The 72,089-nt window shown below is 41.3% G+C and overlaps 2 protein-coding genes across 3 annotated transcripts; both read right to left on the bottom strand.

The window, feature by feature from the left end:
• Positions 1 to 15,440: 15,440 nt before the first annotated feature.
• Positions 15,441 to 18,633, bottom strand: GJD2 (gap junction protein delta 2). The gene is made up of 2 exons (XM_073350686.2): positions 18,054 to 18,633; positions 15,441 to 17,288 (listed from the first exon to the last, which is right to left on the bottom strand). The coding sequence occupies exons 1-2, from the start codon at positions 18,122 to 18,124 to the stop codon at positions 16,445 to 16,447; spliced, it is 915 nt and encodes a 304-aa protein (XP_073206787.1). The 5' UTR covers positions 18,125 to 18,633; the 3' UTR covers positions 15,441 to 16,444.
• A 40,221-nt stretch (positions 18,634 to 58,854) lies between these two features.
• ACTC1 (actin alpha cardiac muscle 1) lies at positions 58,855 to 65,992 on the bottom strand. Of its 2 annotated transcripts, none has more exons than XM_073348896.2 (7): positions 65,919 to 65,992; positions 64,895 to 65,043; positions 63,138 to 63,462; positions 61,853 to 62,014; positions 61,561 to 61,752; positions 59,569 to 59,750; positions 58,855 to 59,175 (listed from the first exon to the last, which is right to left on the bottom strand). In XM_073348896.2, the coding sequence occupies exons 2-7, from the start codon at positions 65,021 to 65,023 to the stop codon at positions 59,032 to 59,034; spliced, it is 1,134 nt and encodes a 377-aa protein (XP_073204997.1). In that variant the 5' UTR covers positions 65,024 to 65,043; positions 65,919 to 65,992; the 3' UTR covers positions 58,855 to 59,031. The 2 variants fall into 2 exon arrangements, with proteins under 2 accessions (XP_073204997.1, XP_073204996.1); XM_073348895.2 differs by lacking the exon at positions 65,919 to 65,992 and adding an exon at positions 65,764 to 65,894.
• Positions 65,993 to 72,089: the final 6,097 nt, after the last annotated feature.

Raw genomic sequence — 72,089 nt, 5'->3', positions numbered from 1 at the left:
ACAAATGAAAATTGTTGGGATTTTGATGATCCATAACAGTCAGTAAGTACCAAGGGCCAGACTTTCTCTGCCCTGTGCTGATTGACTGTTTTCTCCAAACCTCCCTCTTCCCCGCTGCTTGGCTCCACACTTGCCTCTCCGACCCTCTCCTCTGCTGTCCCCCTCCTTCCCTTTTCTATCCATTTAGCTGATCCCCTCCTAACTAAAAACACACCAAAGGGAAAATATCATGGGACTAACATGACACAGGCTGCCATCATACTGTTCACTCTGCTTGTGTGTACTCACTCTGCTTGCACTCTCCTGGGACACCATCCAGCAGCAGGCTATGATACAACACATACCCCTGCATCAGTGTCCCCTCAGTTCAACCATAAAGAGAGCACCATCTCCCTTACTGTCCAATTCAAAGCCCAATCCAGGCATACTTGTTTCACATGCTGTACACATACACTAGTCCACAGAATCCTCCCACATATCTGTTCTGTAAAACTGTTCTCCCAATTCCCACATATCAAGATGCAGCAATTTTCCATTCCCCTCTCCAGGGACAACACTTCCAGGTCACCCACCTGTAAATCCATAACACCAGGTTCCCAGGTCCTTTCTGCCCTTGTTCCAGGACTCCACCCATGCCCCACCTTCCAGGCTATCCACCTGAGAGTGACCAGTCTCATGATTCTTGAGCCCAAAATACAATCCAATCACTCAGCCCTTTTCAGCCTGCCAGCACTGGATCTCCATGTCAGGAAGGTCAGCAGGCTATCCCCTTGGCTGGTCTCTTAACCCTTAGCAGCCTCCAGTACTGGCTCTCCTCATCAGGAAAGCCTGCAGGCTAGGCCTTTGGCTGGTCCCCTAGCCAATTCCTCCCTATTCCCAGGGAAGACCACCTGTAGAAGTTTCTGCTGTCAGCAACATCCCTGTCTCTACCACACAGCTCTCATCTGCCCTTCTCTGTATCTTTCTCAGGCAGCACCCTAAATCTACAGCTCACCTGATCTCCTCACCTGTAGGGCCCAGGTGCCCTCTTTTAAACTTAATTGGGTTTCAGATAACCAATCACAGGTGCACTGTACCCTGCTCCCTCTTAAAGGGGCCAGTCACTCTCTGACACACCCTTTCCCCGACCCTGTGTCTGTCTTGTGTAGTTAGACTATATTGGTTCATTGTTTCCTTGTTCTCCCCTGTCTGTCTGTGTCCATTTACTGTCATTTCTTTTATACTTAGATTGTAAGTTCTTTGGAGCAGTGATCATATTTTGGTTCTGTTTGTACAGGGCCTAGCACAATGGGGTGCTGCTCCATGACTGGGGCTCCTAAATGCTACAGTAATACACATAATAAATAATCATCTATTTGTTCAAAAAATAAAAATTAAAATCAAATAAAACAATTCAGGAGAAAAAAAGTCAGAAAATTCCACAGGCGCTATGTCAATGGAGATTTTGGCCCATTGTTTTTAGCAAAGACATTGTGTATGAGCCAAGGTCAAGGCCAGAAGAGAATCTGACCCAATGTTTTCAGATTACATTTGTAACTAGCATGCACTGATTTTATGGTCGTGCACAAGCCTTTTCCTGTGTCACAACTTGAAAAAAGAAGACAGAAGCTAAAACAATAAAGCTACCAAGGTGTATATTTGCATGCCGTTGTCCTGATGTCTGTAATCACATCTCTTGCATTAATTTAAATGTCATTCTTGTGACTTTTTTTCTTGAAAATTTTAAAAACAAAATTTTAAATGATTTGTAGAGAATTTTTTCATTTCTTTTCCCACTAAGGAGGATTTTATTATTTTACTCTACCTTCTTCTCACTTAAGGTTATTTATCTATTTTAGTACATTCATCCTCATTATAACACCACTCTGGGGCTCTGAGTGTTAGAAGGAGGTGTTATAAGAAGGATGAATATAATTAAGAGATAAATGCATACTGTGCTCATTAACAGTAAGACACGTACAAGGAAGCTGCTATTTTATATAATTCCCCTCTTTATATTTAAAAATAAAAAAACAGGAACTTGCTGGAAAAGGCTTCCTTTTAATATTGTCTCTCTCTTATCAGAAGGCTTTAATTATGACTTACCTATTGTACTTAAGATGACATTCTGCCTTCTACTTAGTACAAGCATCTCTCATTGACTCCAATGGGAGTTGCACTCAGATTTCTTAAGATTGAATATAGCCCTTAATGACTATCAGTTCTGCAGTGACTAAGTATTTCTGGATGAAGGATTTTGCAGCATGCATCAGTGACAGAGTGGGTAACATCTGAACCAAATTATTAACTCAGTTTTGGATTGTAACCCCCATTTTGTATTAGGACCTCCATTTTGTGCTATGTGATTAATACACGTATAACTTTCATAGAATCATAGGACTGGAAGGAACCTCGAAAGATCATCTAGTCCAGTCTCTGGCACTCAAGGCAGGATTAAGTATTATCTAGACCATTCCTGACAGGTGTTTGTCTAACCTACTCTTAAAAATCTCCAGTCATGGAGATTCCACATCCCTAGGCAATTTATTCCAGTTCTTAACCACGCTGACTGTTAGGAAGTTTTTCCTAATGTCCCTTGGTGAAATTTATGTCCATTGCTTCTTGTCCTGTCCTCAGAGGTTAAGAAGAACAATTCTTCTCCTTCCTCCTTGTAACAACCTTTTATGTATTTGAAAACTGTTATGTCCCCTCTCAGTCTTCTCTTCTCCAGGCTAAACAAACCCAGTTTTTTCAATCTTCCTTCATAGGTCATGTTTTCTAGATCTTTGATCATTTTTGTTGCTCTTCTCTGGACTTTCTCCAATTTGTCCACATCTTTCCTGAAAAGTGGCATCCAGAACTGGACACAATACTCCAGTTGAGGCCTAATTAGTGCTGAGTAGAGCGGAAAATTACTTCACATGTCTTGCTTACAACTCCTGCTAATATATCCCAGAATTATGTTTGCTTTTTTTGCAAGAGTGTTACACTGTTGGCTCATTATTTAGCTTGTGGTCTCCTATGACCCCCAGATCCCTTTCTCCGTTGCTCCTTCCTAGGCAGTCATTTCCATTTTGTATGTGTGCAACTGATTGTTCCTTCCTAAATGGAGTACTTTGCATTTGTCCTTATTGAATTTTATTCCTGTTTACTTCTCCAGTTTGTCCAGATCATTTTGAATTTTAATCCTATCCTCCAAAGCACTTGCAACCCCTCCCAGCTTAGTATTGTCCGCAAACTTTATAATTGTACTCTCTATGCCATTATCTAAATCATTGATGAATATATTGAACAGAATCAGACCCAGAACAGATCCCTGCAGGACATCACTCATTATGCCCTTCCAGCATGGCTGTGAACCACTGATAACTACTCTCTGGGAATGGTTTTCCAACTAGTTTTGCACCCACCTTATAGTAGCTCCATTTGGTTGCATTTCTCTAGTTTGTTTATGAGAAGGTCATGCAAGTTAGTGTCAAAAGCTTTACTCAAGTCAAGATATACCATGTTTACCACTTCCTCCCATCCACAAGGCTTGTTACCCTGTCAAAGAAAGCTATCAGAATGGTTTGACACAATGTGTTTTTGACAAATCCATGCTGTTACTTATCACCTTATTATCTTCTAGAGGAGTGCAAATTGATTGCTTAATTATTTGCTCCATTATCTTTCTGGGTACAGAAGTTAAGATGACTGATCTGTAATTCCACAGGTTGTCCTTATTTCCCTTTTTATAGATGGGCACTATATTTGCCCTTTTCCAGCCTTCTGGAATCTCTCCTGTCTTCCATGACTTTTCAAAGATAAAGAGTACTTGTGGCACCTTAGAGACTAACCAATTTATTTGAGCATGAGCTTTTGTGAGCTATAGCTCACTTCATCGGATGCATACCGTGGAAACTGTTTCCACGGTATGCATCCGATGAAGTGAGCTGTAGCTCACAAAAGCTCATGCTCAAATAAATTGGTTAGTCCCTAAGGTGCCATAAGTACTCCTTTTCTTTTTGCAAAGACAGACTAACACGGCTGTTACTCTGAAACTTTTCAAAGATAATTGCTAATGGCTCAGATTTGTCCTCAGAGTTGAGTATTCTAGGATGCATTTCATCAGGCCCTGGTGAGTTGAAGGCATCTAATTTTTAGAAGTAATTTTTAACTTGTTCTTTCCCTATTTTAGCCTCTGATCCTACTGCCTTTTCACTAGCATTCACTATGTTAGACATCCAATCACCACCAACCTTCTTGGTGAAAACCGAAACAAAGAAGTCATTAAGCATCTCTTCCATTTACACATTTTCTGTTATTGTTTTTCCCTCCTTATTGAATAATGGGCCTACCCTGTCATTGACCCTCCTTTTGCTTCTAATGTATTTGTAGAATGTTTTCTTGTTACCCTTTATGTCTCTAGCTAGTTTGATCTCATTTTGTGCCTTGGCCTTTCTAATTTTGTCCCTACATACTCGTGTTATTTGTTTATATTCATCCTTTGTAATTTGACCTAGTTTCCACTTTTTGTAGGACTCTTTTTTGATTTTTAGATCATTGAAGATCTCCTCGTTAAGCTAGGGTGATCTCTTGCCATACTTCCTATCTTTCCTATGCACTGGGATAGTTTGCTCCTGTGCCCTTAATAATGTCTCTTTGAAAAACTGCCAACTGTCTTCAATTATTTTTCTCCTTAGACTTGCTTCCCATCGGATCTTGCCAACTCCCTGAGTTTGCAAAAGTCTGCCTTCTTGAAATCTATTGTCTATACTTTGCTGTTCTCCCTCCTATCATTCCTTAAAGTCATGAACTCTATCATTTCATGATCAAGCTGCCTTCCACTTTCAAATTCTCAACCAGTTCCTCGCTATTTGTCAAAACCAAATCTAGAACAGCCTCTCCTCTGGTAGCTGTCTCCATCTTCTGAAATAAAAAATTGTCTCCAAAACATTCCAAGAACTTGTTGGATAATCTGTGCTTTGCTGCATTATTTTCCGAACTGATATCTGTGTAGTTGAAGTCCCCCCTTACCAACACATCCTGTGCTTTGGATGATTTTATTATCTGTTTAAAAAAAAGCCTCGTCTACCTGTTCTTCCTGGTTAGGTGGTCTGTAGTAGACCCCTACCATGACATCACCCTTATTTTTTACCCTTTTTATCCTTACACAAAGACTTTCAACAAGTCTGTCTCCTATTTCCATCTCAACCTCAGGCCAAGCGTATACATTTTTAATACATAAGGCAACACCTCCTTTTTTTCACTGCCTGTCCTTCCTGAGCAAGCCGTACCCTTCTATACCAATATTCCAGTCATGTGTATTATCCCACCAAGTCTCTGTGATGCCAACTATGTCACAGTTGTGTTTATTTACTAGCATTTTGGGTTTTTCTTGCTTTTTCCCCATACTTCATGCATTAGTATAAAGACATTTAAGAAACTGATTTGATTCCCCCCCAGTTCTGCCTTGTCTCTCCTTTATCCCTGCTATAACAGCCCATGCTCCCACCAAATTCCAAACCTTCTCCCAGGTCTTTACGTTTTTGACTTACCTGTGGACTTTGGTCACCTGCCCCCTTCGAACCTAGTTTAAAGCCCTCCTCACTAGGTTAGCCAGTCTGTATCCAAATATGCTCTTCCCCTTCTTCAATAGGTGGGCCCAATCTCTGCCTAGCAGTCCTTCCTCCTGGAACAGTATCCTGTGGTGAAGGAAGCCGAAGCCCTCCTCACGACACCATCTTTGTAGCCAGGCATTCACCTTCAGGATGCTTCTGTCTCTGCCTGAGCCCCTACGCTTGAGCAGAAGGATTGAAGAGAACACCACCTGTGCTCCCAACTCCTTCACCCTTACTCCCAGAGCCCTGTAATCGCTTCTGTTCTGCAGAGGGTCATACCTTACAGTATCATTAGTGACCACATGGATGAGTAGCATAGGGTAGTAGTCAGAGGGCTGGATGGGCTTCTCAGATATGGGCCCCTGGCAGGCGGAATACCTCCCGGGATGCTATGTCAGGGCAACAGATAGATGCCTCTGTCCCCCTCAGAAGAGATTCATCAACCACCACTACCCTACCTTTCCTCCTGGAAGTGGTGGCTGCGATCCCCCCCCCCAACCTTGGGGATACATGGCTTCTCCTCCTCCAGCTCTGGGGGTTAATCCTCATTGCTCGTTGCCAGGGCAGCATTTCGATTTTCCATCACCATGGTAGGTGGGTTGGGAATAGGGGTGGAGCACTGCCTGCTGCTAGAGGTAACTAGCAGCCAGTGTCCTCTCTGTGACAGAGCCATATCCTCCTCGCCCGGTGGTGTGACAGCAATCCTCTGTAGCTGGATAGCTTCCTCAGCCTTGGATGTCTCCATATGAATACTCTCAAGGAATTCCTTGTGGGCATGGATGCTCCTCAGCCTAGCCACCTCCTTCTGTAGTTCTCCCACCTGTTTCCTGAGAGATTCCACCAGCAGGCACTTTTCACACTGGACGGTCTCCCCCTGCCTGGCTTTCTGTGAGTGGGAAATGCAAACCACAGTCTCTGAAAATCCACACCAGGATCTGGGTAGAGTCATCCATGGTTAGGTTGTGGGTCTGGATACAGACACAGGTGGAGGAGACAGGAGCAGCGTTGGCACTGATGATGTGGTCCTTCCTAACCATCGAAATTATATTATGTCTCCATCTCTCAAACTCCCCTGTTTGCAGTCCCTTGGTCGCTAGCTCCCCTCGATCACTTAGCCTCTGGCTTTTAAGGCCTTCTCTCCTAGATCATCCCTACCCCCTCATTAATCACAGAGTGGGAGGGTGATCACAAGGCTGATTGAGACTGATCAAAGATGATCAAGAATGATCCAGGGAACAAAGGCTCAAACAGTCCCCAGACACACAATCCCAACTGACCCAGTAACTGAAATAACCTGAAAGAGAAAGAAAAACACAAACAGCCAAGCAAACTCAGTCACCCCAAGGTTAATACTTGCACCTTGTTCGTTCAGCAGGGGGATCTCCTTCTCCCCCACTCAAACTCTCCTGTTTGTGGTCCCCTGTTTGCTAATCCAAAACAATAATCCAAAAAGACATTGGCTTAAAAATGATGATCCCATCACAGGACTTCAAGCCCTGGAGATCAAGTGCAGTTGCAAGCAGCACACACTGAATTCAATTGTTTCTCCAAGGTGCAAGGCAAAATACTAGTGCAATTTAATACTTGAAGTTGAATAAAGTGAATTTCATAGGAGCTTTACTCCCAGTGAAGAAAGCTAACATCAGATCAGAAAAGGCTAACCACTCGACAAACCAACTGCAAGACGTATCCTGTGATTTCCTCTTCAAAGAGGGCAAATCCTCTTCCTTTCAGAAAACTCAGATAAGCTGGCTTTCCACAGAGAGGTTCCATAGTAATTGGTGGATGGGAGACTCTTCCATCCATAGGCTACCAAGGGGCAGCTGTCCTTTCCCTATGGTATATGGAGGTGTTTGAGCAGTGGCTCTGTGTACTTATCTCACTCCTCCACCAACCCCTTTCTCATGCTAAGATACATGGGTCCACCATGGAACACAGCTCACATAAAGCAGAGGACTGAGACTGTTCTATGTAGGTTCTTAGAACCTCTATTTTATGCAGCAGAACTGTACCAAAGCCCTTACCTGACCTGGAGGATTTGGCTTTCAAATACTTGTTTTCCTACTCTCAATGGGACGGATCCTTGGCATACTTAAGTTGGTGGACTTATCGGTATCAGTGAGCTACATCAATTTACACTTGCTCAGAAACTGGGCCAAAGTTCTCAGTCCCACAAAATGAATATTTCAATCTGTAAAAATATATGGCCCCTGCTAAAAAGTGCAAGTTTTATACACTGTAAAGAGCACCATGAGAAGCACTGCATGTAAAAATCAACTAGTTTAGGAATCACTACCAGCTTGGTCATTTCAGCTTTTGATTAATTTTGAGTATAACAGTACAGCAGCACATGTAGTAAGCACAAACCAAATATCTGATCAAAAAGTCCTCCAGCAACCAGAGTTAGTCAGTTTTGACTGAACTCAATTACCTAACCATATTTCCTTTTTCAGAATTGTATACACTCCTATATATTTGTTGAGGAGATAACAGGGGAAACAGATTTCCTGGCCATGTTGTCAGTGTCATTATTTCTCTTATTAGAACCAGAAGGTCCTTGGTACAAAATGGAGATGAAATTCTAGTGTTGTAAGATTTTCAAAGCGGGAAAAAAGTTAGAGTTGTATAGCTAGTGTTTGGTTGGTACAAAATCTCACTAAAAATGTGTAATAACTGCACAGTGTAAAGTACTACACCTATAGTGGGACAGTTTCATTATGTCAAAATTGATATGTTTCCAATAAAATAGGCTATATTTAGATAATCATATGCTCATGCTGACTAGTTAGCCTCTCTCTGACATGCATTTTCATGAGGGAGAGCAGGAGGGCCTCAAAGTTTAGTCAGTTTAAAGTGATCCTGAAATATTGTATTAATTTTCAGTAGAAAGGTCATGTTGCTGGGTAAACATCAAGGGATAAATATATTGAGATCAATATACTGAGGCTTAGCTGCAGGATGCCAATAGAAGTCTTGCTGCCAAATCCACAAATCCCACTAACAATGTTTTCTCTCTCCATGTTCTTATTGAAATGTATTGAAAAATTAAAGCACATTCTCTCATGGTCTCCAGTAAGACAAAGTTCAATAGTTTAAAGCATTAAAAGCAGAGCAACTTCTATATTCAGAAGTGCAGCAGCCTCAATATTTGGTAGCTTTAATTTAAGGGAAAAAATAGGGGAAATTTCACAAATACTTTCAAAATTTTAAATCTGCTCATTTTAAATGGATTTAAAATACATAATTAAAAATTGCTTATATAAGATGCAGTATCTCAGCAGTAACATATATTGCCCTTGAGCCTGCTAAGAATGAACATGATGTATTGTAATACATGTGAACTTGTGTGGATTCAATTAATTTCTTAACACTCTTTGTACAAATCCACTTCACTCCATAATTCACTTCCTTTTGATCTGTCACATTAAGAACTGTGATCTCTTTGATATTCCATACATTCTATGGATTTCCTTTTTTAAAATAAGGAAATATCTGAGAGACATACCATGTAGCTGACTTCATAGGAAGATTTTAGAAGTATGAGCGTAACTATGTAAACTCCTTGGGTTTTTAGAAGGGTTTTATCCAGTCTTATTTCAAATCATCCCTTTGTCTACCAAAACTCTAAGGCTAGTTACAGTTAGAGAATTAAGTCCAACTACAGACGTGATAAATTAAACATTCTAAACATGGCCCTAATGACAACATACATTATCATTTAGCTCCTATTTTACACCAAAATTGGTGAAGAAATTGATTACACCTGCTGATAAGCATAAGAAGTAAAATACTTTAAAACATATACAGAGTTTCAGGTGATTTTGATTAATATAGGAAAAAACTGAAATGAAATGCATCCCTGGATGTAAGAGACATAATCCAAATAATAGCTGGAATATTAAATAGAAGGTTACATCAAGAAGATTTGCACCAAGCAGAAAAAGACCAAGGATGTTGTGAAATTGGTGTCAAAAAATTGAAACCCCATTTGTTTCCTACCCAGAAGATTTCACTTAGTATTTGTTTCTGCTGCCTTCTGAAAAGGAGAAATTCCAATAGTTCCTTTAGATAGAAATCTGACGTATTCAACTTTTAGGAAACCAAAGAAAAGAAATGGAAGAAAAAAGAGATAAATTGATTTTCTTATAAATATTCCCACTTCCATGTAAGAAATTCAGAAGGAGATTTAAAAGCATTATGAACTACATACATACCCCAACCCTATATGCTTGGGAGAATGGAGTAATGTCAGATGTGGAGTTTTTTATCACCTCTTTCTGTGTCTTTCTGGGGAGAACATATATACATTTTCACACAGAAAAATCTTTGCTAAAAACAGTTACTACTACTTAAGGGGAAAGTAAGAAAATGTTCAGATAAGGTATATTCCTTTAATATGCCTGAACCCACAACCCACCATTTTCACCACTTTCACTGACAGGCTCTGTCCCTTTACAAATAAGTCCTATACACCTGCAACATGTACAGTAACACAATACACACACCACATTCCTCACAATCACCCTGTAATGCAAAACCTTCAATCTGACCTCAGCAGCATCAGTTTACGTGTCTATAACATATCTATGCCCATGGGTATTGCATGATGCGTGGAGAAGTAGGATGATGGAGTATGGTTTTGAATTATAGGGCCATAGTGAGGAATTTGATGCAATCAGAGAGAGTCAAAAAACCTCAGACACCATGAATTTCACTGATATCTAGTAGCAACCATGCGTATGTTAGCATTTGTGATGGGTTTAGACACTGCAATGCACCATTTAGGAACATAAAAAGCATTTACTAAGTAGTTTCTAAAATTGTTTTCCTTACATAAGAGATAATAAGTGGATCCTTGTTCAGTTCTTCATTAATGTGTTTCAAAACATGCTTTTAGTTCTAAAATGGATAATTTGATGTCTGAAGCAATTTCAGGAACATTGTGAAAAAACTAATTCCATTTTTTCCTTAATACCCATAAATCCCTTTTTGGTTCTCCCCACACCACCCTGTTTCGTTATTTTGGAACCTTCCTTAATCTATTTTTCTTTATAACCTCTCATCATAATATATTTTTATGAAATCTCTGGCTGATGTTCAGATTCCTCAAAAAACCCTTATAGGTATAGCTCATTAAACATGTGATCTAAAGGGAAATCATCTCTTTAAAAGACACCATCACTTGATTGTGCTTTAATTTATGCAACAATTAATGTCTTTCTTCTGCATTCCCAAATGAAACCTTTTAATAAATAACAAATTATTCATCACATTTTTATCCAAAATGTGTACTGATTCAAGTTCAACTCTCAGTCCTCTGATATTTCTTTAAAGACATATTTTTAAAAATATATCAACATAAATACACCAGACACTGCATCAAATGGTTTAAATATCAGTTCTGTGCTTAATTATGTACTGTGAAACCTATTTATAATGAAATCAGATACAGCAAAATTCTGTTTTCAGTGACATTGACTGAAAGTCCCAAATTGTTTCATTGCTTTTGAATGCATAAATTATTACCAAGGCTATAGTAACCTTCCCTGCCTCCTTCTCCACATCCCCACCACAGGGAAGCAGGGGGATGAAAAATAGGCTGTATGAATGTTTCTGTAATCACACCTCTTGCACCTGCATCTGAAAATTTGTTCCATAATGGTCTAACAACCTTGATTACATGTATTTGGCTATAATACACTCCCTTCCTAGGTCCCTCAATTATTGTGATTGTTATTTGTATTACTATAGCACCGAGAACCCTTAGTCATGGATAGGACCCCCCCCCCCACAGTAGGTGATGTACAAACATAAAATAAAAGGACTGTGCTACTCTATAGAAATGGGCTAGATGACGCTGGGACCTTCCCTTCCAAACCTACCATGATAGTCAACCAGTTACAAGTCAAATGACCTGAGGTTCAAAGGTGTGTTATTGCACTTGTGTATGTGCAAAAGTTTAGTTTTGCTCACATTAATTAGCTCACATTCGAGCTAACTATTACTGTGCATGTAAATCAGGGTTTTGCACATGAAACTGGCAGGTTATACAGCTAGCTGGCCAATTCAATATGCAAATACCTGATTTCACACTCATTGTGTGCACATATAAATTAGCTATAGAGTTTTGAAAAATAAGGACATAAGGATTTTAGCTGTTAGTTTATGTTTTCTGGAGTGTTACCTATTCCTTTAAACGTATTTAATATTTCATCAGTTAAAACTAGTAAACACTTAGCACTTACATATTTTTGACATATTACCTAACACTGTATAAATATTAAATATTTTTACAGATAAAAAATCAAACACAGAGATTCAAAACCTGAACAAATACCTGCAACAAAGGTATTTCCACTACATGCATCTGAAGAAGTGGGTATTCACCCACAAAAGCTTATGCGCCAATACGTCTGTTAGTCTATAAGGTGCCACAGGACTCTTTGCCACTTTTACAGATCCCTCTGATACCTGCAACAAAGGAGCATCCTGGTGGAAGTGTTTGGCGATATATGGATTGCTCCTGTTTGCAAAATTGCGTATAGTTCTGGAGGTCCTCATCATCTGGTCACACTCATTTCATGGGCAAATAACCCATTCCAATGACACATTTCAACACAAGTAATATCTGAATATTTAGCTTATGGATATGTCATCCCCAGTATTCTGTCATTAAAGGGATTGGATTTATAGTCTAGTCTAAATCCAGGCTCATAGGTAACACTGGGCAGATATGTCTGAAAGGTCGTATCACAAAACATAACATGAGGAGATATTACTGACAATGCAAGGTGATAGAAAGGTAGTACAGGGATGATGTGATGTCCATTACTAACATAATTGAAGAATGGGCCTAATTCTCCTCATTTAGGTATAGATCTTGGTCCCATTGAAACCAATAAGAAGTTTTTCATTGACTTCAGCGATTGCGGGACTGGATTCTTATGGCACTGTTAAATCAGGAATAACTCCAATGAAGTTGGCAGAAATACAGTAGTGTCAAACTGGTGCAAATGAGAGGAGAATCATGCCCCTTACCTCTGTTTCATACACATTCAGCTCTTTTCTACTCCATTTCTATAGCAGGATGCTAAATAAAGGCCTTCCACTTATTATTAGCATATCATCAACATCTTCCTCATGATTCTAAATCACAATTTCAGTGTCCCACCCTGCCAACTATTAGATGGGGCAAATCCTCTGTCCTCTAGTTTTCAGAGTCTGTCTCCAACTTCTGCTTCTTCTAGCGTAAAATGAACTAAAATCAATCACATTGCTTCCTTGATGTGATTGTGCCCTGGAGTTGTGAAGTCTGCAGATTTCTCTCAAGTAGTGTGAAAGGCCATACATTTCTTCAAGGTCAAAGGCTAAAAAAGTGTGAATGAACTGACTACAGGAACAGTCTTTTCAACTTCCCCTGTGAAAGAGCTTTGATTCCATAATGGAAAAAGTCCTGTAAAATGTAACAGAAAATTATATACAGGTATTTTGAACTACCCTATAGAATTGAACTGAGAATTTTATGCATCTTGTATAGGGTTTTTGTGGGGGGTTGTTATTTTATTAAATTCTAAGAGGTTTGAAAAAGTGCTATATCAGAGCTAGGTTTTATTAAGTATTATTTTAAAATCAATTTCTATAGCGCTCTATTAAAGTTTTATAGAATCTCTTTGTTACATCACTATTAGTTCTATAAGATTTTTCCATAAGTGTTTAGTCACATACACATTTATGATTAAATACAATATTGGCCATCCGCACAAAACATGACATACAGGACATGACACTGATGTACATACCACATTCTAACATATTTAACATCTGATACTGCTCCCACTGATTTCAGGGTGGCAGGATCAAGACCTTATTGAACAGCAATGTTTCAAACTGCTTCGTAGTCACTTGGTGCTGTCCAGTGAACATATCTTTTCATTGTCATGCTCAGAATAGATCAGTCTGCAACTCTTACTCCAGTTGAGTACACATACCCAACCAGGTAATCCTACTGGTATCAATGGGATTACTTGCTTGACTAAATATTACTTAGCCTGAATAATGGTTACAGAATCTAACCCTGTTTACTTTTATTTTGTATTACTTCTCACCAACAATAAAAGTGAGTGGAAAAGAGAACAGTGATAGCAAAGGCTAATTTAAAGGTGCTGCCCTTTGCCACCATTTTGTTTCTAAAATAAAATGGTATGTATTTACAATTTTACAATTGCAGAAGTTATGAAAATTGTGGGTTTTATGAATAAAAATATTAATTCATGTGTATGTAGACGTACTGCTGCATATGCTCACACCCCATATTACTCCAGTCTACTGGCATGTTTTCCCCTTTAAACACATGGGTATACACGATTTAGTTAACAAACTATGCAGTTCCTATATAAAATGACTGGAGTAAATTGAGTCACTTGCATTGCTCTTATTATAAACATATCCCTTTCCTACACCTTGCATTAAGGCATGATGGCGTATAATCTGACAGGCTTCAAGACATGTAATTTTACTGGTATTGATATAAATGATGATAAGAAAGTATACAGATACCTAACACTAGTGTTTGTTTACAACACTAATCATTTTGAATCTGATCCAATGCCCACTGAAGTCAATAGGAGACTTTCTGTCAACTTTAATGGTCTTTGGATCAAGCTTTTTTGTGCACAACCTCTCATTTCTTTCACATTAAAGTCATGCTTGTCATTATTGTCATACAGCATTTTCCCTTCAAAATCTACTTAAAGGAGACTTCACAGAACATGCCAGTAGTTTATGAAATGAAAATCAGATTTGCCCAAAGTGTATTTGTGTGTGTCAATAATCTTTAGAAATTTATTATATTGTAGATGGAGATTTTAGCTAAGTTGCTCTTCTAAAAATAGCCTTCCTGTTTTTGTAATTAATATGCAATGAAATAATATAAGTATGCATCCAAATAGCAACAAAACAGCCAAGAAATGTAACTTTGGGGTTTTCATAATCAAATTGTAAAGCTGTCTGTCTGAGGTGACAAAAACGATAAAGGCATCTTTAAAACAACATTGCATATTGGACAAAAAGCTTGTAATGTTTCATAGCTTGAAGTAAAAATTCCACAGAGGAAGGTGGTAATATTTACAATGCAGAAAGCAAGATAGAATTTTAAAAATTGGTAATACCGATAAATCACAACTACAAGCAAGATGATTAGGGTATCTGGTGTGAGCAAGCACAGACATATGGCAAAAATACAGTGAAATCTACTCGAAAGACCACTTGCAATACCCAATCCCTCTGTCACACACCCTTTTTAAAGGACCTGGATCAGGTTCTTGACAGACAAATTAAGGCAAGTTTCTCTTTATACTACATTAAAACTACCATTAACAAATATTTGTTTGTGAATCTAATGGCTTGATATTAAGTTGCTGAGACAGGACAAGTGCAGTTCTTGAACCAACTGAGGGCCTACAGAGCTCTGGCATTTTGCTGAGGCTATCCTTTGGACTACATGGTGAAGACATGCAATTGTTTTAGACATAGGCCGGTAGACCGAATAGGACAATTCACAGAGTGGCCTTGGCAACCAGCTAAGGTTCTGATCCAGTGCCCACTGATGTCAATGGAAAGAATTCCACTGACTTCAGTGGGCTTTGGATCTGCCTTTAAAAGCACAGCGAGATAGCTTAATGAGCAATTCAGCCATACCTGACAGTTTAAATTTCCCATGTTTTTATCAGTTAGTGTTAAAACCATGAATGGTATGCTTTGAACACCTGAAAAATAATTCCAGTGAAGTTTATATTTTTTACCTCATGTGTTTCTAGAAATGTATATGATAAAAAAAAAAAAGAGCAATGTTCTCTGGTTTACAAAAAAAGGCAAGTACTTTATTTATCAATAGAATTACCAGCTGCTTTTTACACCATGACTAAACAAATAACATAAAATAAATAAAGGAGAGTATAAAACCACATTATTCCAGTTGGTACCCCTGGACAACCCTTTGACTAAGTACAGAGTTAGATGTTTCAAGTATGGCACTTATATGAATAAGAGCAGAGAGAAGGTGACATATTCACAGTTAAAAGCAACAAACTCTGTTCCTTTGGTATATTTGTCAGATGATCATAGGTAACTTGAATATTAATTAATTCTATCTGATTTATGCACATCAGGGTAATTTTTTAAAAAACATACTGACAAATTTGGTAGATCCCAACTAGCATAAGATGATTAAGGTCTCTGGTGTGAACAGACAGGCAAACAAAAATGGCAAAATTATATTCAGCATGATTGTTTTGTGTAATTGTTGTATAAAACTATGTTAGAAAATAGCTAATAATATACACCAGCAATAAGCTCTGGGATTCCAACAGACAAAACAACATCATGATGATGAAAGTGCACAAACCTCCTGGTTGAGCTTATGGTCAAGTGCCTAACATTGCAATTAACCTCCTTTTAAAATGTGCTTGCAGTTGTATATTACAGAATTCCCCTGTACACACCCCAGAAAACAGCATCCTTGCAATTTTTTAGCTATGATCATTCCACATGCAATTACAACAATTAGTCAGACAGTCCCGTCTGTAATCTCATCCTAATAATGACCAAAAAGCTGCTCCAGTCAAAAGATAATATTTGATAATTAGAAAACAGTAACTGTACTGTAAGGCCAGATCAAGCAGGGTTTTACCATTTTTCCTTCAGTCTTTTACTTAGCACTGCATTTTGTATCTAGTTCAGTAAGTGCAGTTCCAATACCTTAGTGGCTTTCTTGGTGGTTTGATAAACTGCTTGCCTAAGCAATGTACCTTTCCCTAATGTTGTCTGGGTCAGTTCCACCTGGCACAGTGTTTCAGTTCTGTAACAGCTCACACATAAGCTGAGTCACTTGACTGAGTCCTGCCAAAGTTAGGCACGCTCATTCTTGGCAAGTCCTTGTTTCTGATTTCGTATATGGATTTCCTTTTTGCTTGTACTCCTCTCACTGCCATTTTAATCTTTCTCCAGCCCAAGTGGTTCAGTTCTGCCAAATTGAGCACCACACAAATCCCACTCACCGCAAACATGAATACCAAGAAGACAGTCTTTTCAGTGGGTCTAGACACATAGCACTCCACTTCCTTAATGCAGGGGTATCTATCACATTCATACATGGAAGGGACATTGAATCCATACAGGAAATATTGTCCCACTAAGAACCCAATCTCCAGGGCATTTCGAAAAACCACCTGGATGATGTAAAATCTGGAGATGCCTTCTTGCCGCCTCATCTTCGACTTTGTAGTTCTGATGGCTGGGTTGGGGATTTCCTTCACCTCCAAGCAGTCTGGCTCTGCTTCCTTGGTGGAGTTCTCGGTGTTCTGCAGCACTCCATTGACAATGGTATTCTTGATCTTCTTACTGTCCTCACGTTTCATTGAGTCTTGATCTCTGTCCAAGGCGAGGAAGACGGTGGAGTACCTCCTCTCCCTCTGCTTAGCAGACTGGTGAACAGAGTACGTTATAAAGCAGAGGCTGGGAGTGCATACCATGATGATCTGGAACACCCAGTACCTGATATGAGAGATAGGGAATGCCTGGTCGTAACAAGCCTGGTTGCAGCCTGGCTGCAGCGTGTTGCACACAAACATAGTTTGTTCATCATCGTAAACCGTTTCTCCTACAATGGCCACAATGAGTATCCTGAAGATCACCACCACGGTCAGCAGGATCCTACAACAGAAAAGTTCGTCAGTGCACGCTGACCCTGCACACCTCGGGGGAGAGCGAAACGCCCGAAAACACAGCAAGGCAGCAGCAGGGCTGGAGCTAACTAACCCCCAGGGCTGCGGGGAGCTGTCCGGTGCTGATCGTGCATATAAACAGAGATCACAATGCAAGCGGCAAAGAAACGTTTGCCCTGATTTTTGTTTAGTCTAAACTCTAAAGGACAGTGTGTGAGTCAGGCGAAATGATATGAAAGAGCAATTAATAGATACACGCAGACACACACTCCTTGTAATCCTCAATTGATAAAAGATCCTCAGATCAAAGGGTGACTAGCTGGAGCCCAGTTTTACCTCCTTTTAAAAAAGCTTCACGCTCACAATTTAGACCGTGGTAAATATCACCTGAAACCAACACAAAGAAGAGAGGCTTTCAAACGGCTTTAAAGAATTGCGGGGGGGAGGTATAGATATAGATATATATGCGTGCGGAGGGGATCGATCTCACGACGGCACTTTATTTCCCAGGAGAGTCCTCTGCGGGGACAACTTCTGGATTTGCTCCACAGGGAGCGAGAGGAGCGGGAGACACTTGATGGCTGAAGTTTGCTCTAGTTTGGAGCATTTTCTTTCTCCGTAACCCCTGGCACACCTTGGTTAGGACATTTCGCCCCTGCACCGGCACAGGCACGTGGCAACTGCTCTCCGCCAGCCCTTCCAGGGGAGGCTTAAGCTAGGTGCCCTGGCCTGCCCGTGGACCCGTTGCTCTTACCTCCCTATCATAGTCGAGTGCTGCTGCACGGCAGCTTCCAGGAGTCTCTCCAGGATGGTCCATTCCCCCATCGCTGCTCATCCGGAGACAAAGACTTTGGCCGCGCTGCCGCTTTCGCCTTTTAGCCCACCCCAGCGGAGCAAAGCAACGTCTGGGCAGGCGGCTTGGCCGGCGGGGGGGCTGGATGGCCCGGGCTGGCCGAGCACAGCCCCGCAGCCCTTCCGCCTCGCCGGGCACGTCCCGCGGCTGGGCTCGGCCTGGACCCCCGGTGCCTGGGCTGTGCATGGGCAGGGAGGGAGGGTGGCTGGAATGTCTTGCCGCCTCTAATCGGCCTTTAAGTACTCTCTGCTTGCGTCACAGCCCGGTCGGGGGAGAGCAGCCAGCAGCGGCGCTAGGATTTTCTCCGGGTTCTTGTGGTGGGCAAACGAAAGAAATCAATGGCACTGAAAAGAACTCCATGGCGCTGGCGAGAGATTCATTTTGCGATTCTTGATCATCTGGGCTCCCGGGGGCAGCCCGCCGCGTGCAGCTAGCCCTAAGCAGCCCGAAATGCCGGGGGCAGGCAGACCAGGGGTCTTCCCAATCACACAGGGATTAAAACGGCTCCACTAAACACACAGGTAATGGGCTGGAGTGAATGCGCCCTTGGAAGCGTAGCACGCAATTAGATGCCGCCAAGATCTTCCCCCTTCCCCCGCCACCCCCCGTGGAAAGCTTCCCTCGCAGGGAGTTCTCCCCTCCCCTGTGATTTCCCCTTGCTCCTTCCCATTCCCAGCACATTTCCTCTCCTGTCTGCCGAGCCTGTTTTAATAAATTTAACCTGCAGCTTTGTTGTATCCATTGCCCTCCCTGTGCTCGCCTCCGCTCCCACGCTAGTGATTTAACAGATGTGAGTCTGCACGTACTGTATGCAGAGGAAATAGCCCAAGTAGGGGCAGCGAATATTCATTGCCATTCCACCAGCCAGAGTTAACAGCGGAGCTAATGAGTGATGTAGCCACAAGGAAATTGTATTAGGTCATCCCCAAAGAAAGGCATATTCACTGTTCAAACACAGCACTCAGTTTAGAACAGAAAATAATTTCTGTCCTGGGTATTCATTTTAAAATTTGTTTTCTGATCTGACTGTGAGACAATTCAGTGGGGAAAAAGAAAAGGAGGACTTGTGGCACCTTAGAGACTAACCAATTTAGTTGAGCATCAGCTTTCGTGGGCTACAGCTCACTTCATGGGATGCATTCAGTGGAAAATACAGTGGGGAGATTTATATACACAGAGAACATGAAACAATGGGTGTTACCATACACACTGAGAGGAGAGTGATCACTTAAGGTGAACTAATACCAGCAAGGGGGAGTGGAGACAAAACCTTTTGTGGTGATAATCAAGGTGAGCCATTTCCAGCAGTTGACAAGAACGTGGGGGGGAGGGGGGATAAACATGGGGAAATAGTTTTACTTTGTGTAATGACCCATCCATTCCCAGTCTCTATTCATAGCCCACCTTGATTATCACTACAAAAGGTCCATCCCACCCCCACCCCCCTTGCTGGTATTAGCTCATCTTAAGTGATCACTCTCCTTACAGTGTGTATGATAACACCCATTGTTTCATTAGTCTCTGTGTATATAAATCTCCTCACTGTATTTTCCACTGAATGCATCCGATGAAGTGAGCTGTAGCTCAGGAAAGCTTAGGCTAAATAAATTTGTTAGTCTCTAAGGTGCCACAAGTACTCCTTTTCTTTTTGCGAATACAGACTAACACCACTGCTACTCTGAATTCAGTGGGGGTAATTCGGGATGCTAGCACCTAGCTTCCAGGTAGAAATGTACTTTAGGCATAGGAATGATTTAGTATTGGCTCAAAGTTTGGAAATATTTTCTGTATTTTACACAATGGCAGCATTATATAGCTATAGTTTTATATCTTCTTATCTCTCAGTCTTGGAAGACACTGGAATTAATATGTAGGTTTTAGTTTGCACTGGTTTTACACCCTTTATATAAATATTCATAGACAGCAAGAACTGAAATTTACATATCCAGCATTTTCCAAGATTAAGATTCTGTGTACATGAGTCTGCATACACATATTTATCAGTGGTGACACCAAAATATATGCAAATCATGTAAAAGTTATGTAGCGTTTCCCAGACAAATGCTTATACTGGAATTAATCCATATAAATTACCATAGAATATTTTATCTTGTTAACTATTTACATTTTCAATGTTGTGTATGCACTCAGAACCAGAGATACTAAAGGTTATTGTACAAAGATTGCAGTGGCAAGAGTTTGTGTTGACTGGCTTACACTCAAGTGATGAATCCAGTAGTGTTATTTATTTTTCCCTACCTGCTAAGTAAACTCTTGACACCACCCTGTTTTGAATGATTTTTAACCCACAAATTTCACAGAAAAGCTAGTTAAGAAGTATTTCAGACAGTTTTATGGTACTATTGATCATATATGTACACCAATAAAAGCCAGACTGCTTTAGTCATGGAGCACGTCACACTATTCACTGGAAATAATTGGGTCCTTTTTTTTTTTAAGGAATCATTTCTTATTTCTGTAAATGACTTTAAATATTTGATGAGTAATTGGGATGAAATCCAAAAGTAGTTTGTAAACCTTCAGCTATTCATAGTTTGTTGTCTGTTATTTAGGTGTGTAAATGATCACCTAGGTCACAATATTGTTTCTGTTCCTTGAGTGGACAAGCACAGCTTTTTTTAACTAGAAGAACAATAAAAAAATGAGGAATAGTGAATACCCTTTTTTGCACAGAAATAGACTGATTTCCTCTAGCTGAAAATTGGATTTCTGTGATGAAGTATTCAATAATCTGGACCAACTGGGTTTCTCTCTGCTGTTTGGAATTGGTAGGCACAATGAGCAATCATGGGCTTTTCTTCCCTTCAGCTGTATGGGCTCTACAGACTGATGCCCACACCTTGCACTTCCTTCACTTGAAGGACTGTGTAACTTCTAAACATATTTATGAAAAGGAGCTATTAACTACATCAACAGAGCTCTAGAAAAATCAACTCTGGCTTTGCCTTTTAAAACAAGCCTAACAACTAGTTAATTAACTACACCAACAGCTAACTGCCTCATAAGGGCCCAGTGGTGTCTGTCTGGAGATGAAACTGAAGATATATGAAAGAAAGCATAGGAGCCAGTCCACATCCACAGAGGAAGTGCCAATGTGTGAAGATAATATATACATACATAATCATCTAGAGTGCCAGTGATTGGTAATCCTGTATAGCAAGACCAAACAGCAGAGGGAAAAGAACAGGAGTACTTGTGGCATCTTAGAGACTAACAAATTTATTTGAGCATAAGCTTTCATGAGCTACAGCTCACTTCATCGGATGCAGTGGGAAAGTCAGTCCATGGTCCAGATTGTCAAAGAAAGAAAGAGAAATCCTTGTGCAAAGGCAAATATGGGTATTTAGATAAAGAACAGCTCTTCTCCAAACATTCATGTGGACAAAACCCCATTTGCATGAATGGGCTCTAATAGTAAATGAAAAAAGAGCACTACATGATCAAATTGATCAGCCATTTGGAATTCAAATGAATGGTCAACATACTGTTTGCTGTCTTAACCAGCTTTACTTAATCCAATATGTCCAACTGTATGCACCTTGGAAGGAGAAAAATGTCTAATTAATAAATGCTATAGACCTCTAAAAGTTATCTGAAATAGAATTTAAAATCAATAATGGTAAGGTCCAATAACTTGGGGCCTACTGTGGCAGGTGCTGTGTCCTATTATAAAGCAGGGAATGTCCCTTTTCCAATGCTATACAAGCTCCATTTTCACTTGCAAGACCATTGGACCTTAGCCCTGAGAATGAATATTGTCCACCTGGCATGTAAGGCCAGGCTAATTTAGGGAAAGTAATTCCATACTTGTTGGAAAGACAGAATTGTTTTTTAAAAATAATGCCATGAAAACCTAACAAAGTGCAAGCTGTTTGAAGTTCACGTAGCTTGGTATATCAGAGTGTGTCTCGTATTCATAGACCACCTAGCGCTCTGAAGCCCAGACCCCAGTTGTGGCTTTTAGGCACTACCAAAATATTAATAAAAATAATATATGGTGCAGTTCGCAGAGTGTAGGGGCAACAGTGAAAGGTGTATGATAAAAGCACATTTTTACATTCCCACAATTGACCACATACATATCAGAAATATCCAAATATAGACTTACTTGATAACTTATCTGTTTCACCAAGTAATTAATCAAATTAATCATGATAGCTAGACAGCCATGTTGGGGAGGAAAAGTTACAAGCAGGGGAAAATTCCACAGTTTCTACAGTCTTTGTCTTAGGTTTTATACCAATCCACTGAATCCATCAGCCTGCTGTGCAGCCAGGATCTGCAGGCTGCCCAGAATGCTAGGGATATATGTTATGCTGGCTGTGGCATTCCTGTTAGTAAATCATCCTACATTTCATTCACAAGCAGCTAGGATTAACAAAGCTTTATCCCCTGGCTTACAAAAACAGTTTCTTAATGAAGCAACAATATTGGTTTCCAACAGGATCAGATGTGCCCTGTGTAATATTTTGTTAATTGTATACAAAAAGTATAAAAGCAACATACTTCCTTAGGAACAATTATATGTTTCTATAGAAGAAAGAAAAATTCAGAACAAACTCTACTCTGTTTCTGGTGGTAGCTCAAGCAACCCCTACAAAAATAACAGTATGTTAAAGCCTGCATACGTTTGGAGATCATGCTTCTACAATACGAATGTTAAAATAAATAATAAGAATATAGATTGGATGGATTTTGGATTAGGTTTGGAGAGTGAGATTGTATGTTTACTCAGTTTAGATGACAAACTGAGGTTAATCTGTTTCTAAGAAGCTATAGGCCAGATTCCCTCTCAGAGAAATCCAGCCGCTTTGCACTGTACTGGTACTGCAAAGGGTCCAGAAAGCAGCCAGAGTTCTCCAGCTGGGGATTCCTCCTGAAAAAGGATGACCACAGTGGGAGATAGCTAGCATATGTGGCTCCTACACCACACCCCCTGCAGCTCCCAATGTAGTGACGTGCCAGGGTGGGCTAGGAAAGATGGCATGGATGGAGGCAGTGACTTCTGGGCATTTCCAGCAGGCAGCTGACTTCTTGGGGGCCATACATTAGAGCATCTCCCAAACTGCTATAATCTATGCTGGGGAAAGCCCCAGAATTCAGGTGCTGTAACCCGCTACTTGTACAAGTCATCCTGCCCCGCTACTCTGTCCAACGTCAACTGGACACACCAGTGAGCCTAGGCCAATAAATCTTGAAATAATATTTATTTAAAAAAAATACTGTCCCACAGACTATTTTTATTTAATTTATTTGCAGCAGCAATGTGATGTTAGAGCAAATAAATGAATGCTTCACTAAGATTCAAAGAAGCCATGGTGACTTCTTATATTTCACTTTTACATGAGATCATGATTTTCATTGCTACTGTTAAGCTTCAGAGACCCCCAGAGATATGCATTAACTATATGCAGCGAGAAACCCTTTTTAAACATTTGCAAGTTATTAACTAGAGTGTGGAAAAGAGAAAACCTTATCAAACATAACCGTTTGTTGCCCTCATTATGCTTTGTAATTGGACTTCATAGCTGAGGTAGCTGATGAGATTTTTTTCAGTATTACTTTTATGAAACAGTAGAACTTTCTTTGAAAGATTGTTATTACAAGCACTTCTTTTCTGATAGCCTTTGTGGATTATACCAAATACTAAGTAGTTAGCTGCTAAACTGAAAACGCCCATCTAAGACCTCTCCTCGCCATCTGCTCTGCTGTTTTTTCATTTGGTGTCATGTGCGTATTAATGAAATGATTGCATCAGATTATATCTTTTATTCATAAAATCATCTGGGTCATCTGCTTCCACCTACATTTTTTCTTTCATGAAATGAACATTTGGGTGTAGATTCTCCCCTCATTGTATGCGCTTATTCCTAACAGCAATCAGCATTACATTGAATATTAAGAAAAAAGCTCTTTTGTGTCTTCATTCAGTCTAAGTCCCTTCAAAAGCCAAGAGGCTTATCTTCAAAATCACACTGGGTGCACCTCTTCTCCCACCCCTATAATTTTAAAGTGACAGACTTCCCAAAAGGAGAACTGTAAGGACTGATGACCTCTATCCAGAGTACAGGCACAATGAACAATCCAGAATTATTATCAGAAATTATGTGGCAAATAATTTTCAATTACAAATACATTTATAGTACTTAGCTCCCGTTACTGTAATATTTGAGTACTTCATCTAATGAGAGTGAACTGTGATCTGTTTGTAGACAATTTGCAGTTAGAGATCGGCACAATTCATCAAATAAAAGAGTGACAAATCATTTCCCCAGCTCTTGAAGCAAGCTAAACTTTCTCACCTTAAATTTTGAAATTGGTCAGAAGTCCATGGGTTAGATCTTTAGCTGGAGGAAATTGGTACAGAACCATTGACTGCAATGGATTTGTGTCTGTTTTTATTATCTGGACCCACAGGAGGAAATTTTATTTGTCTTATGAGCAAATCTAACTTGAGTTCTAATTAAGGCCCACACTAAGATTCCTTATTCATTAAAGTAAGAAAACCTTTCAGAAATGCCTTGGACATGGAATAATATAAAGGACTATATACAATTAAATATGTTAAATAAGAACTACACCTTATGTTCTAAAGATGCAAAGTAATGTGCACCTGCTATGGTAATGACAAATTCAACATAAATTGAAAGCAAGTTTTCATTGAGGAAAAATTGACTCACTCCATAGAGACTGTTGTCTTAAAGAAACACACACAGAAAGAAATGCAGCACTGACTAGATGCATTATGGGTGAGGAAGTCTCCTTCCTCTGATGCTTGAGGCTTGTCCCGGCCCAGAGCCAGGATACCAGACTTGAGACTTGATTGGGTCATTGGTCTGACCCAATATGGCAAATCATATATTCCTACTTTCTTTTTTCTTGTGAATCAAAGGAGTTATAATTAGTAATCAAAATGGACTGGACTTTTTTTAAAAAAATCCAGGGGGTGAAAGCCGGGCTCCACAGAAGTCATTGGCATAATTCTCATTGACTTCAGGATTTCAAATCTCTCTGAGAATCTAATCTACAGCTGTACTTTTTAAAATCTCCAATGGCAAAATACTAGGCAGATAAAATTAATGAATGCTACAGAACACCCAGGATAGGAGCAGATAAGGCCAAATGATGAGAACACACAGCCCTGTGTTCTTAAGCTCTGTGTAGCTTTTGAGTTCTTTCCTGGGCTTCTTGCACCAGTAGGAAAAAAGTACAATTGTTTGTGAGAAGCCATTCTGCAATATTTCAATATAATTTATTTACATGAAACATTTCTTTTGGACCTAGTGCTTTGCTTTGCCTTGTCTTCTTTCATCTCCATTCAAATGCTAAATCCCTATATGCTTCCAGATGCTTTTGATTCAGTACTGTGATATATGGCAGAATTAATTTCCTTTGTTTTGATTGTTACACTACCATATGTCTTTAGTATTCCTGGTGCCCCCCTTTTTTCTCCCCCCTCATCTCACCAGTCTCAGTAGAGAATTCACATTTCATTAAAGCAGTCCATTGAAGCTGTCCATTGAAATAACTAGGGTAGTGCAGTGATTGATTTGAAAATAAACTACTTTTGTGAACGGGAGTGAAAAGCAGGAGCTCAGTAAGGAATCCTGTTTTTACTTTTAAAATCTTTCTGTTGTTCAGGAATTCTGCAGCTTGAAAGTGTAGGGGAGAAAAGTAATTTATTTCACAAACGTAATTCTAGTGAGTGTTTGTTTACATTATGGAATCATCCTACAAAATGTAATAGCTATGGTTTTTTGAAACATGCTGTAGTATTTAATATAGAATTCCATCCCTACTATAGAATTCTATTGGAAGGCTGGAAAAAAGTATATATAAAGGATATTGTTACATTCTATAGGATATATAGAACCCTAATGGTTTAACTGCTATTAAATTCCATAGGAATTTATGGGGTGGGACTCTAGTTAGGATAGAAGGGCAAAAGAAATGCTATAATTTTTATTTTTCTCCATTTAGTTACCAAGGCCCCAGTCATCCCTCCCCAGGCCTGCATGCAATGGGAACGCTCCATACAGAACCCTTGAACTCACACTCACAAACACACACACACACACACACAAGAGGAAAGGGGTGAAGGGCCTCTATGGAAGGCTCTCAGTGGATCTGTGGATCCTTGCAGGGGGAAGAGGCAGGAAGAGAGCAAGCCAGGGGAGGAGTAGCTGGGATGTGGACAGGGCAGGGGTATTGTGCAGATGCATTATCCCCTAGCCTAGGGCTATGTGTGAATTTTCCATGAACCCCAGCCTGTCCAGTGAGGACTGCCCATTAGGTGGGTTCTGAACCCAGCCCGTGGCTAGAGAATCCCTGGTAGGGAGACACCATTGGAACTATGCCACCAAAGACTGGGGAGGGTGATAGAGATACAGAGCAGTGAAGATAGCCACAGCCAGAGCTGTTCCCCTGGAGGTTGGAGGGGAAAAGCCTTCCCTGGCACTCTCAGTGAAACAATTTAAGGAAACTTAGTAAGGAAAACAGCACAGATTTCTTCCTTTTTAGCCCCTCCCTTGGGTCTTCCCACAGCATGGGGAGATCAGGACCTACCTGTCATTAAAAGGTAAAAAATTCATAAACTATTCAGTTTAAAAACTGCCAGTCAGTTTAAAATACGCGTGGACCCAACGTCAGACAGTGGCTCACATTGTAAATGGGATATTTTAAAGGTACAGGGATAAATTCTGCACCCTGTTACACAGGTGTAAATATTAAGGAAGTTATACCAAATGTAGGGCCTGTTCCAAAGTTCACTGAAATCAATAGGAGTCTTTTCATTGACTTCAGTAGGCTATTGATAAGGCACCTACATGAAAGATGAATTTGGCCCATTTTCCTGATATACTTCCCAGTTTAAGGAATTTTTTCCCTCATTCTTAAAGTGAGTTTAAGGCTTATGAAAGATGCCAGAGTGACATCCGTGAAGAATGAAGTCTCCTTTAGATCCACAGAAAAGGCACAGCATAGGTAGAAGCAATACAATCTTCCATACACATGCCTTATCCCTGACACCTGGCGGGACCACATCTAGGGCCTTAGAAGGTAGCATAGCGTGTTCCATTGCTTTCTTCTCATCCTTTCTGTTCAGACCATTAACAAGGCAGGCTGTTTGTGCTGAGTGTGATGGTGATTTTTGTGGTGTTGGACACACACTAGGATTTTTGTGATATGAATGAAACTGAACAGAGACAGCTCATTTAATTCATTCTGGCCATTGATGTTAACAACTTTCATTCCATATCAACTTCTTACATTCAAACAGGTGACCTAGGCCAGATCTAAAGCCCATTGAACTCAATGGGTTGAGAGTCAGGCCCCAGGAGCTGAAAGCTTTCACATCCCAATGCTCATCCCTTAGATCATCTTGAATTTTTAATAGAGAGTTCCCAGGATGGCAGTGGGGAGGCACAACGTTTTATTCCACTAGTAACTACACTGCTCTAAAAGCCAAAATGTCAGTTTTATTCGGATGTATTCAGGCCCTAAAGCAAAGTTAAGATATTTATGAGTGTATTGTTGAGACTTAAGAAATACTCTTAATAATTAACTAGTGGAAATCAGTTATGATATTCCACTCATTCTATCCAACAGGGACTGACGTGTCCATGTCTGGATTTTGTGATAATCTTTACTTTATGAAATACCCTGAAGCTAATCCACTTCTGCCAAAATCTAATAGAAGTCACAGATATTTCTTGAAAGAATATTTGAGATGGGGAGAAAGAGGAAAAAGAGTAAGATTTAAGAGTGCTACATGTCAGTTCATTGGAGCACTTATTTCCTAATGAAACATTGCAAAGCACACAGAAATGTTCAGGATATATTTCTGAGTGTTTTTCTTTAAGAAAAGCAACATTAAACATGATGTTGCCATGGTATCAGAAGTTACACTTAATTATTCTAGATAGAAGAGAAGCCCACGTAATTTCACGCATAGGTCACAATTGCTCAAGGGCTGCATTGATTTACATATGTCCTATGCAAATTTGTCCTCATCTTTTAGCTGTTTATTTTAAAATTTAGATTTAGAAAATCCTCTTTGTAGCTGGCTGAGAGTCCTTTCACACTTCTCTGTAACAAACTGGTGACTACCTTCCTGTGAGGAGTATAACTAAACTGTGGATGAGTCACAGAAAAAACACACTGTACCTGATAAATGGCTGTTCCATAACTTGCTTACATTCAAGCCATGTCCACCCTAGGAAATTTCACACAAAGCTTCTCCTCCAATCTAACCAGTGGAAGTCAGACTGTGAAGAAGGCAGCACTGGCTCTACCCGATTCAGTTCAAGGATAGTTCTGAGTAGATCAGGGACATTGTCAAGGGCAGAACTGCAGTGCACTGGTGACAGGGATTCCAGAGTTGTGTAACAGTCGCTGGTGGACCACTTTTGTTGATGCCTGCTTAGTCTCTTATCAGACCAAGGATCAGAGGCATGGAAATATGGCTTAGAACTACCTGCTCTCTCCTGCTTCCAGTTCTTATGCATAGTGCTGTGAGGGAAAATTAACAGGACATAAAACTCAGGTCAAGGCCCTGACTTTGGTCAAGCTTGCCTGCAGGCCATAAACTGAGATCCTGCTTGCTTATGTGTGTCAAGGGATAGGAGAAGTCACAGTGGAAAGTCCCCAAAATGGAACAATGGTTTTCTGTGCATAAGGGGCAGGAAGGGGCAGGATGGAAAAGTCCCCAGACAGAACAAATTTGCAATAGTCAAGCTTATGAAATATATAACTATAACAGTTGTGTTAGAAAGATCGCTGACTGCAAAAGAACAGACAGTGAATAACAGGAAGGGCCGAGTGGGGGAGACACTTGTTTTTGTTTTTGAACAGTGTTAATTTTGCAATGTATTCCAAATAAGGTAATTAATACGGAAGTATGTGTTATTTGTCTGTGGTTTTAAGTTTTAAAAAGCTGTGTGTGCTTTGCATCGGGGGGCAGCTATTTAGAGCTGTTACCCTGCTGCGCTTATAATCAATAAAGGAGCCTCAGGCTTGTTCTGATCCAAACACAACGCATGGTTAATTTTTCCACGTCAGTGAAGTTTAACTGGTCCCAAGGATCTGGCCCTTAAAATCCTGAAGAACAGTGAAGCCAATGAGCTTCCAAGATACAATAAGAGCAGTGCAATATGTCAGCACTGAGAAAGGCAGTACTTAGAACACAGATAGTATGAGCATGAAAGAGTCATTTATGGATTGTGATCAGACTTTATGATTTCATATTCATCATTCACTAATGCTTTACTCTAGAAGCTACCTTAGAGTATAGATTCATTTTCTGTTTTTGGAGTCTCTTTAACGAGATAAAAAGACATGCAGAGAATTGTTTTCCTTTAGTGGAACTTTCCCACTTCCTACCTCCACAGCCCCTTCATCAGGGTTGACTCATGTAGTAAAGGAAAGCATGTTGGAATTCCCTTTCCAGTACAACAGTGCAACCACTTGTCCTTTCATAGGGGGTCACTGCAGAGTAAAGAGCTGCACTTCCTCTCTACCTGATAGGCACCAAGTATGTTGTGTTCATGGTGTTCTTCCATTCCCTGCCAGTTTTAGTGTGTGCCTACATTAGATATTTTTCCTTAAAATTTTCCACCATTGCTAGCACCAGTGGAGTTGGACTGTAGTAATACCTGTGGAAAATTTTAGGGGGAAATGTCTAGTGTGTGTTAAGTGCTCATGTTAAGCACACGAGGAAGCCATTTGCAGTACACAAAAACAAGTTTTATTGGTCCTACAAAACCCAGGAACTATGTCACATGTTCTTCAGTGCCATCTACTGGCACCTTATCTATTTACATATATACAGAAATGGAGTACTCCTGTAACAATGTAGACAAGGCCTTAGAGATCAGGCCTGAGAATCAAACCCAGGTCCCTCATGGCAGGGTTCTTGTCTAACTACAGGGCACCAAGGCTTTTAAACTTGCAGTCTTAGTAGTTGTAACCAGGGCCCCGCGGAGCCACACTGAAGTTACTCAATTAGGGTAAACTGCAAAGAATGGGGCAGACAACCCCCAAAGCTGGTGGATATTCCAATACTTAGATTTACCAAGCCAGCACAAACCAGCTTCAATAATACCTTACTGGTTACCCAGAAGCCAACAACACAGTTCCTTTAAAGCAACCCAGCCTCAGGCCTCCACCCAGACACCCAAGTCAAATATGATAAGGATAACTGAAAATCTTATTCATCATATAAGAAAGTTTTACCAATCCCAAAGGATCGGACACATTACCTCCCAGGTTAAGGAATATTTCAGATTTTGCCCAAATACACGCTTACAGCCAATTCTTATTAACTAAACTCAAATTTATTTTAAAAGAAAAGAGAGAGAGGTTAAAAGATCAGTATACATACAGACATGAATACAGTTATGAGATCAGATCCATGAAAGCTTATGCTCAAATAAATTTGTTAGTCTCTAAGGTGCCACAAGTACTCCTCATTCTTTTTGCTGATACAGACTAACATGGCTGCTACTCTGAAATAGTAGAGATGGTGAGCTTTGTAGTTGCAAAGAGTTATTTCAGAATTAATCCATAGGTTATAGTCCAATGTTCATATTCAGGGAGATCCAGATGGGACTGGAGATCTCAGTTTTACGACTCAAGCTTCCCCTGCATGAAGCATCAAGCAGATCTGAGATGAAAGGATCAGGTCCCAAGAGTCTTTTATACAGTTTGCTAGCAGCCTCTTGACCATACAGTCTTGGGTGAACAGTAGGCTTTTGACGTAACTTTCTGTTTCCAAAACATTACCGGAACTACATGGATTAATATAAGGTAATTTATCCATTAAGCGGTTTATCACAAACTTTAAAGAGACGCATAGACAATGACACTATTTCACCTAAGATTCATTTAATGTTAATATTCCCTTTTGATTTCCGAATTAATCATTATAGTAATAGACAGGTATGGTCTGTTTACATGGCTAACATCTAAGAAGATATAAGTAAACACATACAATTAGTATCACTTCTAATTTTCTAACACTACAGGTTTGCATTTCAAAGTTCTAGCCTATCTAACATGGAATGGCTCTAATTACCATTTACATACTTTTCTAACATGTCTCTAAAGGTTGAATTTGGGTCATTTATTCTGCAGGATGCTTAACCCTTTCTGGCCATGTACTATAGAATACAGTAGTGTAGAATACAGTAATATAGAATTGCATAGGTAACATAATAAAGATCCCTACATTACATTTTCAGATATGATTATTGATTGCAGGTGCCTCCATTTTTGGGTGCCCAACTTGAGATGTCTTGAATGGCCCAGTACTTTCTGAAAGCCAGACACTTTCAAGATGTCTAAAGTTGGACACCTAAAATTTGAAGAAGCTGAAATCACTAGTGGCTTTTGAAAGTTTAGGCCCTATCATCCCTTAATTCAGAGTATAAATTTGTCAGTACTGTAGCCTCTACATACAGAAAACTGCCATTGACTTCAGTTATATGCTGTGATGAAATGGGACTGTTCTTAATGTTTCCTCTGAATACTGTAGGGGTGCCTCAGTTTCCCCTATGCATTTCTTAAGTCTCTAGGTGGTGGGATAAGGGGGTGTAATTGTTGCAGAGGAAAGGGCCAGTGTACATAAATGGCTGACACTCTGTCTTCTGGCAACTGATGACCTGGGCCCTTCCCCCCTGCAAGGTGATAGCTAAAGCGTTGAAGAACAAAGGAATCTGGTGACCTCCAGGCCTAGGAAAGGGACAAAGCCCAGAGGAGGAGGGGCTGGAGGGTGAGTCAGTTTGAGGCTGGCTGGGGACATGGAGTGACGCGCAGACATGGTTGTCTGGCTCACTGCCCCCTGAATGGACCTGGCTGAGGGGTCCTGTTCTCTGTACCTACAAGCTCTGTTTTAGATCGTGTTCCTGTCTTCTAATAAACCTCTGTTTTACTGTCTGGCTAAGAGTCACGTATGACTGCGAAGTTGGGGTGCAGGACCCTCTGGCTTCCCCAGGACCCCGGCTGGGCGGACTCACTGTGGGAAGCGCACGGAGGGGCAGAGGATGCTGAATGCTCTGAGGTCAGACCCAGGAAGCTGTGTGAGCTTTTTGCCCTGAAGACAGGCTGCTCACAGAGAGGAGACTTCACCAGAGTCCTAACTGGCTTTGTAGGGAGCAGTTCCAGAGCATCGCCCGGGGACTCCGTGACATATGCATATAAGGGCTTTAGGATCTTCCCCCATGTAAAGGTATACCAATAAGATAAAAATGAATGATTCAGTCCATTAGATTTGTTTTGTTATTACATTTAAATCAAGTAAAGCATATTGAGCCAGCACTTGTGTCAGAGATGAGTTGAGGATTATGGGAAACTAATCCAGGGAGAGAGAATTGTTGGGAAGTAGGTTTCTACAGGGCTTTAATAAACATTTGTGAAGGATATTTAGTTTAATTATACCAACCAGTTATCAGAGTCCAGTGCCATGCTACCTGAACTGTCAGTGCAAAATGACCTACAGGCATGAAGGCAAGACATATGGCAAAGTGAAAGTGTGAAATCAAATGTGACTGTCACATAGACAAACAAGGCATGAGAGAAAACATGAGTTCTACGATAGATCAATTAATTCAAACACCACCAACTAGACAGGTAGCTGAGTCATCCAGGCTATGCAGATGGAGTTCACTTTTACTGGAAAATGTATTTAGCACAGCATGTTCCACTATGCAAGACAATGCAGCAGGCAATCTTACAGAAGATTTGAGGCCATCCCTCCTGGATTAGGAAGACAGCCTCTTGAAAGGGGCTGGTGGTGGATTTGTCTCTCTGGTAAACAGGTTCTTCCCCTTGTCATGCTTACCCTTTCCCCAGCCACTGTGGTAGGGGGACTAGGTAGAAAATATCTGAGACAACCCTCCTGCATGAGAGGGCGTGACCAGGTGCCTGGATGGATCACACAGAGAATGCCATACTCAGGGCAGACAGCAAGAAATAGGGCAGGCAATCCCCCAAACTAGTGGTTTATTCTATAATTGGATTCACCAAGCAAGTAACAAAACAGCTTTGGTAACACCATACTGGTTAACAAAAAGCCAAACACAATCCCCTTTAAGTATTCCAGCCCTTGACTCCCATCTAGACAGCCACTTCTAATATGGTGGGGGATTATTGAAAACCTGATTCACCATATGTGATAATGCAGTTTCCACAGTATGCATCCGATGAAGTGAGCTGTAGCTCACGAAAACTTATGCTCAAATAAATTGGTTAGTCTCTAAGGTGCCACAAGTACTCCTGTTCTTTTTGCGAATACAGACTAACACGGCTGTTACTCTGAAACCATATGTGAGGTTCACCATTCCTAAAGGACCGAACACTTATCCCCAGGTCAATGAGAATCTCAGATCTTATCCAATAATCAGGCTGGTGCCAATCCTTTAGTAACTAAAACTAAAGGTTTAATAATTAAAGGAAAAAGAAAGAGTTGCAAATGGTTAGAAGATCAATATACATACAAATATATGTAAAGTCCTTCAGTCAGTTTCATAGCAGAGATGGTGAGACTGCTGATTTGTAAAAGTCTTTCTGGAATCAATTTAAAAGGTTATAGTCCAATCGGCAGTCCAGGTGTAGGGATTGTTCAAGTTCTTCCATGAGAATTTCACGGTGATCCAGGGTAAACCTGGAGACCTCAGTTTTATGGCATGCATCTTCCCTGTTAAAGCCTGGGGCTTTACTTTATAGCTCTTTAGCAAGCTAGCAAGCCTCTTCTCATAGCAAGACCTTTCTGTGAGAAACAATAGGCTGTGAAAACTGTCTGTGGACCATTGCTTTGAAGCTAATCTATTTCCTATGCATACACAGGTAAACAAGTTGCATTCATTCATTCACATAAGGCAATTAGCCAGTACTTTATCATAGCATAGATAGTTAAGCTGAAGACAATGCAGTTATTATTAGTGCCCTGCAGTATCATACATCTTTGATCTTAAGGGTTAACTGAATCATCCACATGTATAATATAAAAAGAACAGGAGTACTTGTGGCATCTTAGAGACTAACAAATTTATTAGAGCATAAGCTTTTGTGGGCTACAGCTCACTTCATCGGATGCATAGAATGGAACATATAGTAAGATATATATAAGTTGGAAGTTACCATACAAACTGTGAGAGAGGCTAATTAGTTGAGATGAGCTATTATCAGCAGGTAATAATAGCTCATCTTAACTAATTAGACTCTCACAGTTTGTATGGTAACTTCCAACTTATCTGTATGTATACATATATATATATATATATATATATATATATATATATATCTTACTATATGTATTTTTTACTAACTTACTTACTAAAAGTATTTTTTCATGTTTTGTGTGTATATAAGATCTTCTAAACTTTCCACGGCATGCATCTGATGAAGTGAGCTGTAGCTCACGAAAGCTTATGCTCAAATAAATTGGTTAGTCTCTAAGGTGCCTCAAGTACTCCTTTTCTTTTTGCGAATACAGACTAACACGGCTGTTACTCTGAAACCTGTCATCTAAAAGCTAATCTGGTTACATTGTTAAACTTCTAACAAGATATAGGTAAACACAGACAGATGCACTTAGCATCTACCCTTGATTTCCATTACCTCAAATTAATGGGTTAATGATTGCTGGTCTAGTACAGGTTTCAGAGTAACAGCCGTGTTAGTCTGTATTCGCAAAAAGCAAAGGAGGACTTGTGGCACCTTAGAGACTAACCAATTTATTTGAGCATGAGCTTTCGTGAGCTACAGCTCACTTCATCGGATGCATACTGTGGAAACTGCAGAAGACATTATATACGCAGAGACCATGAAACAATACCTCCTCCCATCCCACTCTCCTGCTGGTAATAGCTTATCTAAAGTGATCACTCTCCTTACAATGTGTATGATAATCAAGGTGGGCCATTTCCAGCACAAATCCAGGTTTTCTCACCCTCTGCCCCCCCTCCTCCCCCACAAACTCACTCTCCTGCTGGTAATAGCCCATCCAAAGTGACCACTCTCTTTACAATGTGTATGATAATCAAGGTGGGCCATTTCCAGCACAAATCCAGGTTTTCTCACCCCCCCCCCCTTTTTTTTTTTCCTGCAGGAGAGTGAGTTTGTGTGTGTGGTTTTTGGAAAAAAAAAGGGGGGGTGAGAAAACCTGGACTTGTGCTGGAAATGGCCCACCTTGATTATCATACACATTGTAAAGAGAGTGGTCACTTTGGATGGGCTATTACCAGCAAGAGAGTGAGTTTGTGTGGGGGGTGCAGAGGGTGAGAAAACCTGGATTTGTGCTGGAAATGGCCCAACTTGATTATCATACACATTGTAAGGAGAGTGATCACTTTAGATAAGCTATTACCAGCAGGAGAGTGGGATGGGAGGAGGTATTGTTTCATGGTCTCTGTGTATATAATGTCTTCTGCAGTTTCCACAGTATGCATCCGATGAAATGAGCTGTAGCTCACGAAAGCTTATGCTCAAATAAATTGGTTAGTCTCTAAGGTGCCACCAGTACTCCTTGGTCTAGTACAATGGTTCTCAACCTTTCCAGACTACTGTACCCCTTTCAGGAGTCTGATTTGTCTTGCGTACCCCAAGTTTCACCTCACTTAAATTACTTACTTAGAAAATCAGACATAAAAATACAGAAGTGTCAAAGCATGCTATTACTGAAAAATTGCTTACTTTCTCATTTTACTATATAATTATAAAATAAATCAATTGGAATATAAACATTGTACTTACATTTCAGTGTGATACTTGAGCCTGTTTTTCACTTGTGAGCCTTGGCTGAAGCCCGAGCCCCAGGCGGCGGGGTTGAAGCATGTAACTTAGCTTCGCAAGACCCCCCTGTGGTATGGGGACTTGGGCAATTGCCCTGCTTGCCACCCCCTAATGCCAGCCCTGCTCTTGTGACCCCTCTAAACTCATCCTGAGACACACACACCCCAGGGGGTTGCACCGTCAGGGTGAGAAACACCGAGTTGAGTACCTCCAGGGATACCTATACCCCTCATTGAGAACTACTGGTCTAGTACATCTCTTTGAAATTCACATAAAAGTAGATTGCCTTGATTACATTTCAATGTCTCTTGCTAAATTGTTATGGGTGATACTCAGGTTGGCTGGTCTGTCAGTGTCACAGAGGGAAAGATTTATGAGTAGCAGAATAGCTTTCTTCTACATTCGGGGCAACCTTGGAAGGAGGGGGAAATGCGGTGAGGTAGTTCCATGCCTGAGGGGAGGGAGACATGAGATTTTGGGGTGGGAGGTAGATGGAAAGCTCCCATTTTTTTGGTCTCTGTGGGAAAAGTGGCAAGTTGAGACACACTTTGGATGCACTATTCTGGAGAGGCAGGAAAAGTTAAGTCATTCTGGGGACTGTAAAGCTCTCAGGATTTGGAGAAAGGAAGAGCAACCTTATGTTGGTTGCCTGGGGCTGGATTACTATGCTGCAAAGATGGTCTTTGCAACTGGCTCCCGAGATTTCTATTCAGGTGCCCAGCTACAGTGGTTGTGAAAAGTTGTATTTCAAAAATGTATGTGATGGTATACATAAAATCTGTATCATATTCCACAGATAGAAAATACGAAGTTAAAGTGGTACATTTCCTAACTTCTGTCTGCTCTCTCATGCACCCCTAGCATTACATCAATAGGCTTTTAAAACATAAATGTAGTTTTCTCATTTAATATCAATATTACACACATTTTGAAAGGTAATTTTAGATAAAGGACATAGAAATAAAATGGCAAGTTCAAGAGTCCACAATTCTACTTAAGATAATGCATAATACAGCCACCATTTTTCGGAGGGAAACAAACAGGCCAAATGTCATGCACACTGACATTCATGTTAACAATCACAAATAAGGCCGTAACCTGTAGGATTAACCTGCTTGCTTGTATATATACACACACACACACACAAACACACACACATACATATATATCTTTTCTTACAGTTTAAGTATTTGGTTTATGGTAATAGGTTTATAGATTTATATTAAAGTAAGTTTGGCTGTACTGCAAGAGACCTACAGGCCAAAATCTGTATGTTAAGCTAAGGCAAAGTTATCATATCTATATTAAGACCGTTTACCCAGAAAAGTAAAGTTGACCTATATCTTGTTACCTAGATAAGTATCCACGCATATGTCTAGGACCTTTTATCTAGACCAATAGACAATGGAAGAATGGCGTAGGGGGGTTTTCAATTTGTACCCACAGACCTAACAGGTACACCACAAGGAAACTTATGTGCATATGTACATGTCATACGCACAAGCATACTAGCCTATGGGGTAAGCATACCCTAACATTTTGTGGGTGAGGAATGAAATTTGGGCATAGGAGGAAGGATTTCCAGCACTTGTGCCCCATAAAAGAGTATTCCTTTTCTACTCTATCTATCTACTATGACTACTACTATTAGTAGGCTATACTTGTTCTTCTTAAATTTCAAGGGAATTAGGCTAAGCTTGGTTTCCCTAAGTTTTTATTCTTAGTTTGTTTATTAGGTTTTGACTTTAAGTTTAAATTAGTCAAGTAAACCCTAAGTTAGTTTTGATACTCTTAGTATTAGTTTCTTCTAAGCACGGCATCTCTCACTCAAGAATTGAGAAACCTGAACTGCAAGGCTGTGTCTCTTACCATCAGGTTATCAAGGAAGGGTGTGAGTATATTAACCAAAGCTTTGTTGCATATAATACTATATTATCATATGTATCTTTTGAATAGCAGTAATGCAATTGTAACTTTGTAGCTCTGAGTACTTTATCAGTTACTTATTATTACCGATTTTAAGAAAAAGTCTTTAAGGCTATATCTGTCTTAGTGTGAGCTTCCTGTCATACCCCCGAGGGTCCTTTATAAATTCTGTGGAGCCTGATTTGGGACAAGAACTTTTATCTTCTGATCAAACTGATTGGTAAGCCTAAAACCCATACTAATTAATATTAATAATTATTATTAGGATAATAGAATCATAGAATATTAGGGTTGGAAGGGACCTCAGGAGGTCATCTAGTCCAACCCCCTGCTCAAAGCAGGACCAATCCCCAACTAAATCATCCCAGCCAGGGCTTTGGCAAGCCTGACCTTAAAAATATCTAAGGAAGGAGATTCCACCACCTCCCTAGGTAACGCATTCCAGTGTTTCACCACCCTCCTAGTGAAAAAGTTTTTCCTAATATCCAACCTAAACCTCCCCCACTGGAACTTGAGACCATTACTCCTTGTTCTGTCATCTGCTACCACTGAGAACAGTCTAGAGCCATCCTCTTTGGAACCCCCTTTCAGGTAGTTGAAAGCAGCTATCAAATCCCCCCTCATTCTTCTCTTCCGCAGACTAAACAATCCCAGTTCCCTCAGCCTCTCCTCATAAGCCATGTGTTCCAGTCCCCTAATCATTTTTGTTGCCCTCCGCTGGATGTTTTCCAATTTTTCCACATCCTCCTTGTAGTGTGGGGCCCAAAACTGGACACAGTACTCCAGATGAGGCCTCAATGTCCAATAGAGGGGAACAATCACGTCCCTCGATCTGCTGGCAATGCCCCTACATATACATCCCAAAATGCCATTGGCCTTCTTGGCAACAAGGGCACACTGTTGACTCATATCCAGCTTCTCATCCACTGTAATCCCTAGGTCCTTTTCTGCAGAACTGTTGCTAAGCCATTCGGTCCCTAGTCTGTAGTGGTGCATGGGATTCTTCCATCCTAAGTGCAGGACTCTGCACTTGTCCTTGTTGAAACTCATCAGATTTCTTTTGGCCCAATTCTCTAATTTGTCTAGGGCCCTCTGTATCCTATCCCTACCCTCCAGCCTATCTACCTCTCCTCCCAGTTAATATTAATATTATTAATTAGATCAAATAAGAATTAAATTAATAAATTAAATTAATATTATGAGTACACCCTAAATCAGGCTACAAGGCCCAGATTTTTAGTTGCCCCTTTCAGGAGGGGCAGTTCAGGAGAGAGCAGGACAAAGGTGGTTTCACCCCACTTTTGTGCCTCCAGATTCTGGGATGATCCAAAGGCCAGCATAGCCCCTGGCAAATGGAAAGACAGCTGTGGTGCTGCTCATGGGTTCCTCCACAGTCCAAAAATAACCAGATCACAGAGCAGTCTAGTCACACATGTAATCTGCCCCTTGTTACACCCCCACTCTGAGGAGACGAAAGGAGTGGCTACCTACAGCACCCCAACATTGGTCAGGCAAACAGCAGATTTTCTACCTAGGAAATCTACCGGGGTTACAGGCTTTTCATGACACTGGGACACAGATTAGAACTGGAGACCAAATCTTTAGTCCATTAAACAGTTTTTCTCTGCTTTTATATAGAGGCTTATGGTCAGATTCTGATCTCTTTTTCACCTGTAAATCCAAATTAGTTCAACTGAAGCTAGTGTTACTGAGATCACAGTCTTCCCCTTAGCTCACATGTATAAAATCCCCACAACAGTTAATATAAGTGCCTTTCAGTGGAATACAACCCATGAGTACATTCTCTTGCCTCTTTTTCAGCCAACACATTTGATAGAAATATACAAGGAAGAGTTACAAAATCCAGGAAAAAACAATACAAATGTTTAAAGGCTTAAATTACCATAGTTCCATTGGCTCCAGGTCAAAAGCATGGTGCAGATTTACATCAGCTGAGGATCTCCTCCCTAGAACTTCTGAACAAGTGGTATTAACAGTAAAAAGCAACGTCTGGTTTACATTTAAGAGCAATATGTCGTATATGAAGTGAAGGCTTCCAAGGAAAATATTTACTGAAGCAAAATAAGTTGTGGTGAGTAATATTCCTTCTTCAAAAGAATTTAAAACAAGTCATGTTTTAAATAAAGCTACATATGTTTTGGGAAAACCTGACAAGTAGAAGTTTTTAGGAACATGGATGCAGCTAGATAATGTCCCTCTTTCCCATGTGCTTTCATCACTATGCTTTAGGTGTTATCACTGTTACATTAGAGAACCCTACTCTGGAAGAACACGAAAGATGGAGATTTGTCTGCTATTCCCCAGATGAAGTATTAAATCAAAGGAGTCTGAAAGATGACTGCCCTGGAAAGTAAGAGCTAAATTAAGTCTGCCCCTGCATGGCTGTGCAAAAGGGGAAGAAGGCTTATGGGAGTCCACTCTCCAGCACATTTGCGCAGGGAACAGGCAGAACGCATCTCCCAGTTCTTCTGAGAAAAGGCAACATTGAGCAGCCCCAGCTATTGTGTTTTCTGTCTGGGCCATGGCCCTGCTCTGTGCTCTGTTCATCTGCACTGACAAGCTCGTTTCAACTTTTTAAAGATGTAGCAAAGTCCACTCCGTACACTCTTTCTGCTTCCAGGCATTGGTGCTGCAGCAGCGTACCTCTTCCTCTGTCCTAGTGCCATTCAGCCTCAGGAGTAGAGCCCTGAAAATCTGCAGATATCGGTGGATCATTTTTGCGGATTGAGGCCCAGATGCCGATGCAAATTTTGTATCCGTGCAGGGCTCTACTCAGGATAGCCAGAATTGGGCCCTAAGAATATTAGACATAAAATAATTCTGAGCACTAATATAGTGCTTTGCAGCCATTAATTAGTTCATGTTCAGAAACCATCTGTGAGATAGATAGGTAAGTAATATGAGCCCTGCTTTACATATGGGGAAACTGAGGCAGAAGAGTGCCAAAGGAAAATTTTCAAAGCCGCAAATGAGCATTTGGTACCCAACTCCCATTAGAACACAGCACCATGTGAAAATGATAAAATAGTCACTTTCTTCTAACACTATCAGAATAAGAAAAAACTATTCTATAATATATACTTTTTATTAATGCTCTCCTTTGTGTATGCGACTAATACTATTCATTTCCGGGACAACAAGATTGGCTCTTGTGTCTTAGAAATGACAATATGATTGATTATGCCAGGTCTCTCCTGTAAGACGTTTACCAGGCCTCTAGGTCTTTTAAATAAATTCATTATGCTTCCCACAGCAGAGAATCCAGTTAAGAAAAGCTTGAGCATTCAAGGATTCATATGTTCTCAAAGCCACTAATTAAAATGTTACAAGGATTAACAAGTTTGAAATGAAATGACTTGTGTCCATTACCCTTTTAATAGGGCACAAGATGTATCTAGCCTCGATCTGAATGTTCTGATACAACTACAAATCCAAATAAAATATCTTCTGCCATTACCCCAAATCAGGCTTAATTCTCATCAATTCTCAGAAGCTTCAGGCTCAGTACTCGAATGGAAGGCATCTAGGGAAAACCCAAGTTCTGCAAGAAGAGATGGTTTAATTCAGCAAGTGCTATTATACTTGGTGAGTCAGAACTGAACAATTGCCCAACATAGTGCTAGGAGAGAGTGCGCTGCTGGAGGTGCCATCTTTCTGCTAAGAAATAAATGCAAGGTTCCAACTGTCTGTGCTCATGGCAAATCATATGGCATATTTTGCAAGAGCAGGGTTGCTAATCCTGGTTTCCTGGCTAAATCCCATTTTGCCTATCTGAATTCCATATTATTTCAACCACACGTGGGGCCCTGATCTCAGATGGGGCCTCTGTTGTGCTAGGCGCTCTACAGACAAGTAGAAAGACACAGTCACTGTGCAGAAGAGTTTATACTCTAACTAGACAAGACAAAGAGTTGGCAGAAGGAAGCATTAGTACCCCATTTTACAGATGGCAGTCTGAGGCCCCAGATCATACAGACAGTCTATGGTCAAACTGGGAGCAGAACCCCAACCTCCTAAGTCCCGTTCAAGTGCCTTAACCACAAAACCCGACCTTCCTTTCTAATTCCTGTTGCAGTTTCATTTGCACACAGCATTCTGCACTTTTGGACTAAGTTTCTGTGTAACCTTTCGCGGCACTAACAAATACTTGCTGGACTTTATTCTAAGGGTGATAGAACCTTAGCAATGGCCAAAGTGATTCCGATAGAGGTAGTTTGTACAATCAGCCAGCAAACTTTGTAATTCTCTTTCCGATCCATTTAGATAAAAGGTGCTTTATAACTGCAAGTTTGTTGACAAACACAATCTATTTCTAATTCCCAGTGCAACCATGGGTACAGTGAGCCCCATTAGCACCTTCACATTTTTTGCACTGCAGTAATTATCTATTCCACGGAATTTGTGGCATTCCCTATACTTAGGCTGGGGAATACCACAAATACCATGGTAAATTTAACTACTGTGAAAGATAAATGTCAAGCTTTTAATAGCACCTACTGCCTCTCTGTAGCCACACAGCCCTATTTGGAGTTTGTACATTGACCCTCTGTGTGTAGCTGTTTGTATAGGAAACTTACAAGAATAGTCTTATTTGGCACTCAAAGTTAAATTATTCTTGTTTCATTGTTTTACATTAGTATACGTGGACAGGCCCAGTGGAGGAACCTTTAGTATATCTTTTGACAAAGTGGAGAACCTCCAGGGTACTTTTCCTGATCATTTTACATCTTGTCTCTATACAAAAATAAGCTTTGAAAATAAGTCCCTATTTCTCTAAGATATTGGTACAATGAGCAGAATGTATGGACTCAGTTGCATGGAAAAGAAAGGGACAAATTTGTCCACACAATTATTGTCAGTGAGTGAGGTTATGTTAGATCGGAAGAGAAAAGAATGTAAACCTATCTCTGCATTCTTTGAAAATAATGAGTGTGACACAATATATTAAGAACTTGCTTTGTACATTACTTTAGGCACTTTTTACACATATAGAAATAAATTATTAAATCAGGCTTCATTGTGTGAGCATGATTCTGTGGCACTTAGACAACGGTTACAATAAAAGGATTGTATTTCACACTATCACCTACAATATTTCAGTTCTTCTTTTCTTTCCTCATAATCCCAAACTGCAGAGCAGAATTCAAGCCCTTAAGCAAAATACATAAAAAGCAGACATGTGCCGTCCTCTGAAGTAGGCTACTGAATCTTGATAGATTTTGAATAAGATTGGACATCTCTGTGATGTATCTGGCATGAACGATTTACTCTTCTCATTTCAGCTACAATCTCTCTCCAGATTTGTTATTTACATCAAATCACATCTATATAATCATGGCCTCTAAAATTCTTTAGCATGTCAGAGACCCATCGCTGGGACAAAGGTAAGAGAACTTTTGGCGCAAATATCTGGAAATGTGATTGCATTTCTTTAGAATTGCAGATAGAATGGAAAACCCAGTGCTATAGGTACTATGGCCAGGAACAAAGCTGTCACTCTAAGACAACTTTTAAGCTCTAGGCCTCGTTGCCCGACACAATCACAAGGTATCAACAGCACATAAGTCACTTTGCAAGTCAAACTGAAAAATGTACCCATATATCACATGTAGACAGGGCTGCAAAAGGTTGGACACCAAACTGAATTGATTCTGAATCATCTGTGTGCTAATGGCCAATAAAACACATGGTTGTCAGAGAGAAATAACATTCAATCAAGCAATTCACAAAGACTTAAAATAACCTTATTACCATCCAAGTAGGAAAAAATCCTTTTATTGCCACAGTTGTGCCCTGGGTGCTATATAGGGGAAAAAATGTTGTAAAATACAGATTTTATAGTAGGATACCTAAATACCCTGGAAAAAGATGATAATTGAGAAGCTATAGCCTAACATTAACTGCAGTATACTGCAGTATACTATATATTCCAGCCAGATGGCAGTCAAATATCTAGTAGGCTATGTATGAAAAGAGGCATAACAGATTTTGTAAATATCCAAGTGCAGGGACTCTTGAACTTTTTCATAGTATGGACCATACCTGAATAGAAACATTGTCTCGTAGGACACCCATTTGCAATCAAAATACCTCCATGTGATAATCACAGAAATCAAGTATATGAAAAAGTCATATTATATATTATACCATTATATTTTTAGCTCTTATTTTACTACAGTTTAGTAGCTGGAAACAAGGAAGAGAACCAACATCATATGACCAGCCACTTCTCTGTAGATCTTCATCAAGTGTTTCACACCTCTATGTCATCAGTACAGAGTTCACCGGGGCTTGACTAGTACAGAGGGACCCTCCCCATGCAAAGCGCTAGCCATGCCAGATCTGTGTAACTGCACCCACACTGGTGCTGTACAGGGCCATGTGCTGGATGGACGTATAGTTGGACATCTCATAGGTGCATTAAACTTGACTTCTCTATGAATTCATTTGCAGGGTGTGCTTTCTTGCTCTTTTGCCTAGCGTGTAACTGCTGTTCGTGGCAAGGACACATGAACAATACTTTATGTAAATAGCCTCCAAGGGAAGTTACTCATGATTAACACATCAGTTCTGAAGGTGAAAGGAAACAGCAATTGGCAGCAAGAACTTTTAATGAGAATGTGATTAAGGAATTCAGTCTGAAAACCACAGAATGATTCGTAGTGCATCTGTCTGACTGCTCCACCTCTCTGTTTCTTTCCTGCCCACCAACCATACAAATGTCATTCTGGGTATATTTTGCCAAATTATGGATCTTCCTGACATAACTCCACAGCTCCTGGCCAAAAGCGAGCACTGGAGGAGGATTTCTTGCATAGCACCTCTTTTCAAATGCTATGGAAGTGCAGCAGAAACGGAGCAGGCAATCGTAGGGTTAAAATGCAGTGTGAAAGAAAGTACATCCTAGCTGAAATTGTGGGATAGTACAGAGGACTAACAGTACCCAGGCTTGATTAGCCTGTGTTCTCACTGCAAAGTAGGCAGGTTGCCAGCCCAGGCTGAAGTGAAATCCAAGGTCAAGTCTGTGCTGACAGCCAAACCTGCTAGCTCAGTCTTAAAGCACCCTCAGGCCTGGGTTAGAGATTTATCTGTGTGGAGAGAGGTGGGTGAAAGGCAACACTTCAGCTAGCCCTAGCCCTGACTAACTCTGCAGGGAAGACATATCCCACAGTTAGGAGCCTCTGGGCTAGTGAAGTAATAGCAGATTCCCTCAGCTTTTTCATCTTGCACAAATTGTTTATGCCTAAACATGCAAGGTCTAAACCACCACTGCATTACTTCATTTTAACTTCACTGAAATCAGTGGGGTTAAGCTAGTGTAAATTGGTAATAACCCAGTGGTGTATCAGAAACATATCAGGAAGAGCATGTCCTATAAGGAGTGTATGATTTAGTAAATGTAGTGTGTGCTAGATGATGCGCCTCATGACATTCCCTTTCTTGTTAGTCAGTTTTGAAGAAATCATTTAATATATTTTGGGGATGTTTCCCACCAATTTAAAAGTAACTTACTGACTGTCAAAGGAATCAGACGATATATCACAATTTCAGGAACTATTTTCACTCATATTTACTTTTTTTTAACTGCACTACTGCTGTTATACATAGATACCAGCAATATGAGTAAAATATATTCCAAAAGATCTGTGTTAAAATGGAACTAAGATTACATATCAATAATCTAAGAATAACTAAAAAGCAAACATTGCCAAGCATTAGGAATCCAGGAAAATCAGAGTTATAGGTTAAACTTAAAGAAATCCAACATTTGACTGTATGATTATGCACAGTTAAGGCACTCAAACACCTTAACTCTGCCCCTATTATGATGTCCTGAAGAGAAACTCTATCTCAACCTATCCATCTTATCAGTGAATCCAAAAGTTACAATTCTTTCCTCTTAACCATGCAGGGATAAATTTTCAAGAGCCTAAGTCCATTTAAAATCAATAGGTCACTTAGGCTCTTAAGTGCCTATGTCACTGTTGAAAATGGAAGTCAGGATGAGATCATGCCCCAATTGAAGTCAATGGGAACAGTGCTATTAATTTCAGTAGGGCTAGGACTTAAGTCATAAATTCCTAAGTCACTTTGTCACTGTAACAAATTTTGCCTGGTGTTTGTGCCAGCTGTGGCCATCTTATACAGTAGTATACAATCCACAGAAAAAAGACCTACATACGTTCCTGAAACAGGCAAGAAGCATACTGAAATAAATCATTCCCCACTGCAAAGCAAGAACCTAATCCCATACAGCATTGACAGAGTCTTCATTTACTGTATACAACTATTGATGCAGGACTCTGCCTCATGCAGGGAGAAATTCTCCTGTGCAGGGAGCCAGAACAAGTAATTTACACCAATGGTTTGCCAACTGCGGGTCTTGACCCAGTACTGCGGGTCTCGACCCAGGTCGCGGAATGTAAGGCACTGGGTCGCAGCGGCTCTGGTCAGCACCACCGACTGAGTCATTAAAAGTCCCATCGGTGGTGCTGCCCAGCTACTTGTTCTGACACTGCACTGTGCCCCAGAAGCGGCCAGCAGCAGGTCTAGCTCCCAGACGGGGGGCAACAGGGCTCTGCGCGCTGCCCCCACCCCGAGCACTCTCTGCACTCCCATTGGCTGGCGCCCGCAGGCGACAGCCACGCAGAGCCACTTGTGCACCTCCACGTAAGAGCAGAGCCTGCTGCTGATCACTTCTGGGGCACAGAGCAGTCCGCAGTGCCAGGACAGCAGGAAGCCTGCTTTAGCACCCCCACTGTACCGCTGACCAGGAGCTACCCAAGGTTAGCCCACGACCCAACTCCGCACTCCAATCCCTTGCTCCAGCCCTGAGCCCCCTCCAAACCCAGAGCCCCCTCCTGCAACCTGAACTCCTCATCTCTGGCCCCAACCCAGAGTCCTGACCCCATCCCACACCCCAACTCCCTGCCCCAGCCCACCACACCCTCCCACACACTGAACCCCTCATTCCCAGCCCTACCTGGCAGCCCTCACCCTCGCATCCCAACCCTCTGCCCCAGCCCTGAGCCCCTCCCATGCTCTGGGTCACAAGCCTCAACAATTTTCTTCAACTGGGTTGCCAGAAAAAAAGTTTGAAAACCACTGATTTACACCATTTAAGTTCCATAAAAGCCCTATTTCAAGAGTGTCTGAAGTTAACTATCCAGCACTGGAAATACCCAAAAATAGAGGATCTGTTGGAAAATACTGGCCAGAGTAACTTGCTCAAGGTCACAGAGAGAGACAATGGCACAGCTGGGAAGAGAATCCAGGTGTGACACTGCTTCCCATATTGATAGTAATATTATAACATGATTGTGTCATAATCATAATGTATTTTATGCAATATAGGTCACGTGAGGTATCATTGGAAAGGATAATCATATTCAGCAAATCATAACCTATTTGTATGCATGTATCATTTTTGTATCTAAAGTTAGTAATATTGACTATATGTCTGTACTACAAAAGTGTTTGCACCTGGGGAACGTCCACCAGACAGAATGCGATCAGTCTGGCTGGCTAGCTGGGAACAAGTTAATGGACCATTAGGGAGGACAATACGTCTCTGAAGATGCTAATCTCCCACTTTCCTGGAAAGCCTTCCTGTGGACGCTGCAAATAAACTTTGAGTTATGGCTGCAGGGTCATGTGATCAAGTCACCCAGTACTGGAATCCATCTTGGAATACCAGTGTTTTTCCAGTGACTGGTGTGGGAAATAAGTTTGGAAACAGAAGGTTCCCGCCAAATGCAAAACCTATTTAAGGCAGGAGAGTGACATAATCAGGGCTGTTCTTCATTGAATCCCCGCCCAGGATGACTGCTGTGAACATCTAAGAAACAAAGAAAGGGCGAGGAGAAGGACTAAATCCAGGCTGAAAAGGTGTCTGGCCTGTGAAAGAAATACCTGGAGTTTTAAGCTGCAAGCAAAAGCAGCTTGCTTCCAAGAATCTCTGCAATCTACCTAAAACAACATTTGCTACGTGAGAATTTGCTACTTGTATCAGTTTCTTTAGTACCTTAAGCTTAGTATGAGTGTTTGTTTTATTTGCTCAATAATCTACTTCGATCTGTTTGCTATCCCTTATAATCACTTAAAATCTATCTTTTGTAGTTAATAAACTTGTTTTTGTTTACTCTAAAATTGTTTGTGGAATTCATAACTGGGGAGCAAAAATCTGTGCATATCTTCCTCCGCATGGAGGGAGGGAGCGAATTTCATGAGCTTATGCTGTACAGTTCTCTGTTCAGCACAAGATGATACAATTTTGGGTTTAAACTCCAGAGGGAGTGTGTACTTGAGTGCTGGGCAATTCCCTAGCTGAAGCCTACCCATGCAATGCTGATTTCAGTGTCTGTGTCTTTCTGCAGCTGGGCATGTCCCTACCTGTGTGTGTACTGGAGGAGGCTTGAGGGCCTAGCTCAGCAGGATAGTGTAAGGGAGCCCAGGCTGCTGGAACAGGTGGGCTCGGTGGTACCTCAATTCCAAATGGCACCCCCGAGGGAACCCGTCACACCAGGTTTCCACTGCAGCTCACTATCTACATTGAACTATGCTGCCTCCATAAATAAGGATTGCAGGAATTTAGCCCTTAGTTTTCTTCATGTCTCTGGTTGGAGAACCTCTGATGTCATTCATCAAGTACTGATGTAAATGTATTCTGCATCAATCAAACGGTGTAATCTGTGTAAGTTTCTTTTCCTTCTCCATTGAACCAATGGAGAAAGAGCCTGCTTAAAATAATTTCAAAGCATTCCCACAACCACCAAACAACCAGACTTTGAGGACATTTTTATGAACTAATTCACTACATATGACATCTGTATTTTTTAAACTACACAAGAAATTTGAATTTAAAAGTAAATCCAGTGCATTTTAATCACAACCTTTAAAATGGACAATGATGTTTGGTGATCCTTGAATGTTCAAATATGGACACGTGGTTGCATTCTCCCCTATATCAAAAAGTCATTTTTGAAAACGGGAATTAGGAATTTGTGAAATGTCTACCCTGGGTTGAGTTTTCAAAACTCAGGATACGTCTGCACTGCAAAAGAAAAAGATCCATGGCAATGAGTCTCAGAGTCAACTGACTCAGGCTTCCAGGGCTTGCACTCTGGGGCTAAAAATAGAAGTACAGGTTTGGGCTCTGAGACCCACCCCCTCCCCAGGTTTCAGAGCCCAGGCTCCAGCCCAAGCCCAAATGTCTACACTGCTATTTTTAGCACTCGTCCCTAGCACGAGTCCTGCAAGCCCAAGTTGATCCAGGCTCTGAGACTCTCTGCTCCAAATCTTTTTTTGCAGTGTAGACATGCCCTCACACTCTGCTTTTACATCCCCTGGCTCCTGAAAGCTGACTTTTGCTCATCTAGGCTTTCATGCACATACACACAAAAAGCAGTTGCATAAATACCCACTGGTCTGTACAATTATCCATTTTGCCTGTGTAAATACAGTTTATGAGGAAGCAACATGTGTAGCAGGTACTGTATATCTAAAATTCTAGCTTGTAACTTCCTTCAGATCTAGAAGAAAAAGATAATATTGCTTAAATCTCTATTCTCAGCTGGCTAACCCACCAACAGCAAACTGAAGGCTTTACATTTGTCATTGCAGATATATCCATACAGGAGACACAAGCAACATCTGAGAGAGAAAATTTCTTTAGCATTTCAATATCCTCCCAGCTCACATGCATGAAGTAAGCAGGCAGGTGGACAGGGGTGCAACACATGTATGCCTTAATCCAGACAAAGCTGGGCAGTCTAATTTTAGGCATACCAGCATGCACAGTGTCACCACTTCTTTTAGAAATCTCTATATTAAAACCATCCATCAATGTTCCAGTTAGAAAGGCCCATCCATCCATTATACTCTATTTCTTCCTGATCTCCCTTGCTTGCTTTGTTTTTTTCTCTTTATCTTCATTCTTGAAATATAGCACTTAGACCGCCAAACTGCTGTGCCAGTGGGAGTAAGGACCATCTTTTGGTTAAGGCACAGGAAAGGCAATTGGAAGGCCAGAATTCTGTTCTTGGCTCCGATGCAGGCTTCTCTTGTGACCTTGAGCAAGTCACTAATGATAGCTTTGAAAAGCGGCCTCTGATTCGGGGTGCCTATAGAGGCATGTAGGGCCTAGCTTTCAAAGGTTCTGAATGCCCACAACTCCAATAAGTCAATGGGAGTTGTGGGCACTAAACACTTTGAAAATCAGCTGTTAAGTGTCTCAAGTTCAGCATGCAAAATGAGAGGTTAACATTCCCTCCCCCCAAAAGTGGCCTCTGAGTTTCCCCATTTGTAAAATGGGAATATTTACTTACCTCACAGGCATGTTGTGAGGCAAACTAAAACCCACAAAGAGGTTGTTGTGGAAAATACCACCACAAAAAGGAAACTTCTCACAGAGCTCCTCCCTCATCATTCAACAGATTTTCCCCTTTAGTGCGCTAGACTTATGGCTTCTCAGGGATCTCTCTGGAAGCTGGGGGATCCATGGGAGGCCAGAGATATATCTGTGTGGAGGCAATGTTACTCCACATTGGCTCTGTGCCCTGGTGCCCCATTCCACTCTCTAGAAAACACCTCTAATGGAGACACACCACCAGTAACTCCCCCTAGCTGTGGCTGCTCTTGAGAGGAGGGTCAGTGGAAAAGATTATCAATACTATCAGAACATCTCTGTGGAGCGAAAGGCACATTCCCCCAGTTTACAATCTCCACCCGGCCTCTCCCACTGTAAGGACCCCAAGTGGCAGAGCAGCCTCGCAGGAGTTGGCTAATATCCCTCTTCCCCCTCCAAATGGATTGTACATTAAAAATTAGTGACATTAATTGTAACCCTTAAGGTTGTAGAGGTGTGTTATTGTACTTGATTTACCATCTGGTTCTGCTTGTTATTCAGCGACTCACTGATTTCAAGAGATTTATTAATTAGAAATAGGATTAGGCAATTTTTACATTTGATGAGCCCTCAAACCAGCATGTGCTTAACTGAAAAAATATCTTTGATTGAACTAAACTGAACTTGGCACAGAGTGAGGTCACAGTTGCGTTCACTATCTTTTTTTTAAAAGTAGAACACTACTGTATGAAACACTGGAAAAACCCACTCAGGCATCAACTTGCTGTCCTACATATCAGTGCAGGAACCACAGTTTCTAATCCCAGAGAAAGTTTCTCACTCTAGCCCACCTGGGGCTCAGAGACCTGCAAAGCATCATGCTCTGTTCTTAAAGGAAGGGTTCACTTTGTGTCATTCAACAGCTCTTTGCCTGTTCAGAAGCAGCATTTTCTGGGGTGGGTAGGGAGCTTAGTTTAAATCTTCTGGCTATGGCTGTGCATCCACAATCATGTGTACAGGGAAGAAATAGTTATGGTATTTTCCAAATATACATTTACAAAACATAGTAGCTACTTTTCACTGGGTAAACACAGTTGTAGGCATTTATAAACCTCAATTCAGAACTATAGTTTTGAATAGAGCTGGTGAGAAAATGAGAACTTCCCCTCCCCGCCCCATGTGTGGACTTTTCATCGAAAAACCAAAAACCATTTTTTTCGGGTTTTGGCAAGTGAAATAATACTGTCTAGAAACTGCCAAAAAATTGAACAATTTTCTGGCTTCAGCCTAAAAGTTTTGGCTTCCAGTTTTGTGACAGAAAAAAAAAATTTCCAAGGAAAGCAGACACTTACCATGAAAATTGTTATTTAGACAGAAACCCAATTTTTAAATAATGTATTTTGATTGAAATTTTTTGACCAGCCCTACCTTTGAGTCCATCTAGTAAATAATATGGGGCCATCTCCTGAGTCCACTACTGTATGTTCTTCTGGAACTTCACAGCCCAGACAGATGCCACAGCCACAGAGTGCAAATAAAGAGAGTCTCTACCACAATGGCTACCACAGAATTATATGACCTGGGACCCCATCTCCAATTGTACCCCTCCTCCCCAGTATTAAATTAAATAGGTCCTTGACATGCTTTCCCAATTCTGCTATGCTAGAAGTGCCTTTAAAGCACAAGGGAGACTGTAGATTGTAAAGCACTTGGGAATCCCTTAGGAAGAAAGCCACTATATTCATAATAAATGATGTATTACTGATTAACATTGACAACATTATATTTTTTGTGATGCAAACTGATAAAAGCTTGGAAATTCAGAACAAAGTTCCACATTCCTTCTTTATTGTTTCATTGCCTAGATGGTATTGGTTAGCTTCACTACCTTAATATATTATTTACATCTCAAATGCACTCCTCCCAGCATCATGCTAATGAAACCTTTATGCCATGCCATTGCATATTCTTCCTGTCTCAGTTTTTCCTCTATATTAATATTACTTGTCAGAAAATAATCAAAGAAAGGTGTGTTTAAAGTATAATTGCCCTCCCCTCAGCCATTCCTCACATTGTGTTTGGTGTATTTCAGCCCGATGATAGATTTTTCCAATGGTTTCTTTGTGAAGAAAAATAAGATTACAAATAGTTACATCAGTTTGCTGTGATGTCTGCTAAATACATTTCAGGCAATGTTGCTATAACAGAGCATTATATATAGTTTAATCACACAATTAAACCATCCGTTAATTATCTGTTAGCATAATCTCTCTTTGTTCAGATATGTTCAGTAACAACTATTCTGTATTGCGGAGAATAACATTTATTATTAACATTTTCCTTTATAGGAGAACACCAAAAATAATTGGTGATACACTAAAGGCCTAAAACTGTAGGTCTTACGAAGACAAAATTCCTGTTGCAATTAATGGGCGTTACTGCTCTGACCATTTTAAAACCTATGTCCTTCCCTTTGATTTCCTCCTCACCTCAAGCTTTGTATTGCTGGCAGGTGTTGCAGGGCAGGGCCAGCTTCACCCTGTCACTGTTAACCCCTGCCAGCCCTGGTCCAGTTTGTCTAGCCCATCACAGAATACATTCCTTTCTAAGCTGACTAGAGCAGCTCACCACCGGGAGTGCCAACCTCAGGCCACACTGTGGAGAAGCAGGACATAAACCCCAAACTGGTTGTGTGTTCTGTACTTAGATTTTACCAGCCAAGTAGCAAGTGTGAACTCCTCAAGCACTACAACAGCCTTAACATGTAGCCACAGACAGCCCCTTGGGGTACGCCAGTCTATCTTGCCAACTAGGCAAGCTTGCCTTTGTGACGGATGGTCCCTTACACCAAAAATCACAACGCTATTCAGTTTACTCCCAGTCCCAAAGAGCCAGTCACTTACTCTGGGTCAATTTCACTTCAAACCAAATACAGTGCTTGTAGCCAATTCTGTAAAAAACTAACTAAAGGTTTATTAACTAGGGAAAAGAGATGAGTTATTTACAAGGTTAAAGCAGGTAACCATGCACACACAAATGAGTTACAGTCTTAGGTTCCAAAAGGTAATAGTAGCGGCTATATATGCAAGTTCTATATGTCCTTTAGGGCTAACCCAACCTAAACAACTTATGCTTAGAAATACTATCCTCTCCGAATTCAACATAGTGAGACCCCGTTCCTTCTTGTTAGGCATTTTTATTCCCCTCCCCCAAAGTTCAAGCTGATGGGATGAATTCACGGATGTGAGGTTCATGGATGTGAGGTTGTGGGAGGGAGAGGGCGATGAACAAATTATTTGTCCTTTGATGTTTCACAGTGGCTCATTTGGTTTCAATGGACCTTCTTGTGTGCAGGACCAGCTTGTGACATTAATTAATTCTTTCCTGTTTGGTGAGTTACACAATTACGGAGGCTTACAATGCAAATACTCAATATAATTTTATGCCATAGGCTACAGATAGTATAAGTTATATTACTAGTAGCCTACAAGCATTTCATCATATCTAAACCCATTCTTATAAACTTAACATTGATTTCAACAATGCTAACACACAGGTGGGCCAGACTGGTTTCCACCTATGCATTTGTCAATGTTCAATGAGGCCTAGGGACCTTGGCATGAGCTAGCACCCGGTCTGTCAGCACCACATTCCCTATTTTATGTATTGATATATTATTATAGGCATATCTGACAGTGAATCACTTGAGGTCCCCTGATACGATCCATTATAAGCCCGAGTTTTCAGTTGCTTATAATTTTGCTAAACTGAAACCACTAAAGTGCATGTTTTCCATGCTTGCTATCTGCCTCAGGCTGAATTTGGTTGTTAGTGTTTGTTTTTGTTTTTGTTTTTTGTAGTTTGTTTGTTTGTTTTGGTTTAAGCTTCAGCAGAAACAGTTCTGCCATTTTCAAGAATAGAGTTAGTTAAAAAACTTGTCTTACCATTTCTTTGAAGAGCTCTGGCACCTCCAGGTTTTGGAGCACAAACTTAAAATGGTCCTGCCAGAGAGCTGCCCTTTTTTCCATTCCTGTGGAATGCCATCCTTTTTTAACTGAATTATAAGCTTTTGAAAAATCACCATTTGTACATGCTCAGTAAAGCTTGTTAGATGCCGGCTGTGAAAATCTCTGAATATGCCATCTGAGCATGCTCCAACTCTACAGAGCTCCCTGGGTGCCAACTGCACTGAGCATGCTCTCAGGCCCAGTAGAGCTCCCTACATGGAGAGTGCAGCATGCTAGAGCTGCTAAGGGATAACTACAACAGCCCCAGTAGTAAAGTACTCTTTAGCCTAGGGGAAAATATGCTGGCCTAAGAGCACGAAAGCAGTTATGAGTTCTAACCATAGCTCTTACTAATGTGTATTAATAATTCTGTATACTTTATAGTCCTTTCTAACTGACCAAAGCATCATACACGTTATTTAAGAGGGAGGGTAGTGTAAGTCCCCCTGTCTTACACAAAGAGGCTGAACAAGACCAGATAATAGAAATGAGATCTCCAATATGGCAGACTCAGCCTTTTGGAAATTTGGAGTAGGGTGACCATATTTCCCTATGCTGAATACGGGACACCTGGTAAAATTACTTGTATTCAAGCAAGTTCAATGGCAATTGATCAGAACTATACAGTACAAACATTCAAATTAACATCAAGTTGACTGAACCCCCATTAAAAAGATATAGAGAGTGGGATTCTTTTTATTTACCTTCTTATCTTTAAGGCTTTAGGCTTCACAGAGGGAGAGGTGACACACACATCCCTCCCCCCCAAACACATGGGGAGAGGTGACACACACACCCGTACCCCACTCTCACACAAGGGGAGTGACTGACAGACCCACCCTCCCCCACATCTAGTGCTCTCTGCCCTTCATTCCTGACTGGGCCCCTGGGACAGATTAGCTTATCCCGGTACCTGTGCCTTGGGAACACGTGGCACATGTGTGGGCGGGGGCGGGGCATGTGAGGTCACATTCCCTCTCCCACCCCCTTGGCTGGAAGCAGCTTGTCTGTTTCTGCCTGCACAGTATCAAAAGGCAGCTAGCACCTCCAGGCCCCTGCTGTCCACCAACTTAACCCAGCTGCCTCCTGTCCCCTGACTACTGCGCAAGCAGGAAGGGGTTAAGCCCTAAGGATGCATTGTGCATCAGGGCCCAGGGAACCTGACCGCAGGGGCTTCAGCAGCTGTGGAGCCCAGCCAGACAGGTGGCTTAACAGGGGAAGGTGCCTAGGAGATGGAGCAGCTCCATGCTCCCTAGGGGCAGGACCCAGGGCGGTGTAGGGAGAAGCAGGCGAAGAGGGTGCTAAACTCCTGCCCCGGGGTTTGCTGTGGAGCCTGCAGGTTCAAGGCAGGAACAGGCTGGAAGTCGCTTCTACCTCCCACTCCAGAGCTTAGCTGAGGGGTGGAGAGGCTTCCCTGTAGCGCTGCGCGGGGCTTTGGCACATGCAGGGCATGGCTCCTCCTGGCCAGACCCAGGGGGTCTTGGGCTTTCCTGGGGCACCAGCCCAGCCAGAGGCAGTGTGGGAAGGAAGGAGCCTTCCGGCCAGGCTGCTGGTGAGCTGAGCGCTCCGACCAGGGGCTGGTTCTCTGCACAGCACTGGGAGAAAAAGGCGCCCCACCAGGGCCAGGGAGGATATGGAGGAGCAGGGAGTCGGGGTGGACAAAGGGGTAAAGCAGGAAGAGGACAGCGACAGGAGGAGCATGTAAAGGACTGATGGGTAGGCAGCAGAGGCAACACGTAACTGGCCGCCACCTGAGGCCCCGCCCATACTCACTGGCTACTGCAGTTTGCAGTGCTCAGCCAGCACCAGCCAGAAATAGGGCAGGGCTCTGCTGGCCAAGAGCCAGCATGCAGTGGGAGCTGTGCAGACGGACCAGCAGCAGGAGCGGCCTGGTCCTGCAGCTTCGCCTCACCATGAGCCTTGCACACCCACACCCATCATCGGCCACCGAACCCCTGCTTTCACTCACCACTGGTGGGCGGGTGGCTGGTGAGCAGGGATCTGGACAGCAGCAGGACCTGCCAATGCTGATGGGGAGCAGGCAGAAAATACAGGACAATTTGCCCATTTCTAAAAAAAAGTCAGGACACCTGCAGGAGGGCGTAAATAGGGGACTGTTCCGTTAAAAACAGGACGTCTGGTCACCCTAATTTGGAAACACTTGCCCTAGTGGCAGAGAGAGGAGACAAGAGCACAATCTCCTTCCCTTGTTGCCTAGATGTTTTCCATCCACCATATTTTGGCATGTTCTTTGCTGCCCATAACAATGCACCGTTAGCCATAAATGATTCATCCAATAATGTCTTTACAGAGGAATCCTGTTAATGCCATCAAGCAACTAGTGACATCCTTCAGTCTCTGGCATGCTCAAAGGCCCATTGTTATGAATTGCTACTCACAGTCTTGAACATGCTGTCAGCTTTACGCCTGCCACACCTGACCCAAATGTCAGTGCCAGTCACAGTTCTATTGTCTCTTAACTTTGATTCTCTCTGCATATTTGCCTAATATTTTGAGCTTCCCTTAGTTGGAAGCAGTGTGGGGCTGACAGAATTTTGCAAATTAGCAAGTAAGAAAGCAAACAATCAAAAAGCAAGGATTCTGCATTACAATTTGTGATTTAATTGGCAAATTGTCATTTGGTTTCAATTATTCATACTGATACTTCATAGTACACTTGTAAATGTTATGTACTATATTTTATGAACTACCAAACTCTAGCTGTGTACCAAACTCTTCAACATGTGAGCCTCAGAATGGTGCAATGCTGTTAAACCCTGGTTGAGAAGGAGGAGGCTGTCTGTTGGTTTTGGGTGTAAATTATGGGATGTGCTGATTAACAAATCTCTACTGTACTGGAAAGACTTATTTAAAAAAAATTATTGATAATTCTGTGCACAGTGTCATGCTCCGGTATTTCTAGAAGCCAGTATTAACCTTCTCCCCAAAAACTCTCGTGATCAGAGCTGAGAAAGTGCTTGTTACTCTTCATTCTTAACAAAACATTCTACGTGTATAACAATGGCAGACTCTTACAGCCCCACCTTTTTACACCGTTCCAAGGTACAATAAATTATAAACAGTACAAATAAAGTTTACTAAAAACATCTTCATATATTCACAGGGGCAAATACAGCTCTGTATAACAAAAAGTGCTTTTTTCCCACGTATCCACAGATTACATCCAAGTATCCAAAGTTTTAATTAAACTTCAGAATAGTAAATGGGAAAAACAGGGGAAAAGCCTCTCTTGCTCCGTGCATGTCATCTATTTTTAATTTATTATTTATTATTCTTATATTGTATAGCAGTTGAATAATATAAAGTTAGTATGAAACCTATTTTAAACATGAGCTTTAACACCTTTAAAGCCCAGTCATTCTACAGGGACCTGATACGGGACAAAGCTTAAGCACGTGCCTAACTTTAAGCACTCACCTAAAGTTAGGCATGTACTTAAGTGCTTGCTTAAATCAAGCCTAGGTGAATCCCATTCTGTATGTATTCTATAACAGGCTATTGATTAATGATAATATTGACGCCAAAGTTTCCCAAATAATTTCGTACTACACATTTCATTTATTAATTTTTAAAAGATAACCAACCAGCAGCATAGTTATGAAAAGAAACAGTGAGGAATAGAAAAAAAGCCTACAAAAGCCATCTCAATATCTGGATCAGATGGAGAATAAGACTTAAAAGTGTCTAGGGCACTCTGGGTGATGTAAAAAATAATCATTAGTATAACAGCAGTGCTTCATTTGTGCCAGGGCTTGCCAGGGTTGAGCCCTGGCACCTCTAGGTTTGGCAGTTCATAGCCCCGGCACCTCTGGGCTTGCCACGTCAGTTACGAAAGTAAAAAAAATTGCTTGAGTCTGGGCACTTAGTTGCTTGTGCCCTGGCACCTCTTTCATTACAAATTAAGCACTGTATAATAGTTGTATATTATACTACTTTTGACTTCAAATTTTTGTTTGGTTCTTGTACAATAAAGCTTTCCTGTCCTTGTTTCAGAATTTTTGATGGGTTTGATGAGGTGAGGGAGGAGTCAAGTTGTCAGTTTGGATTAATGTTTAATCACAAATGTGTATAACCTTCAGAAGACACTTGGGATGAGGGAGATGAGGGAGAGGCTCTTCAGGCGTTGAGGATTTACGTTAATTAGTTTTAAATAACACTGATCATATGAACATAATTATCCTTTTCCAACTGTGTTTGGTATGCAGGACTTTGGTATTAAAATACTTGGATTATAACTAATCCAATTAGCAATTGAAAAATCACATTTAAACCCAAAGAATGAATGTGAGTGATTTGCTTCCACTTGTCCCACTTACTGGTTTTACCCCCAAACTACTTTTTTATAAGCTTTATTATAAAATGCTTCTTTTGTTTCAGGTTCCAAAAGAAAAAAGTCTGAATTAATAATATATCGTGGCTGATAGGGTGCCCATAATCACATCATTTAAAAAGGACACCCACCCATCAAAGACATTGATGTGTTGTGTTAGTTTCCAAACCCCAGTTTGTATACAGCTTAATTTTTAGAGCAAAAAGGAAAAAAAAAAAAAAGACAAAATCATTTGTAGGTTGCAAGTCCCAGATCTTGTTTATTTATAAAGCAATAAATATTAGAAGAAGCACAAATAAATTGCACGGGTGTGTAAACAAACTGTACAATGACTGAAGAGAGTTCAGGAAGGATTGCTGGAAGACTCCAAGAAGCATAATGTCATCATCCTGAGTGGGAGGTAAATTGAGGAAAAGGCACTTAGAAGCACTTGCGATGGACAATGGATGGACCAGCCTCATCGTACTCCTGTTTGCTGATCCACATCTGCTGGAAGGTGGACAGAGATGCCAGGATGGAGCCACCAATCCAGACAGAGTACTTGCGCTCAGGTGGGGCAATGATCTAGGGAAGGATAAGCAACAAAATCCTCATCAGTTCAACAGTTTGAGTTTGAGTTTCCAACACTACCTGGGTTTTGTAGTGATTTGATATACCAAATTGCTACAGACTACATAAAATTATGAAAGAACTTTCCTATCTTATCACTGGTAACAACTCCAGCAGCCAGTTCACAATATATGCAATATTCTCAATAGCAATTTACAGCCTGACTCTCCTCTTCTAACACTTGCTTCTTATCAGTATAATTCCACTGACTTCAATCAAGTTATTCCCAATTAATCCTCAGCTCTTGGTCTCACTATTGAATTGTTCCCACTACCCAAACTAATTATTTAGTCCAATGCGATACTTCTTTACCCCAATTTCTGTTTCTTATGACACCAAACCCCTCACCTTGATCTTCATAGTGCTAGGAGCCAATGCAGTGATTTCTTTCTGCATGCGGTCAGCAATACCAGGGTACATGGTTGTACCACCTGAAAGGACATTGTTGGCATACAGATCCTTACGGATGTCAATATCACACTTCATGATGCTATTGTAGGTAGTTTCATGAATACCAGCAGATTCCATACCTTGAAAGGCAAGATGATAGGTCAGCAAACTATACAGGAGGGACAATTTTTGTGTAAAAGATCTGTGAGCATTTATAGCTATTATTAATAAGCATTATTACAGTGCCATAAAAGTACGTCATAAAACATAGCAAAAGATACCATCCCTGTCTTGAAAGAGTTACAATATAATAGAGACAAAACAAAACACATGACAATGATTTAGGTAAAGGGAGGGTGTGGAGAGATTATTTATTCTAAAAGTACTGGTTAATAATAATTACTATAGGAGACTAACACAAAGGAGAATCCTAAAACAAGTAAGTTTTTAAAAGGAGAGGTCACTTGCTGGAGACAGTGGGGGGAATCTTCTCAGTGTGTGTGGAGCAGAATAAAAAAAGTGCACAGCATAGAGCAGTAAGAGAGGATCAACAGAAATATATGTAGAGAGGGGGGATAGGAGGAAATGACAGAAGAGATATAAAATGAGTGGTGATTATGTAGGGCCTTGAAAGTGAGACAAAGAGCTTTAATTTCATCTGGTAAAAAACAGGAGCAGAGCAGAGCAGAAGAAGAGATTAGCAGTAGTATTTTGGATAGACTGGAGAAGAGAGAAAATGGAGAGGCCAGGCCAGAAAGGTTCAGTTATCAAGACAAGAGATGATCCAGACACGGACAAGGGGTATAGCAATGCCTGTAAAGAGGAAAGACATCAGAAGCAAATGTACATAGGTTACATTCCGAACGTATTAATTTAACAGGTGCTTCCTGAAAGCAATGAAACTAGATCTGCAACGAGATGCCAGCTGCTGAACAACTGCGTTTAACCCACAGGGTTTATGCTATAAACACTTGTTGTATCCATCAGATTTCTTTGGCTCTACAGCAGAATTTAAAATCTTAGCCATGACAGTGTTTAATTAGAAGACATATACATAGATGCAGACCTCTCTTTTTGAAACATCACTTCTCAGTGGAAGCAGCTGTTGTCTTTGAGTAAGTATAAGACATAAACCTTTCAAATACTGTCTCTGAAAAATTCACCCTGATGGAAAATCTCCCATGACACAGTGACATTCTACTAATACTAAGACATTTGTATCTGAGCAATAACATTTCTGCAAGGACAGAGTCCTATAATTATGCCACATCAGCACAATAGGAGCAATTTACGTGTGGGCCAGATCCTCAGTTAGTGCAAATCAGCAGAACTCCATTGACTTCAACTGAGCTATCCTGATTTACCATAGCTAAGAATCTCCCCTAATGTAATTACAGTAGTGGGTTTTTGTGGGGAGGGGAGGAGGTTTGGTAAAGATCAGTTTGGCATAGCTGAAAAGTAAAAGGCTTGGCTGTCATGCTTCCAGCATAAAAGTAGCCTAAACAAAGCAGACTGAGTCAGTGGAAGGCTCCCCCTTTGTAATAGGGTCTTCTGGTAGTACAGAGCCACAATAGAGGCTCCTACACCACCCCCTCATGCATCCCAGTGCAGGCACTTATCTGGGAAAAAGGAAGTGTTACTGAAGTGTTCCCATGTCCTGGGTTGTCACAGCTGCTGAAATGGCCACAGGGAGGCACTGACAGCTAGTGCAATTGCAATTCAAAGGCTGTTCTAATCTGCACCAAAAAACTAACCAAGTGCTCAGCCAGCAGCCACCTTCTCAATAGTCTTGTGCCAAGCATAGCTTAGCAGCACTGGAGAATCTAATCAATTTTTTTTCTTGTTTTTATGCCAAATTTAGCTGAATAAGTAGGTAAGGAATGGGGGCTCTCCAAGCCTTGCAGTTCACTTGGTCTCACGGTCAAAAGCGGAGTCCTTGAGGGCACTTACCAATGAAGGATGGCTGGAAGAGAGTCTCTGGGCAGCGGAAACGTTCATTACCAATTGTGATCACCTGACCATCAGGCAATTCATAGCTCTTCTCCAGAGAAGAAGAGGAGGCAGCAGTGGCCATTTCATTCTCAAAGTCCAGAGCAACATAGCACAACTTCTCCTTAATGTCACGGACAATCTCACGTTCAGCTGCAGAAACATAGAAAGTAAGTCAAGGTCTGAAGAGGGGGATTGCCAGAGGCAGAAGTTCCCTGGTGGCTTGAGAGAGATGAGGATGAGATGTACTTACCTGTTGTCACAAAGGAGTAGCCACGCTCAGTGAGGATCTTCATGAGGTAGTCAGTCAGATCCCTGCCTGCCAGATCCAGACGCATGATGGCATGAGGCAGAGCATAACCTTCATAGATAGGTACGTTGTGGGTGACACCATCACCAGAGTCAAGAACAATGCCTGGAAGAGAGAAATGACTGAGATCAGATACACTTGGAAGCATCTAACTTTTCAGAAATCACATGACCTTTCAATACACAAGTCAGTAAGAAAAGAAGATATATGTAATGTGATGTTAATCAGCATAACGCTATATTGTATTCAACAGTTAAAACGGATCTGGCTCATTCTGCCTTTGCTAGCATGGCTATTACTGAAGATTCAGAGTGATCATTCACTTGAAACAGTCACTCTCCATTTACTCCGAGCAAGATCCTTTCAGTACCTCTACTAGCACGATCTCAGTGATCATTGTCTTAAACTGAAGTCCAAGTATTTGGCATGAGTCTGCTCAAACCAATTATACCAGTGTAACTTCAGTGAGTTCATAGTAGTCACTGCGGGTTTACATCACTGTAAGTGAGAGGAGAATCAGGACATGTCTTCACTACCACTTATATCGGCAAAACTTATGTCGCTCAGGGGTGTGAAAAAACGCATCCCGAGCAACATACGTTTCACCGGCATAAGTGATAGTGTGCACGGTGCTATGTCGGCAGGAGAACTACCGCCGCTCATTGGGAGTGGTTTAATTACGTTAACAGGAGAGCTCTCCCCATCGGCACAGAGCGGCTACATGAAAGCTCTTAAAGCGGTATAGCTGCATTGGTACAGATGTGCCACTGTAAGGTCTCTAGTATAGACATAGACATTAGGCAACTGAGGCTCATTTTTAAAGCAATACGGATAAATTAATAATACCAATTTCTTATGGCCCTTTTCATCAGCAGGTCTCAAATCACTTCACAATCTTTAATATATTCAGCCTCAGAACACCCCTATGGGGTAGAGGCTCAAATAAGGCACAGAGAGGCTAAGTGACTTGCCCAAGATTTCATGAGAAGTCTGTGGCAGAACAAGGAATTGAACCAAGCTTTCCAAGTCCGATGCTAGTACCCTAACCACTGGAAAATCCTTCTGCACATTCAGTGGACTATTTTAATTTTTTACTAGTACCATATTTGAAAGACATCTATTTTACTGTGAATCTGAATGCCTTAGAGACTGCTCACAATTTTCTGTTTTCTTTTGGAGTTGAGGAGTTGAAAGGAAAAATTTCTATAGCAATCACTTATCTTTTTACCTGTGGTACGACCAGAGGCGTATAGGGACAAGACAGCCTGGATTGCCACATACATGGCTGGCACATTGAAGGTTTCAAACATTATCTGGGTCATCTTTTCACGGTTAGCTTTAGGGTTCAGGGGGGCCTCCGTGAGCAAGGTAGGGTGTTCCTCAGGGGCCACGCGCAGTTCATTGTAGAAAGTGTGGTGCCAGATCTTTTCCATATCATCCCAGTTGGTGATGATGCCATGTTCAATAGGATATTTCAGCGTCAGGATACCTCTCTTGCTCTGAGCCTCATCACCTACATAGGAATCTTTCTGACCCATGCCAACCATAACACCCTAATGGAGGAAAGTATAAAGAAACATTTTCTAGGAGGGAAACACCATTATTAAGCACAGAATTATTTATGCCAAAGAGCTAAGTATATTATTTGGGATAAAGCAGGGAGACATACATGAACTATGCCAAAATGTGGTTAAATATGGAAAGCAACATTAATTACTTTGAATATTAATTAAGTCAACACATGGCTGACTCTCGTTAAAAAATCCTACTTCATTTAATCAATTAAAGTGACAAACACAAAACAAGAAAACTCAACTAGTTCACAAAAAGAAAAGGAGTACTTGTGGCACCTTAGAGACTAACCAAAGCTTATGCTCAAATAAATTGGTTAGTCTCTAAGGTGCCACAAGTCCTCCTTTTCTTTTTGCGAAAACAGACTAACACGGCTGTTACTCTGAAACCTGTCAACTAGTTCATTCCCACATATCTAAGGCTATGGTGGAAAGCAAACCACACAATATCATGAAAAATGAAGCTATGGATAGATGGATGGGAGAAAGTTTTTATAGCTATCTCCATGACAGCGAAATACATCCACTACAATAGCCATAATCATTCACAGACTAGTAAGCAGTTACAACTGTTGCATTCTGGAAATCATGCCAAATAGTATATTTTAAATAAAAGAGAGAAGGAGGGGCTTATCTTGTGTAGTAAACAAAAAGATGAACTGTATTAATCTTTTCATCATTGAGTCCATAATATCAAACACCATCACTGAGCTTTTACATATTTTTTGGCATGGAAGTTGTATCTCTTGGGGCTGGGGAACAGTTTATTAAAAGTTTTCTATATGCTGGTTTGATGCTCACAATATGGAGAGGTAAGAGAATGGGAGAAAGAAAGAAGCATTATGGGGATATAAGAGGAAGGGGAACGTGTCTGGGGTAAGGAGTAAAGAGTTCCAGAGGAACAGAGGACATGAATCAAAGAAAAGAAAAGAAAAGAAAAGAAAAGGGAGTGGTGGGAAGGGTTAGATGAGCTGCGTGGGGAGGTGAAGGTCTATGAAAAGGTCCTCGGCTGATGTAAATTCAATTAATGGAGCTAGATGGATTTACACCAGCTGGAGATCTGTTCCATGGGAGGAGCGAGGAACTAGGAAGATGAGCTAAGTCGGGTGAAGAATGAAGTGAAGGAGAGGAGGGGGATAGTGGGGGAAGTGAAGAATGTGGGGAGAGGAGAAAGTCCATGGGGGGGGTGGGGATTGTAGAGACATGAGTGGGGAGTTGGCAAGGAATCCAGTGAGACCGGTGGGGAGGCTCAGAGAAGGGGAATCCCCCTGGGGTGAAGAACATCGGAGGGAAGGGCGCTGGGGCTCGGCAGAGAGCGGCGGGGATAAGAGGCGAGTGGGGCTCAGCGGCGGGGGGCGAGTCGGAGGGCCAGGGGGGATTTGCACTGAGCGCAGCACGCTGCTGGGCCCGTTACCTGGTGCCTGGGGCGGCCGACGATGGAAGGGAAGACGGCCCTGGGGGCGTCGTCTCCGGCGAAGCCGGCCTTCACCAGCCCGGAGCCGTTGTCGCACACGAGCGCGGTGGTCTCCTCGTCGTCACACATCTTGGGCGGGAGGCGGGGATCTGCAAGAGAGCCCCGCCGCGTGACCAGAGCCCCTGCAGCCGCCGGGGGAGGCAGCAGCCTGCAGACCCCTCCATCCTGCCCAGCCCAGAGCTCCCCCCAGCACACTCCGCTGTCTTCTGCCCGTCCAGGTCCTGCCGGAACAACAAGGGACCTGCTCCCTCCCTCCCAACTGCCCCGCGATAGATATTAGACAATCAGTCACCCTCTAGATCTCACACACACACACACACACGCACACACGGGGTAAGCTCGTGGCAGACCCTGCCGTGCAACTGTTGCCTGTTCCTTATGGCTACTGATGCAGCTCAGCGATTGCCTGCAGTAACCGCAGACGCTGCCACATCGTGCCAACACCCTTCCCCCCCCTCCTGCCCCCCCTTGAAGAGCTGAGGAAAAATATTAGCTGATTATATAAAATCTGCAGATGCACTTTTACTTCTAGCAGAGCACGATTAGAATTATTTTAAAGACACGTCTTCCAAGATCTTTTTTGGAAGGACTAGCAACTTTTGAGAGCTGCCCTGGGGGGCGGGAGGGGGATTTCAGACACAACTTCTTTGTAGCGTCTATAATTCCCCAGACAGCCAACCGGCGGCAACCAATATTATTTTAAAAGCAATGAATGAAACGATGAATGAATGAAAAGTTTCTAGGCTTCAGTCCCCCCGCCCCCTCCAGCCCTCACCCCCAAAAAGAAATAAAATTAGCCTTTGTGCTACAGGCGCAAAGCAGCCTCCTCCACAGTTGTATCTAGAAATCCAGAAATTGTCTCCTCTTTGTCAGTCTGATCTTCTCATTTCCCCCAAAGATGCCTTCAGCAGAGCAGCTGCTTTGCTGGGAAGGTGACTGATGGCTGGTCAGCGGTACTACTCACCAGATCAGCACCTACTGCGTGGAGTTCCTGAGAAAAAGCTGGGCACTGACTCAGAGGGAGATACACCAATTTATACTTCCCGAGCGGCCGTGGCAGCCAGACGCTCCTGGGGGACAAGCCAGCCACCTTTTCCTTATTTGGTCGGCTTCACACCATTGAGTAGCAGTGAAGCCATTAATGGAGCAAGGGAAGGCAAAAGTCAGAGCAGGCGAGAGCAGTCAGGGGCTCACAGGCCATGTAAGGAAAGCAAGGGGGTAGCATTCTAACAGCACATGGGATGGCCAAATAGGGAACCCATGTGAAAAATCATGCATACTTGTTCTGGAAGTCAATATTTTTAAAAAGATGAATGAAAGGAGGGTGCCCATCTTGCTGTTTTAAATAATCTGGAAGCTGTAAAAAGATCAATGAATTAAGCTCTAGCTGCCATAGTGTCTGGCATGTGTCACTGCAGTGTGGGAAGTAAGCAACTGGGACAAACCAGGAGTGAGATTTCAAGAGGATAATAGTTGGATCATTAATCTCAAAATACATTTGTTTGGTGGCGGTGGCTTCTTTGCTTTTTTTTTTTTTATTTTATTTTATTGAAAAGGATATTCAAGCAGCCCATATTTAAGGACAGCAGGTGAGCAGGCTGATGAGTGAAGCTCTCATTGGTAGGTACAATCTCAGATTTTGCTCCTGTACTAAGACAGAAGGCAGCATATTCTTCCTGTATTGCTTCAGCAAGAAGCAATGCATACTCCAATTCTCTCTAAACTTTGGTGAATACACGCAGAAAAAATTGGGCCTTCTTTTGCTTCTGGCAGGCAACAGGCAGTGCAAAGCAGGATCTGTTGGCTTACAATAACATATATAAACTCCCCATTTTTGTACTTGTAGTGCACACTGAATCAGTAATGCATAGTGATATGTATGGGAGAGGGGCTCGGGGAGAGATGGGAACAGCTTGAACAAAAACAGCCATGGTATTAATGTAATGTGGCAGTTGTTTTCCTGCTCTGTTGAAACATCCACATTGATAATTTTTTTCCAGCAGTGGAACCTAGGAGATCCATATATCTTAAAGGATTTTTTTTTCCCAGTTAAAAATAGAAAGACTGGAGAGGCATCCCTTGAGTGGGTTTGGCCTGGTATGTGAAGGCACAAATTGTCAACGTGTTTCCTAAAGGAACTTTATTATACTGCAGAGTACTGTGTCCTTCAGGAGCTCAGCTTGTAAGCTACCCAGACATGATAATGTCTGTCTCTGCTGTACACTCGGGGGAAGGAAAAATTGAGCCCAAGGGAATGGAGAGGGTGGGGGGGGGGGCGGGGAGGAAGCAGCAGCAGCTCAGTTAGTCAGATCAGTCACTCAGCTATAAATCTTGTGCATGAAACATATTAGATGCTGCAAAAGACTTCTGTCAAACACTCAAATACATCTTCAAAGATGTGAGAGGAAAGGTCTTTGAGTGTAATCAGAGCTACAGTTTTTCTGTGCTCTCATTGCGCTGAGAAATGGCTCAAACAAAGGCTGTGGTGAGTAGAAATCACTGAGGAGCCACACTATTCATTTCTATATTGCATTCAAAGGAGGTGGCAGAGGCTCTTGCACCTTAAATTTCTTCTACAGAGAGGATAGAGTCAACAAGTATTATGTAATAGCATAAATAGTTAATCAGAAGTTTAGCTCTGGATGATTTACCTGTCCCAGCCCGCTCCTCTGCTCATTTTGGGATTGTGCCCATTTATGAACACAACTTTATAGATATTGCAACAAGCATCTTAGGCACAGTTGGCTGCTGCTTTACTTTAATTCCCTTGAGAAGACCCACGTTGTTTCTGGTGAGACACAGTTACAATTTTTTAAAAATACATAAAAACTAGCCCAGATCTATATGAAAGGATGGTTCAAGCCTGTAAATTACAATGACAGAAAGAGGTCATTGCAGCGGAGGGCTGTGCTTCACATCTTCTGCTTTGGGAATCAGAGACAGACAGACAGACAGAGTTCACATTCATTAAGTTTATTGGTATTTGGTATAAAAAAATTAATCAAATCAAATATTGGTATGGCAAGGTACACAAAGTAAGTATATAGTTATAAACAGATTAGACAGAGGAAAGAGATTTATAGAAATACTTTACATAATTATATATAGAGAGATTTCTATATATCTTTTTATACATAGGATATAGAGTGTGTGGGGAAGGGTATGGTTTCAAATTAATAACAATTTTTAATACTTCATTTTCCATTTTTATTACATTTCTGATTCAGTGGCAGGTTCCCACGTGTATTGTCAAGTTGTTCTTGCCCTCTTTTTCCTTCTTCCTAAAGTCCATCTTTTCTGCAGAAATTGAATAATGTGGGAGATTACTGCTGGTGAAAAAGGCCAAAGATTAGCCTACAGTGTTATCTCAGCTGTCCTTCCATTCAGAGGTGTTACAGTATTTACAGGGAAGCCAGTTACTGATAGCCACTTTGAATTCCTCCAATCTCAGACCCTCCCTGTCACATCCTATGTTCATTTGGCTGGAAAAAGAAAGTGTGTGTCTCAAAACTGAGACAAATGAAGCTGGCACTTGTGTGCAACATTTACCAGGGACAGTTGGTCCTATGCCTGACCTTTCCTTTGTATTTCCTTTATAAATGTATATTTGCTTTCACTCCTACTTGCTCAAGTTGTAATTTTCTAATTAAAACACAACAGGGCTTGAAACTAGAACCCAGATGCCCTTGAAAGCTAAATAATCTCTTTCTCCTTACTGTACATGGCAAGGTCAAAGGCACAGGGCACTGCACCATGTATTAGATCCAAAATGGCACCTGTTTCCTCATAGCCATTTCAAAAGTACCCAGATAGACTCGTTTCTTTGGTCAAAATCATTCTGCTGTCTGCCAAAAAGTGACGTTACAGCAGCAAATAAATAAATCAACAAACAACAAAACCCATTATCATCCAGGGAGGAAAATTTCCAGATATTGAAATGACTAGAGTCTCTTTACGCAGTATGAATTTCTTAAGAATCAGCCATAGCCCAAGCAGTATATTAGTGGCAAAGGAAAAGCAAGCAGACAGGATTATGAGATAGTAGGAGGAGCTGCAATAGCGATGATCTTCACATATCCAAAAAGAGTTTGTCCTTCAGGAATATTAAGATTGAACAGGGGAGGGATAGCTCAGTGGTTTGAGCATTGGCCTGCTAAACTGAGGGTTGTTAGTTCAATTCTTGAGGGAGCCATTTAGGGATCTGGGGCAAAAATTGGGGATTGGTCCTGCTTTGAGCAGGGAGTTGGACTAGATGACCTCCTGAGGTCCCTTCTAACCGTGATATTCTATGATTTCTGTGAAGCGTTTAACAAATGTTAATGGAGAAGCACACATCTTTTCATTAGCATAGTGCCATACCTGCACTAAGGCAACCACTTCATTTCTCAATCATAGCACCTCAGGTGCTACTTGGAGCAAGTCTGCTTTTCCTTTGCAAGCAAAATTTGATGGGATATTCAAACCAACACGAAACTGCTTTGACTTAGATTTGCAATCAGAATACAAACAGTGGACTATTAGCTCTTGCATGCTAAAAAAAACAATAATATGATCTTGTGATAGCCCAGATATCTAGCATCTCCTATTCACTTTAGTATTTTAGGTAAAGGAATGAGACCAGTAGGAAAATAAGGCCCTGATTCTGGAGGCATTTTCTACCAGGTATAGTAATTTACAGTAAACACTGCATCCAGTAAAAGAGTTTGTTGGCTCAGGCCTCCCTTTCTGAGTACATTTTATAAACTATCAACCTATTCTTTAGATTATCTACAGATGTTATAGATATATCTACATACGTGCAAATGAATCCTTCTCATCACATTAAACCATCATGTGTATTACATACATGCCACATATTTCACAGAAGATCTGTTATAGAAGTTTTTAAAATGTCATTAGTACAACTGTTGCATCCTTCCCCCTGTAAAATCAGTTGTCTTCGTTATAATGAAATCCACTGTGCAGAGCTCTGTGTGGGAGAAAAATTATAACTAATTTATTTTAGAAACCTAAAAAATATATTGAATACCTGTTACCTACGTAATAGTGTCATGATTTTAAAATCCAATATCTCAATCTACTAGGGTATGGAACAAAAGCTTCATCACACTCCAGTGCTATAAAGCATCTATATCTAACCCCAAGGGATCATGAAATATCAAATGTGTCACTGGATCAGAGCTGAATATTGCCTTTCTGGAGACTCGGGCTAATGTAATTTTTATGAGAACTTGTACATTTGCAGGAAAAATCTCTGACAGATTTTATTTTGTTCCATAGCAGCTGTTTGAAGCTATGTATGGTTTTTGAAGAAGTTATCCCAGCAGAGTTTGAATTGTGGGCAGAGTGCAGGCAAGAATATTAAAAGGTACATGACAAATTTATCATATGACAATCATCATCACATATGTGGGATATATGCAGACACACTCTAGTCATAGAAGCTAGAACTGAAAAAGAGAATTAGATCATTCCTGCCAATGCAGACTTGTTCCCTATGACACATTTTATCATGTTTTGTCCAATCTAATTTTGAAGTATCAAGTGACAGAGCTTCCTCCCTTTACCGTGAAACATTATCCCCCAGTTTAATAAGCAGTTAACTGTCAAGCAGTTTCACCTGATATTCATCCTAACTTTCCCCTTTCTTAGTTTCATCACAGTTGTCCTACTTATAGCCCCATGTATCATCTCCTTTGTGTTTAGACCCTTCACATAGTTATGTGTCTCTCTCACTCATATAGTGCTGCATGTCTGTAAGTAACCTTAAGTGTCTTAAGAATGCCCTGAAATGATGAAATAATGAAATGGGCATAGAATACTAGAGATGCATCCAAAACACTTTTGTTACGAAGCTGATAGCAGCAGGGGCAGAAAATATAGGGGGATGTGAGCAATAGCGTAAGGAAGTACTGAAACTCCGGCCCTTAAGAACTATTTGCAACATGCCATTCACAAATAAAGGGTGAGAGCCCCATCCTTGCAACATTGCTTTACACTGGGTGAAACGGCCAGAGTGGCATAAACAGGCTTTAAAAGCACAGGGTCTAGACAGGGGAAGTTCCCACCCATTCCCAAATAGCAAAAGACAGTTGTAAGGTTGCCTTCCAAGGACTCCCTCACAACACAGGCATTCTGCCAGGGGCAGAGCCCAGCAGGTAGCACTGCAAAGACTTCAGGCAACTCTGGCCTGAAGGGCATCCTAGGAAGGCTGTCATAACTTAGACAGGCCCCAGGGCTATCTAAATTACATTGGGGTCAGAGAGCAGTCCGGGATAGAGGAACAGGTGCAAATGTTGCTTAAAACCTCCTTATCTCCTGCTCCTCCAAGGCTCTAAAACATCCTAACCCCAAAAAAACAGAAAAGAACAGTCTTGCAAACCTCTGGTACAATGGTTAGGCAGACAAAGGACTGCTGCTTATTTCCCTAAGCACAATTGTCTCACTTTTACCTTCTGCTCCTCCTCTCTGTTTGTGGTATCTACCTCTTAGTCTTAATCTTATAAATTCAGGGCCAGGCATCTTGAGACTTTACTGCAGCTCTAACTTTTTTCTACCATTTTCTGGCTTATAGGCATCTGGTCCAAGTTTTGAGCCCTGAAATTACTGCTTGCTGCTGAGCATCCCAGGTATGACCTAAATTCTAACACCCTATTGATTGAAATGTTGTCCCAAAGGAATGCAGTAACACTGCAGTGAAGGATCAGCAGCAAAGCAGTTCATTAATCAAATCTAAAGCTTCAGACCATGCACCATTCCAATAAAGGGTCTCTGGAATTTTGCTAGCAAATGATTTATTTGAAAAATAGCTAATTAGTCAAAGACTAATCCTTGGCACAAGCAGATTTGGAAAGGACTCTGCAGTGTGTGAAGACCATAATGCAAATTGCTACAGAGACAATTTCTCAAGCTTGTACCCTTATTCTGCATTTTCTCACTCCTTGTCTCTGATTTTATGAAAAGATCTATACCTCCCAGAAAAGACAATTGGGTCATGAAAATTATGAACATAGTTTTGCAATTTTTGTATGCCACAAAGGCCACAGATTTTACTCTCAGAATACATAAAAATAAACAAGCTTTTTCAGCAGATTTCTGGATTTTCTATGCAGGTGATGATGGATGTGCAATTATT

Source organism: Lepidochelys kempii, chromosome 6 (genome assembly GCF_965140285.1).
Source record: "Lepidochelys kempii isolate rLepKem1 chromosome 6, rLepKem1.hap1, whole genome shotgun sequence".
NCBI classification, from domain to species: domain Eukaryota; kingdom Metazoa; phylum Chordata; order Testudines; family Cheloniidae; genus Lepidochelys; species Lepidochelys kempii.
Note: the sequence above shows the minus strand (reverse complement) of the source record. Positions and strands in the feature narration are given on the sequence as shown.

Bases quoted from the DNA above. Each gene is read 5' to 3' on its own strand.
- ACTC1 (XM_073348896.2), bottom strand. From the start codon at position 65,023: ATGTGTGACGACGAGGAGACCACCGCGCTCGTGTGCGACAACGGCTCC. The intron at 62,015-63,137 runs GTAAAAAGATAA...TCTCTCTTCCAG, and splicing joins CGCCTCTGGTCGTACCACAG to GCATTGTTCTTGACTCTGGT. The intron at 61,753-61,852 runs GTAAGTACATCT...ATGTTTCTGCAG, and splicing joins CTACTCCTTTGTGACAACAG to CTGAACGTGAGATTGTCCGT.
- GJD2 (XM_073350686.2), bottom strand. From the start codon at position 18,124: ATGGGGGAATGGACCATCCTGGAGAGACTCCTGGAAGCTGCCGTGCAG. The intron at 17,289-18,053 runs GTAAGAGCAACG...TTTCTGTTGTAG, and splicing joins CACTCGACTATGATAGGGAG to GATCCTGCTGACCGTGGTGG.